At 40.3% G+C, this 72,089-nt stretch overlaps 1 protein-coding gene and 1 pseudogene across 1 annotated transcript; one reads left to right on the top strand and one right to left on the bottom strand.

Moving 5' to 3' along the window:
• Window positions 1-16,296: 16,296 nt before the first annotated feature.
• LOC137947677 (uncharacterized) lies at window positions 16,297-18,043 on the top strand (annotated as a pseudogene).
• An 18,637-nt stretch (window positions 18,044-36,680) lies between these two features.
• Window positions 36,681-39,811, bottom strand: LOC137948779 (protein SCAR1-like). Its single transcript, XM_068794948.1, has 4 exons — window positions 39,621-39,811; window positions 38,514-39,223; window positions 37,053-38,425; window positions 36,681-36,960 (listed from the first exon to the last, which is right to left on the bottom strand). The coding sequence occupies exons 2-4, from the start codon at window positions 38,788-38,790 to the stop codon at window positions 36,895-36,897; spliced, it is 1,716 nt and encodes a 571-aa protein (XP_068651049.1). The 5' UTR covers window positions 38,791-39,223; window positions 39,621-39,811; the 3' UTR covers window positions 36,681-36,894.
• Window positions 39,812-72,089: the final 32,278 nt, after the last annotated feature.

The raw sequence follows: 72,089 nt of genomic DNA, 5'->3' as shown, positions 1-72,089 counted from the left end.
AACAATATCAGAAATTGTTCCAAGAAAAACTTGCTCGTGCAAGTCATTTGGTCCGACCTGAACTTTATGTCAATTTGTTCACGGCTGGCCTGGTAGAACCCCTTCGCCTAGAAGTGGAATTGGAAGCCCCCACCTCCCTAGCCCACGCAATGAATTTGGCAAGAGCATTGGACACCAAACAGCGCCTCTTCCGTGAGTCCTTAAACAAACGTCCTCCTTGGCAACCTCGCCCACAGCCCCATGGCCCTTATCCCACTCACCCCAGGCCTCCTCCCACCCAACCATCACCACCACCACCAGCCTTTACACCCCCACCTGGTTTTATCAAACGTCTGACAAAAGCCGAAATTGATCAGAGGAGGGCTCAAGGCCTATGTTTCAATTGTGATGAGAAATTCGTCAAGGGCCATCTATGCAAAAGACTATTTTGGGTAGAAATAGAAGACCCCTCAGAGGATGACTTTCAGGAGGATATGGACCAAACCGAGGAGGAAACACCAGAAATCTCCCTCCATGCCATGACCGGCCTGCATAGCACAAATACCATGCAGGTCCATGCCACCTTGAAACATCATATTCTGCTAGCACTCGTGGACTCAGGCAGCACACATAATTTTATAAGCAGCCAGGCAGCACAACAGTTGGGTTTATCACTACAGCAGAAATCAGGCATATCAGTCTCAGTGGCTAATGGTGACAAGGTCACCACCGTGGGGTTCAGTTCAGCAGTGCCCTTTACTATTGAAGGTCACTCCTTTGTAGCAGATTTTTTGGTCATACCGTTGGCTGGGTTTGACCTTGTCTTGGGCATTAAATGGCTACAGCGATTGGGTCCGATCTTATGGGATTTCCAATCCCTGACCATGAATTTTAACCAGGACACCCATCCGATCACCCTCCATGGCAATAGCGCCCAGAGGCCATGCAGCCTCCACACACTTTCGGTGGATACTTCAAAAGGGGATAACTTAGCTTCATTGTTGGCCGAATATGCTGATTTATTTCAGGCACCTGCCGACCTTCCTCCTATCAGAGTGTGTGATCACAGAATTCGTTTGAAGATGGGCACAGAACCAGTGGTAGTGCGTCCCTACCGCTATCCCCATGTGCAAAAAGATGAGATAGAACGTCAATGTCAACAAATGCTACAACAAGGTATTATTCAGCCTAGTCGTTCTCCTTTTTCATCCCCGGTATTGCTGGTAAAGAAATCAGATAAATCTTGGCGCTTTTGTGTGGATTACCGTGACCTCAATGCTCGCACCATCAAAGATAAATTTCCAATTCCAGTGGTCGATGAATTATTGGATGAGTTACACGGCTCTCAATTATTTACAAAGTTGGACTTAAAATCAGGCTACCATCAGATTCGGGTTTATTCAGAGGATATCGAAAAAACTGCCTTCCGCACCCACCATGGTCACTACGAGTTCTTGGTGATGCCATTTGGGCTATCCAATGCCCCGTCCACCTTTCAAGCGCTTATGAACCAGGTATTTCGCCCTTTCTTACGGAAGCATGTCTTAGTTTTTTTTGACGATATACTGGTCTATAGCAAAACTTGGGCAGCACACTTGCATCAATTGAGACAGGTTTTCACCATTCTCCGAGCACACCATTTATTTCTCAATCGTGCCAAATGTGACTTTGCCACATCCGAAGTAGCTTATTTGGGGCATGTGATATCAGCATCCGGGGTGAAACCAGACTTCAGCAAGATACAATCGGTGATGGATTGGCCCACACCTCACACCGTTACTGCTTTGAAAGGGTTCCTTGGTCTCGCAGGGTATTATAGAAAATTTATCAAAGACTACGGTCACCTGGCAGCACCATTGCATAATTTACTGAAGAAACATGCCTTTCAGTGGTCTCAGTTGGCAGACTCCTCATTTAACAACTTAAAACAGGCATTAGCGTCAGCACCAGTTCTCCAATTGCCCAACTTTGCCGAACATTTCATTATAGAATGCGATGCATCCGGGGGAGGGATTGGTGCCGTCTTGCAGCAACAGGGTCACCCTATTGCCTATTTCAGCCGCCATCTCGCTCCTCACCATCACAAGTTAGCCACGTATGAAAGGGAACTTATCGGTTTGGCCAAAGCGGTGCAGCATTGGAGGCCGTATCTGTGGGGCAGACCTTTTGTGATCCGGACAGACCACTGTAGCCTCAAATATTTATTGGAGCAGCGCCTTACTACCTCCCCACAACAACATTGGCTCAGCAAATTAATGGGATTCGATTTTCAGGTGGAATACAAACCGGGTTATCTCAACAGGGCAGCAGACGCTTTGTCACGCCGGGAACTAGAGGAGTCACACTTGCACGCATTGAGCCACCCCAAGTCGCCCTTGCTGGACACAATCCGTCAGGATACTAGCCATCATCCAGATCTCCTTGAGTTACAAGCTCAAATCGCAAACCATTCCAAGGACAAGAACTGGACACTACAGGACGGTCTCATTCTGTATAAAGGACGCATATATCTTCATCCTTCGTCGGTACTCATTCCTGCCATTATTGCCTCCTTTCATGATAGTACACATGAGGGCCAGCAGAAAACATACTTCCGCCTCAGTCGGGAATTTTATTGGAGCGGTATGAAGCGGGTCATTGTGGAGTATGTTGCAGCGTGCCAGATCTGTCAGAGGAATAAGTCAGAATCCTTACAACCAGCCGGCTTGCTCCAGCCACTTCCACTTCCTTCACAGGTATGGGCAGATCTATCAATGGATTTTATCGATGGTCTTCCTCCTTCTGCAGGGAAATCTGTTATTTTTGTTGTGGTAGACCGGTTCTCCAAATATGCCCACTTTATGGCCCTCAGCCATCCGTATACAGCCACACAGGTCGCTCAGCTCTTCATGGATAATATTGTCCGTCTCCATGGCCTTCCGGAGACCATCACCAGCGACCGTGATGCTATCTTCACCAGTAAATTCTGGGGGGAACTCTTTAAGCTCCATGGTTCTAAGTTAGCTTTTTCTTCAGCATACCACCCTCAAACAGACGGCCAGACAGAGGTGGTTAACCGCACCTTGGGTATGTATTTGCGGTGCTTTGTGGGGGACACGCCCCGACTGTGGGTTCGTTGGTTAGCATGGGCGGAGTATTGTTATAATACCTCCTACCACACCGCCTTGGGTACTACCCCTTTTCAAGTTGTTTATGGACGCGAACCTCCGCGACTACTTTCTTATGAAACGGGGTCTTCTCGGGTAGAAGCATTGGACCAGGCCTTGGCCGACAGAGATGCAATGCTTGCTCAAGTCCGCCTTCAATTACAACGTGCACAAGCAACTATGAAGCATACTTATGACAAAGGACACCGTCCCCTTACCTTTGCACCTGGAGAATTTGTTTGGCTCAAACTTCAGCCATATCGCCAACTTTCTCTAGCAGCCATCAAACGCCATAAGCTCTCTCCAAAATTTTATGGGCCATTCCAGATCACGCAACGTATTGGCACTGTGGCGTATCGTTTGAAACTACCACCAGACGCCAAGCTCCATGACGTCTTCCACGTCTCCCTTCTCAAGCCGTTCAAGGGAGACTCACCACTGCTGCATACCCCTTTGCCTCCTCTCAAAGATGGCAGGTCCATGCCCACGCCTGCTCAGATCCTTCAAGCCAGGCGAGTTAACAACGCTTGGGAAGTGTTGGTTCGGTGGACTGACAAGGAATTGATAGAAGCCTCTTGGGAGACCCTCGAGTCCTTCCAGACTCTATTTCCCACTTTCGAGCTTGAGGACAAGCTCTTTCTTCAGGAGGGGGGTGATGTTATGGACTCCATAGCATCAAGAGTGGCTAACCGGAGAAGAGAATAGATGGAGTAAACTTGTATTTCAAAATCTTAGGGGTTTAATTGTAATTTGAAGTTCCATAAGGGTCTAATTGTAATTATAGAACCTTTGATGTTTTCCTTGACCTATTTAGGGCGTCAAGTGAAGTAATGAAGACAAGCATTGAGTATTAGTCTAAATGAGATCAGGTTCTCTCTCAAAAGAGGCCTAACGTGAGAGCTCCTTTCAAGGCTCACGTCCTTCACCATTGGGCGTTCCAAGAACCCCAAATCCTTCCCTTCCTCATCATTCAATCTGGAAGCTAGAGGAGATCGCCGGGTGACTCGATCCATGGCTAGAGAGCCTAACACCATCTTCCAACACAGAGCAATATATTTAAGATCCCTCATCAAAACAATGCTCTTGAGAAGTGGTGATCAACACCACTCAAAGAAGGCTCTTGTATGAAGGAAGAACAAAAGTCGAGAGATAAGTGTTCAAAAATAATTTTTTTATGCTACTGTCTTCGAATTTAGATGATGATTCAAGGATGAATATGTGAATGCTTTCTTCTTATTATGTTATGGATATGCATGCTCCTCTATCTAGAAGGAGCTATCAAAATAGTTTTATCGGTTTGGAAATTTTGTTTGCTGAGACCAGTCCATACTCAGATTATTGAAATTTGTTTTCATGGGATAAGAGTTTCTTGATATATAATATTTCTATTGAGCCTCTTATGGGTGGTTTTTTGAAAATAAAATTATAATTTAGCATTGATGCTATATTCACATATACCGAGTTGATTGAAGAAGTGCTACTTGGTTTTCTTAAGAAGAGCCTATCATGGCTAATGAAAATATGAATATCAAAGGTGATATACTGAGAATCACCACCATACCCTTACATGGGGTATCAAATTTTATGAGTTGGTCCACCTTGGTTAGGAGGCTTCTCATAACCAAAGACCTACTTTGTGCTCACTACCCGAGGATCACCTGTTGATGAAGATGATATCTTTTATATGAAATGGCTGAAGCATGTTACTTTGGTCATTGGTTGGCTAATAAATAGCATGGAAGAACATGTCTCTAGTAATGTTATTCATCTTGACATTGCTAAACAGATTTGGGAGACATGTACTAAACTATATTCATGCCTTGATACATTGCACAGACCCTATGATATTCTCCATAGAATGTTGAATTCAAAGCAAGGAGAAAATATTCATGTGTACTGGGCACGGTTTAGAGGCTTTCTTCAAGAGTGGAAGTTAGCTCAGCCCTCCACCACTGATATTTATATCCAAGACAAACAAAAGGAAGCATTAATTACTGCTATTTGTCTTGCAAATATTAAACCTCATCTTGAGATTGCCAAGAGACAATTGTTGAGTGCTTCTGCTGTCACAAAGTTTGATGATGTGTGTGCAACATTACTTCATATTCCAGACACTTCTTCCTCCACTACTGATGTATCATCCTCTATGTATTCTATTCATAGAGGATCATCCTCTGACCGCGGTCGAGGCCGAGGAAGAGGTTATAGAGGGGGCGGAAGAAGAGGTGGAAGGACTAGTCCTGGCATAATAGATGATATTAAATGTACTCATTGTTAATTTCCTGGCCACACTATAGACCACTGTCATTACAGGGCATTCACTTACTGTGGTAAATATGGCCACTATAAAGAAATATGCTATAAAGCTAATGACAAGTCAGAATTGACAAGGGCTAATCAAGCCCTTATGAGCGATGCACAAGAAGACCATCCCACAACATCAGGTGCACAGAAAAATATTATTGATGAAGAGTATGAACTATTTCAGAAAATGAAGTCCATACTGGGTTCTTCTCCTAGTTCCTCTGCAACTACTATTGCGACTACTGCTTCAGGTATGCTACCTGCCTTACCTTCATCTTAGATAATTGATTCAGGATCCTCCGAGCATCTTACAAGTAACAAAACTTTATTTCATTCTCTATCTCCGAGTCTTTCACACAAGTGTGTTACCATAGTTGATGGTTCTCAAACCAAAGTCCAAGGAAAAGGTTCTACTTTTGTCACCCCATCACTTTCGCTCATTGACAGTCTTTTTGTTCCTACTTTTCCTTTGAACTTACTATCTTTTAGTCAGCTTACAAAATATTTTAATTGCTCGGTCACCTTCTCACCTACTTCGTGTATCTTTCAAGATCTTATAATGAAGCAGGTGATTGGTGGAGGCCATGAACAAGGGGACTTTACTACTTGGACGTGCCAAAGATCAACATGGTGTCTAATACTAAGACTGAGACACGATTATGGCACAATCGGTTGGGACATCCTTTTAAACAGTCTCTTCATCATATGTTTCCATCTCTTAAGACCAGGTCAGAATTTAGTTGTGAGATGTGTCAGTTAAGTAAACATCAAAGGAGCATACTCCCCCCATCTAGAAGTCAAAAGTGACACTTCTTTTTCATTGATTCATACTGATGTTTGGGGTCCTTTGAGTGTCTCTAATATTTCTCAAGCCAAATATTTTATTACCTTTATTGATGATTTCACTCGTACAACTTGGTTGTTTAAGGAGCATTCTGAGATACCATCCATTTTTAAGTCATTTTATGCTATGGTACTCACCCAATTTTGTCAGAAGATAAAAATCCTCTGGTCTGATAATGCCAAAGAGTATATTTCAAAAGACCTTGACTTATTTTGTCAACAAAATGGCATTATCCATCAGACACCGTGTGCCTACACTCAACAAAATGGAGTAGCCAAACGGAAAAATCATCATATTCTTGTGGTAGTTCGAGGTCTTTTATATGCCATGAAAATTTCATACTTTTATTGGCCCCATGTTGTCCTTACAGCGTGTTTTCTTGTAAATCATCTACCGTCTACCGTTGTTGGAAATAAATCTCCCTACTCTGAACTCTTACCACATGATGACCTATTTGCATTACCATTGAAAGTCTTCGGTTGTCAATGTTTTGTTCATAATACATTGCCTAGAAACAACAAATTTGATCCTAAATCTATCTAGTGTATTTTTTTGGGATACTCTCCCACACAAAAGGGTTATGTTTGTTATAGTCCTTCTTTGCAACACTTATTTGTGTCCAGGGATGTAACATTTCTTGAAAAATCCTAATAGCGCTCCTCCTAGTATGTCATCAGTACCAAGTGCTCCTCGACTGGTTGTGCCTTGTGATACAGAGATTGTTCAGCCCCCAGGGCCAGTGGCCGATACCACACTTGCCGAGTTATCAGAACCACCAGAGGTAAGTCCTTCATCACTCGTCATTTTTGGTCCTCAATTTGATATTCGTCCTATTGCTATACGAAAGGAACCTCGATCATGCACTCAACCTTCTACTTCTCATCCTATTTCCAAATTTTGTGTCTCTTCATCGCCTCTCACCTTTATGTTGTCAGTTTCTTTCTTCTATTTCCTCCATATCTGTTCCATAGTCATATCAGGAGGCTTTACAACATCCAGAGTGGAAGTCAGCAATCGATGAAGAAATGAAGGCACTCAATGATAATCACACATGGTCACTGGTTCCTCTACCTACAAATAAAAAACCCGTTAGTTGCAAGTGGGTTTATACAGTAAAACATAATCCGGATGAAACTATTGCACGACTGAAGGCTCGACTGGTTGCAAAAGGTTACACTCAATGCTATGGTATTGATTACGATGAAACATTCTCTCCAGTGGCAAAAATGACCTCGGTACATATATTGTTATCTTTGGCAGCCAATTCATCAAGGCCAATATATCAACTGGATGTTAAAAGTGCATTTTTCAATGGTGATATCAAAGAAGAGATTTATATGCAACAATCACCTGAATATGTGGTTGAGGGGGAGTCCATATGTTGCCTTAAAAAATCTCTATATGGACTAAAGCAATCCCCACGGGCATGGTTTGAGAAATTTAGTCAAGCCATCATACGGGCAGGTTTTTACAGATGCTCTGCAGATCACTTAGTATTTATTGAGAATACAATGAGAGGTAAGATGATTCTAGCTGTTTATGTTGATGATATTATTATAACTGGGAGTGACTTTGAGGGCATTAAAAAAAAAAGAAAAATAATATGTGCTGAATTCAAGACGAAGGATCTTGGATTACTGAAATATTTTTTGGGTATTAAGTTCTTACAATCCAGACATGGGATTGTTCTATCCCAAAGAAAATATGAAACAGGGATGATGGGATGAAAACCGGTAGACACTCCTATGGATGCAAATAGAAAATTATGTGGAGGCACTGAAGAAGATGTAGATATTGGTGATTATCAAAGGTTAGTGGGACGACTTATTTACCTGTGTGTAACGAGGCCAGACATTTCATACACAGTAAGTGTGGTAAGCCAGTATATGTACAAATCACAACTTAATCAAATGCAAGCACTTGAGAGGATACTACATTATTTGAAACGAGCTCCTAGAAGGGGGCTTCTCTACAAAAATCAAGGTCACTTCAACATTGAGGGATTCTCGGATGCAGACTAGGCCGGATCCCCAGATGCTAGAAAATCTACTTCGGGATTTTGTACGATGGTTGGAGGAAATCTGGTTACATGAAAAAGAAAAAAACAAAGTGTAGTAGCATGATCAAGTGAAAAAGCAGAATAAATAGCCATGACATACACTGTTAGTGAACTCTTATGGGTATGATCTCTTCTCACTGAATTGAGATTCTATAAAGAAGCTCCAATGGATCAATACTGTGATAATCCAGCAACAATACATATTACATCGAATCCAATCTTCCATGAGAGGACAAAGCATATTGGGGTAGATTGCCATTTTATACGAGAAAAATTCCAAGCTGGTATCTTATCCCTGAAGCACATATCATCACAAAATCTGGTTGCAGACATTCTCACCAAACCGGTCACTCACAAGATTAAGTCTACCATATGCAACAAGTTGGGTGTTTATGATGTCTTCTCACCTCCAGCATAAGGGGGAGTGCTACAATGTGAGACCCACCATTGTGCTCAAACTGGTGGGACCCACCGTGAGGACGTGGCACATCAAGAAGAGTCCTAGAGGACGTGGGACACCAAGAAGAGTCCTCACCCAAAGCAAGCACGAATTAAGGGATCAAGAAGCACAAGCTTAATTGAGTTAGAAGACTTGAAGATCAAGTGGGAACCACAAATATCTCACGAGCTGGCACTCTTATCAAGGTGCGCTAGGAGATCATGAGGAGCCCACAAGGATAAGGTTACGATCTGGTTTATCCCTTATCTTCACGTAAATAATGAAGGACTCCTAGTTCAACTCAAGTTAGTCTTCTAGTAGTTTACTTTGAATAGACTTATATTAAAGAGTTAGAGTTGGAATGTAATTAGGATTGAATGACGAGTTGTAGAAGGACTCTACCTCCTCCTCTACTATAAATAGAGGTGTTGTAATTCAGAATTAATCAAGTCACACATTCAATCCCGAGTTGGTTTCTCTCTTTCTCTCTCTTTGTTGGGCATACCTCTTCTTCCCCTTTTATTGTTTCTTCTCTCTACCCGAGAGCTTTCCTTCCCCTTTTCTCTTTTTCTCTCTTCTTTCCCTTGTTCGGAATCATGAAAAAGGGATCCTAAATTCAATATTATTGAAGGCCTTCCATGTTACGGTTTCGGATCTGACACAAGGATTCGTTGGGAGGATCTTGGATCTGCCACGGGTTACGGGTCTACCATGCATTATTGTAGGGATAGTAGGAAGAAATGGAGAAGACAAAGATCAATGGAGGACGTGAGAATACATGGGTTTTTAAGGAAAACCCTAACGTCGAGATCAAGAAGGTGATCTCAAGCCTGTTTACGCTAAATTTATCCTAATTCTCAATGTTTGTCCTTCTCATTACTCTTACCCCTTAAATAAGGTTCACCCTGTTAGGGTTTAATAGAATATTACAAAAATATCCCTATGAATAAAATATTCCAAAAATATCCCTATGAATAATAAATTCCAAAAATACCCCTGTGACCTAAAACTGAAATAAAATAAAGTAAATTAAAGAAAACAATGAAACTAATAATGTTATTGCGTGCATAACATTACCCCCTGGAAGAATGATCTTGTCCTCAAGCTCGAAGGAGGTCTGCGAGTCCGTGCCGATGGCACCATCCCCTCGCAAGTGTCAAAAGCGGTATCTGAGAGCATCCACCGAGAGAAAGATTTTTTTTTCCCGAGTTGACCCAGTCCGAGTTGACCTAGGTTGAATCAGTTTGGTTTGCCCAGTCCAGCACGAGACTCAGCTTACTGCGCCGACGCTGATTAAATTTTCGTAACTTAGGAAAATTTAATCGGAACCCGTCTTCGTGCTTCTGCAACTCAAGAACATTGTGGTTGTCGGTTGCGACAATGGATCCTTTCCTCATGACAACAACGAAGGAGGGCAACAGTCATCTCCAGCCTCTCTCACGGCACAGACGGAGTCGCCTACTTTTCCGTTGGCAAATCGTAGCCCGTTGGGGCTTCCCCGCTTGGAGAGTTTTCGAGACAGAGGGCTCTCAGAAACGTGTGAATTTCTGTTTCTCAGCCCCCCTGGAACAGAGACCCCATACGGAAATTTTGCCTACAGCGCCGATGGAATCTCCTGCTTCTCCGGTGGCGAAGAGAAGCCCGTTGGGGCTTCGCCACTGGGAGAGTTGCCGAGACAGAGGGCTCTCATAAACGTGTGAATCTCTGTTTCTCAGCCCCCCGGAACAAAGACCCCTTGTGGAAATTTTGCTACGACGTCGACGGAATCTCCTGTTCCCCTCCGATTTTCCGTCTGATTGCGAGAGTGCGGGGAACATTTCCCATTCCTGATTTTCTGACAAAGGGAATGCTGAATACCCTTCCGTTTGTGGAATTTCTGAATCCCCATCATCGAATGCCATCGCCGCCAGAGATACAGAGAACTCTTCGAGTTCTTGCGTCTTCTGTTCGTCCTAGAGAGCGTCTCCCTAGACAATTTTATCTGCCACAACAATGAGATGAGGATTGCTTGAGGAGGGGCATAATAACATTCAGAGATCCCAAAAATAGAGGTCCCGCCGGCTGATTGCGGAAATGTTGAGGCCGAGGTCGAAATTGACTGTGATTTCGGAGGTACGATTTTGCAAATGTTGAGGCCGAAATCAACGCCTTTCGTCTCGTCTAAAACAGAGCCTACTTCTTCTACAAGGACTTCGGCCGGTAATGAAGACTAAATTTTTTATTTTACCAGCCATTGGTCGTTCTATCCGTTCGAGAGAGCTTCTTATCGAGAGACTGCCTCCCATTGCTCCGTTGATAAAAAAATACTTCATCCAGGCTGCACGCCATTTCTGTATTCGTTCCACTCCAATGCCTGCTGCAGCCATTTCTCTGATTTGTTTGTTCATCGCCACTATTTCATCTTCTTGGCTCATCGTGTTCCTGCTCTGATACCAGTGTTACGGTCCCGGATCTGACACAAGGATTTCTTTGGGAGGATCTTGGATCTGCCATGGGTTACGGGTCTGCCACGCATTACTGTAGGGATAGTAGGAAGACATGGGGAAGACGAAGATCAATGGAGGATGAGAGAATACGTGAGTTTTTGAGGAAAACCCTAACCTCGATATCAAGAAGGTGATCTCAAGCCTGTTTATGCTAGATTTAACCTAATTCTCAATGCTTGTCCTTCTCATTACTCTTACCCCTTAAATAGGGTTCACCCTATTAGGGTTTAATAAAATATTACAAAAATATCCCTATGAATAAAATATTACAAAAATATCCCTATGAATAATTATTTCCAAAAATACCCCTGTGACATAAAACTGAAATAAAATAAAGTAAATTAAAGAGAACAACTAAAATAATAATATTATTGCGTGCATAAAATTCCATCCTCCCACGACAAAGATAATCTTTTGGTGGTTGTAGATAGACTCAGTAATTACGCCCATTTTGTTGCTTTATCTCATTTGTTTTCTGCAAAGATTGTAACTGAACAATTTGTAGAGCACGTCCTCAAACTCCATGACATGCCAAAATCAATCATTAGTGACTGCAAACCCATCTTTATTAGAAAATTCTGGCAAGAGTTCTTCACTATGTTAGAAACCAAGTTGAAATTGAGCTCCGCCTACCAACCGCAGACCGACGGACAAACAGAAGTTGTGAACCGCTGTGTACCTTGGGCAGAATTCTGGTATAACACCACCTACCACAGTTCAACAGGGATGACACCTTTCCATGCCTTGTATGGTCAGCTTCCTCCTTCCATTCCACTTTATTTTAATGGGTTATTTCGGGTTAACGAAGTCGATCAAAGACTCTTACACTAGGATGAATTGCTCCAACACTTAAAAAAGAATTTGGACATGGCAACTAATAGAATGAAACAGACAACAGACAAAAAGAGGCGAAATGTGGAGTTTCAAGCAGGTGATATGGTCCTCCTTAATACATCCTTATCACCAACAAACTGCCTTCAAACAAGTTCATAAAAAACTTTCCAGAAAGTTCTACGGCCCTTATCTAATTGAGAAGAAGATCGGCAATGTTGCTTACCAATTACAATTACTAGTAGGCGCAAAGATCCACCCTATTTTTCATGTCTCTCTCTTGAAGAAATATATTGGGGGTTCTCCACAAGTTACCTTAGAGATCCCACCCATTACTGATGAAGGTGTAACTTTCGTAGAACCAGAGAAAATCCTAGATACGTGCTAGATTAAACAAGGCGATAAATTTATTAAAGAGAGCTTGGTGAACTGGAAGCAATTGCCTACTGAAGATGCTACATGGGAGGACACAACATTGCTGCATAATTAGTTTCCTTATTTGGACCTTGAGCACAAGGATCCAATTGGCAGGGGGAGTATTGATAGGCCAAGAAGATCTGAACGAATCCCTAAGAAGAATCCTAAATTTTTTATTTTATTTTCTGCCATTGTTTTGTCTCATTCAAAGTTGTTACAACTCATTTCCTTGAGTTTAGGCTAGCATTCAAAGTTGTTATACGTCATTTCCTTGAGTTTAGGCCATCCAGTTTCCTAAGTTGAAGCTGATCTATTAAGCTTTACACTATTTATAGGAACATTAGCAATAAATAAAGCAAATATAATTTTCTTACAAACAATTGTGGTTTATCTTTCACCCAAAGAAAGTGAGTATTCCTCATAGTTGTTTCTGCTGGTTGATCGGGACCGATTAGAACCCACGGATGCTTGTGTCGGTTTCATGTCAATTTGTTATGGACTCCATAGCATCATGAGTTATCCACAGGCATAGGAATTAAATTATGTCAATTTACTTTTAATGTAATTCCATTTGGTTTGGTTTGGTTTAGATGTAATATGGCATGAACCAATTGACCCATGGGTCTAATTTGTATTTCCGTCCTCAACCCTATTTATGGGGACGTCAAGGTGAAGGAAAGTAAGTATTGAGAAAATTAGAATTAAACAGGTCAGATTCTCCCTTAGAGGTCTAGGTCTGATTCTCCCTCTGAGGTCCAGGTCGAGCTTCCTTCAAAACTCAATCACTCCACGTTCAAGAAACAAGAATCCTCTTCCAGCGTCAAGATTCAATATGGAGGGAATAGAGGAAAGAAGGGTGACTCGATCCATGGCTCGGGAAGAACCTAACATCTTGGTATCAGACAGGTCCACCCTTGGGGATTCCTCTTTCCCTAAGGATTTACGACAACTAGTTGAAGATAATTGCCAGAGGACAGACGTTCAGGCTCAATCCCTGGAAGAAGTGCGTCATACCACATCTGACCAACGTGAGGCCATCAAATCCATGGACGCCGCCATCCAAGCCTTCCTCCGGCGACAAGACGACAGTGGTCTACGAGCACCGCCGCCAACAACCTACTCTCCACCGGCCGACCACCATCACTACCAGCCACCACCTCCTCCACCACCACCAATGCGCCATAACAATCCCCATCTGGGGTCTGCCGCATAGGGACCAAATACGGTTCCCAGGTATTTCAAACTCGATTTTCCTACATATGATGGGTTAAGGACCCCTTGATTTGGTTAACCAAGTGTGATCAATTCTTTTATCATAAAAAAACACCTGCGGATGGAAGGTTTATTTGGACGCATACCACATGCTCAAATAAGCACTATGGTACCACCAATTCTGAAATGACCAATTGGTTAAGGATTGGGCAACCTTTAGACAATCATGCATGATGAGGTTTAGTCCTCCAGCTGGTAGCAATCCATTGGGCGAATTGATCAATTATAAGCAGAATGGATCACTAGATGTGTATCAAAAGACCTTTAAGGAACGTTTGGCCCACGCTAATGAATTTGTCAATCACACCCAGTATGTTCACATCTTTACTGTTGGTTTGACAGAAGCTCTGCGTCTGGAAGTTGAATTACATGGTCCTACAGATTTGGACCACGCTATGAATTTAGCCAGGTCAATTGAGCATAAGCAGCGAGTTCTAAAGGATTCACTGGTCAGAAAACCAGCTTGGCCAGGAAGGCACAATGCCACTGCGCCAGCACCATATTCTGGGCCTCCACGTTCTGGAGCCAGTGCAACACCGCGCCCAGACAGTTCTAACTCTATTCCACCAGGTCCTTACTTCAAAAAACTGAACAAACAAGAAATGGATCAGAGAAAGGCCAAGGGTCTTTGTTTTAATTGTGATGAATAGTATGTCCAGGTCACAAATGCAAAAGATTATTCAGTATATGTCTGTGGAAGGATTGTGAGGACATACTACCAAAGGAAGAGATTGTGGAGACAGACCAAGAGGGTCCAGAGATTTCACTTCATGCCATGACTGGTCTGCGCAATTCTAATACCATGCAAGTTAAAGCCCAGTTACATCATCTACAATTACTTGCTTTAGTTGACTCTGGCAGCACACATAATTTCATCAGTTAGCCAGCGGCCGAACAACTTGGGTTAGTCATCCAGCAACAGACAGGCCTTTCTGTCTCAGTAGCCAATGGGGCTAACATTACCAGTGTGGGCATCTCTCCAGCCACACACTTTGATATTGTGGGACACGCCTCTATTGTATATTTCTTGGTGATCTGTTATGGATTCATTAGGGGTTTATTTGTAATTTGTTGAACATTAGGGGTTATTTGTAATTTGTTGAACTTATGGCCGTTGGCATGTTTTCCCTAACTCCCTATATAGGGAGGTGAGATGAATGAAGAGGGTAAGTATTGAGAAAATTAGATTAAACAGGTCAGATTCTCCCTCAGAGGTCTAGGTCAGATTCTCCCTTTGAAGTCCAAGGTTGAGCTTCCTCCAAAGCTCCTTCGTTCTATTTGAGCTCCACCATTACTCGTTCAAGAAACAAGAATTCTCTTCCAACGGCAAGAGCATCCATGGAGGAAAAAGAGGAAAGAAGAGTGACTCGATCCATGGCAAGGGAAGAACCTAACATCTTGGTATCAGACAGGTCCACCCTTGGGGATTCCTCTTCCCCAACGGATTTGCGTAAACTAATTGAGGAAAATCGTCAAAAGATAGAGGCTCAAAATCAATCCTTTGACGAGGTTCGTCAGACCACTGTTGACATGCGTTCGGCCATGGCAGCCATGGATGCATCAATCCAGCTCCTTCTCCGGTGACAGGAGGACAGTGCACTTCGAGCACCGCCACCGGGAAGCTACAATCCTCCGGCTGACCACCACCATCACCACCCGCCACCACCACCACCACAACTGCGCCACCCACATCCCACAATGGAACCCCATGCATATGCCCCTAATTCGGTGCCCAGTTATACACGACCTGCCGAACCCCTCCCTCCCCATCCACCCCCAGCTCCACCAGCGCAGACCAGCAGCGACAATTCATCTCCTCACGAGGAGCTTCTTCGTCAATCTGCTCTTCGACTTGATGCACAAATGGCTCGGATTCGTGCTAAGGTCTCTAGTGCCGCAGCAAATAAATCAGAGAAATCCGCAGCGTACGACCTCAAAGAGCCCTCTGTCTCTCCCGCGATGGCGAAATCCGAAATTGGGGACTTACCATGTCCAAAATCGGAAGGATACCCTGCAAACCCATCGTCGTCACAAATGGAAGAGGGTTTGCAGGCCACCCCTCCCTCTCTGGCCGCTCTAAGTCTTCCCCTCCGAAGCCGCCGGATATCCGAGAGCTCCCTATCTCGAAAAACCTCCCCGAACTTCTGAAATCCGACGGCGAGGCGACCTCCAAACCGAAGCCCTCCTCTGCCGTCGTAGTGCAACGACACCTGTTCGTCGAGAAGTAGAGATGCTATCGATTTTGGCCACTCCTCCATGTTGTTCACCGTCCACAACGTCTCCAGCTTGATGGGCTAGAAGCTGGCTCGGGGTATAAAAATTCTAGACAACCACCGTTGACGCACTGTGATTTCTGTCCTTCTACAAACCGACAACAACCCAAACCTCACGATTTCGATTTCGAAGTTGAAATCGTGGCCCTGGCGGCAGTAGTAAGGTTTCGCCTAGAGGATTTCAAATTGATACTGCTTCCACAAGCATCTGATAACGACACTGTTGCGGATTTCATCTCGAATGTTTTTCCCAAGGTCCAAAGAGTCTATTACAGGCTCTTCCCTTTGGGTTTTGAACGTTCGGTCTTCGGGGGCCCTTATTTGGTTCACCTGGATTTCCAATTTGGGGATAATCCTCGTGCCTTCCACATATTTGCTGAAATGGCCGGTCGAAATGAGAATGTTGGGCAAGCCATGCCTCTCGCATTCAGCCACAACCGGAACGCTGGTGAAACTTGGGTTGTGCGAGAAATGGTAACCATCAAAACTGTTAAGGCTAGACAGGTCTTCGACAACCGTGGAAATCCTACAGTTGAGGTAGATATCATTTGCAGCAATGGGACTTTTGCTAGGGCTGCCGTATATCTGAACCTTAGCAATGTAGACGGGTCTTCTACAGGTATATCTGAACAGCTAAAACTGAAGGATGGGGGATCTGACTATCTTGGCAAAGGTGTTTTTAGCGTTGTTGAGAATGTCAATGCAATAATTGGGCCTGCCTTAATTGGAAAGGTTCCTACTGAGCAGACTGAGATTGATAACTTCCGGGTCCCAAGTACTTGATGGAACAGTTAATGAATGGGATTGGTGCAAACCAAAGCTTGGTGCTACTGCCATTCTCGCAGTTTCTCTTGCCATCTGCAAAACAGGAGCTAGTGTGAAGAATCTCCCTCTATACCAGCATAGTGCCAACCTGACTGGGCACAAGACCTTAGTGCTACCGGTACCTGCTTTCAATGTGCTCAATGGAGGATCTCCTGTTGGCAACAAACTTGCACTGCAGAAGTTTATGATCCTTCCTGTCAGGGCCTCCTCATTCAAGGAAACCATGCAAATGGGAGTTGAAGTGTATCACCATTTGAAGGCTGTAATTAGGAACAACTATGGCCTTGCTGTCACATCAGTTCATGGTTCTGAAACTAATGTGGGAAATGCAATAATCAATATGTACTCTAAATGTCGAGCAATATATGCATCTGATAGAGCTTTGGCAACCATGTATAGGAGCGATGAAGTCTTGTGGAGTACTATAATTGGATCTTATGAGCAGAATGGGCTTGGATTTGAAACTTTCAGAAGATGTAGGGAAATGGCAGTGGCTGAATTTGGTCCAACTCAATTCTTTTTTGCCTCTTGTATTTCTGCTTGTTTTGGCTTACCAGCTTTAGATGTTGGAAGGCAGTTTCATTCTTTGATGATTAAAGCTGGTTTGGTTGGAGATGTCTATGTTGGAAGCTCGGTTGTTGACATGTATGCTAAAGGACTGGCGCAGCATGGAAGAGCAGACAACGCAATTCAAATATTCAACGAGTTGGCGAAAACGAAGACAGATCCTAATAAAACAACCTTCATCTGTTTGCTCACAGCCTGTAGTCATGTGGGCCTTCTAGAGGAGAGCATGTTCTTCTTCGATATGTTGTGCGACAACTATAAGATGGAGCCAGAATCTGAACCTTACTGCTGCTTGGTTAATGTTCTTGGGCGAGTTGGAAAACTATATGATGCATATAAATTCATTGTTGGCTGCCTTTACAATGTGGGTGTTTCAGTATGGAGAACGTTACTAAGTGCTTGTTGGAAGTATAAGAATGTAAGTATAGGAGAGGAATTAGCAAACAGAGTGATGCAGTTAGAGCCCGATGCTCATGCTTCTTACGTTCTTCTGTCAAGTCTCTACTCAGAAGCTGGTTTATGGAAAGAATCTTTGGAAGTCAGGAAGAAAATGGCAAAGACTGGAGTAACAAAGGATCCTGGAAGTAGCTGGGTTCAATAGGTTTATTTTTACATCCTGTAAGGCCTTAACTGAGACACCTGTGAGACAGGTTATTGTTGTTTCTTCTCCCTTTTCTGTTCCTATGCCAACAACATGGTCCACAGATACAATCATGGATGAGACTTTCTGGTCAGACAAAGTATACTACAGAACAACTGGGAACTGGTGCTACCTTGCAAAAATAGCAGCTGCAAGTTAAGCTTTGGAGTATGGACAGAAACACAACGTCCAACACAGAGCTGCTGTCCGAGATGTTGCTGAAGCTCTTCTACTTATCTATGCTAGATCAGATGCATCGAGGAGATCCATATGTGGCCCCATGCAATACGGGCACAAACTTTAGTTGAAAAAAAAAAAAATTGCTCCTTTGCTAGGTTGCTCTACTTTTGTATGGACAGGCCATTCTACATTCGAGCTTGAGGGCAAGCTCGTTCTCAAGGAGGGGAGTAATGTTATGGATTCATTAGGGGTTTATTTGCAATTTCTATTCAATAGGGGTTTATTTGTAATTTGTTGAACATTAGGGGTTTATTTGTAATTTGTTGAACTTATGGCCTTTGGCATGTTTTCCCTAACTCCCTATATAGGGAGGTGAAATGAATGAAGAGGGTAAGTATTGAGAAAATTAAATTAAACAGGTTAGATTCTCCCTCAGAGGTCTAGGTCGGATTCTCCCTTTGAGGTCCAAGGTTGAGTTTCCTCCAAAGCTCCTTCGTTCTATTTGAGTTCCACCATTACTCGTTCAAGAAACAAGAATTCTCTTCCAACGTCAAGAGCATCCATGGAGGGAATAGAGGAAAGAAGGGTGACTCGATCCATGGCAAGGGAAGAACCTAACCCTCAGAGGTCTAGGTCGGATTCTCCCTTTGAGGTCCAAGGTTGAGCTTCCTCCAAAGCTCCTTCGTTCTATTTGAGTTCCACCATTACTCGTTCAAGAAACAAAAATTCTCTTCCAACGTCAAGAGCATCCATGGAGGTAAGAGAGGAAAGAAGGGTGACTCGATACATGGCAAGGGAAGAACCTAACATGATCCCACTGTCCGGATTTGATCTGGTGCTTGGAATTAAATGGCTCCAATTGTTGGGGCCTATTTTATGGGATTTTCAGGCTCTGACCATGACCTTCACAGAGGACCACCGTCAGATTACATTGCATGGCACCCAGGCCCCAGTGCCCTGCGCCCTTCAGACTGTTCTGGTCCATAGCTCTGACAACTCTAAGTTATCTCAATTACTTATAGATTTTGAGGATATCTTTTAGGAACCTACTGCTCTACCGCCTATTAGGCACTGTGATCATCGCATCCGTTTGAAAATGGGCACTGAACCTGTAGTGGTGCATCCTTATCGTTACCTCCACTTACAGAAGGATGAGATTGAAAGGCAGTGCCAAAATATGCTCACCTAGGGAATTATTCAGCCAAGCAGGTCTCCTTTTCCTCCCCGGTATTACTGGTCCGCAAGCAGGATAAGTCGTGGAGGTTTTGTGTAAATTACAGGCAACTCAATGCGCACACAATTAGACAAATTTCCCATACCTGTGGTGGAAGAGTTGCTAGATGAGTTACACAGTGCTACTATATTTACCAAGCTAGATTTGAAGTCTGACTATCATCAAATCCACGTTCATCCATCAGATGTGGAGAAAACTGTGTTCCGCACGCACCACGGTCATTTCGAGTTCCTCGTGATGCCATTTGGTCTCTCAAATGCTCTCATGAATGAGGTATTTTCCTCTCTCTTGAGGAAATACATTTTGGTATTTTTTTATGATATTTTGGTGTACAGCAACAGTTGGGAAGAGCATCCTCAGCACCTTCACCAGGTATTTACTCTTCTCCACTCACATCAGTAGGTTTTAAATCAGTCCAAATGTTCTATGGGTACCTTAGAAGTGGCATACTTGGGCCATGTTATTTCAGCAGTTGGGGTGAAGGTAAACCAGATTAAGATTTAGACCGTCGCAGATTGGCCTCCTCCCACCTCCATTACAGCCTTAAGGGGATTCTTGGGCCTAGCTGGGTATTGCAGGAAATTTATCCCTAGCTATGGCCAGATTGCAGCATGCCTAGATTGCAGCACCGATCAATAACCTACTCAAGAAAAATGCCTTTACTTGGTCCGAGACAGCGACTCATTCCTTTCAGCAGTTGAAAGAGGCCTTATCATCCGCACCAGTTTTGTAGCTACCGGACTTTGATGAGTCATTTATGGTGGAATGTGATGCTTCGGGGGGCGGTATTGGTGCAGTGTTACACCAACAAGGACACCTGATCGCTTGTTTTAGCCGCAAACTTGGCCAACACCACCACAAGTTTGCAGCTTATGAGAGGGATCTGATTGGTTTAACTCAAGCAATACAGCATTGGCAGCCTTATCTCTGGGGGTGCCCATTTTTTATATGCACCGATCATTGCAACCTCAAGTATCTGCTTGAGCAGCGCCTCACTACCTCACCGTAGCAGCACTGGTTAAATAAACTGATGGGGTTTGACTTTACCGTGGAGTATAAACCTGGGAGTTTGAATGTGGAGGCTGATGCTTTATCTCCTCGGGACATTCCAGAGTCGTAATTACATCCATCAGTCAGCCCAGAGCTCACTTATTGGATTCTATTCGGGAGGAAACACAATAGTATCCGGATATTATTGCTTTATATCATGAGATCCAGCAGGGGAGCTCGGAAAAACATTGGATGATTCAGGATAGTCTGGTCCTCTTCAAAAACTGGATCTTTCTACACCACACAAGTCCTATGCCTGTGGATAACTCGTGATGCTACGGAGTCCACAACATCACCCCCACCCCCCCCGGAGAAAGAGCTTGTCCTCAAGCTCGAATTAGGGGTAGAGGTTTTGGAACACGGCTAATGGCTCCCACGTCGTGTCACAGGGATCAGCATCAGCCCATTGCACTAGGATCTCCCAATCACCCTAAATGCGGCGAGCCTGTAACACCTGTGTTGGAGTAGAAAGGACACGTCCCTCATGTAGTGGGGGCAGAGGTGTGTGCGGCAAGGGAGACTCACCTCGGAAAGCCTTCAGTTGGGAGAGGTGAAACACATTGTGAATCCTGGCCTCTGGCTGAAGCTGCAAGCAGTAGGCAACTGTACCAATGCGGTCCATCACCTGAAAGGGACCATAATACTTGGGAGAGAGCTTGTGGCGTTTGGAGCCTATTTGACTAGCCGCCACATAATCAGCGATACTGCGCTTCATACCCCTCCAATAAAATTCTTGACTTATCCGAAAATATGTTTTTTGTCGGCCCTCATGTGTACTGTCATGCAAGGAGGCTAAAATGTTGTGAATAAGTGGTGACTGACAACCTCCAAATGCCACAAGCTCTCTTTGAAGTATTATGGTCCCTTTAAGGTGATGGACCACATTGGTACAGTTGCCTACCGCTTGCAGCTTCTTCCAGAGGCCAAGATTCACAATGTGTTTCACGTCTCCCAACTGAAGGCTTTCCGAGGTGAGTCTCCCTTGCTGCACACACCTCTGCCCCCACTACATGAGGGACGTGTCCTTTCTACTCCAGCACAGGTGTTACAGGCTCGCCGCATTTAGGGTGATTGGGAGATCCTAGTGCAATGGGCTGATGCTGATCCCAGTGACACGACATGGGAGCCATTAGATGCCTTCCGAAATCTCTACCCCTATTTCAAGCTTGAGGACAAGCTCTTTCTCCAGAAGGGGGGGTGATGTTATGGACTCCATAGCATCACGAGTTATCCACAGGCATAGGAATTAAATTATGTCAATTTACTTTTTATGTAATTCCATTTGGTTTGGTTTGGTTTAGATGTAATATGGCATGAACCAATTGACCCATGGGTCTAATTTGTATTTTCATCCTCAACCCTATTTATGGGGACGTCAAGGTGAAGGAAAGTAAATATTGAGAAAATTAGAATTAAACAGGTCAGATTCTCCCTCAGAGGTCTAGGTCGGATTCTCCCTTTGAGGTCCAGGTCGAGCTTCCTTCAAAGCTCAATCATTCCATTCCGAATTCCATCATTCCACGTTCAAGAAACAAGAATCCTCTTCCAGCGTCAAGATTCAATATGGAGGGAAGAGAGGAAAGAAGGGTGACTCGATCCATGGCTCGGGAAGAACCTAACACAATTTTGCTTTGCATCGGCTCCATGAATGCCCATTTTGTTCCTCCATTCATTAATGAAACTGATGCGCAAAAACTCGTCGTTCCCGTGAAGAACTTGCCTATTAGAGAAACTGAAAGAAATGAAAGCTCGAGTGAGAGGAAGGTGGAGAATGGATTTAAAGTTATGGGATCCTGTGATCTTTTTCATTGAGACTGGGTACCTGACGATTCGTATCCCATATACCAGCCAGGATCATGCCTTTTCATGGACGACGCCTTCAAATGTGCTCAAAATGGGAGGCCGGATTCCGATTTCATGAGGTTGCAATGGCAGCCAAAAGCCTTCAGTATTCCCAGGTTTTCAACTTGTTGCACATTCGAATATGGCCTCCTTAAACTATTTATAGTTTAGCTTTTCTTTGATGATTGATTGGTTCTGTTTTGGGCTCTGTAGATTGGATGGTAAGACGATGCTTGAGATGCTGCGAGAGAAGAACATGGTCTTCGTGGGTGATTCCCTGAATCAAAACATGTGGAATCGCTTGTCTAGCTTTTACGAGAATCACCTAGTCTTTGAGATTTCTAGGAGGAGTATGTTCAAGACCGGATGGTTCTCTGTTTTCAGATTTATAGTAAAGCGCCATAACAACCAGCTTCTTGGTTTTCAACTTTCAAGAATGAGTTGCTCTCTGTTTCAAAACTGGCAAAGCATTGAATAATTTATCTCTGTTTTCTCTGATATGACGTTCTTTTCTATTCAGGATTACAAGTGCTCGATTGGCTTCGTTTGATCCCCGTTCCTGGTCGAAGAATCCGAAGTCTACAATTCAGCCTCGGGCAAGCCCAATCAGACACTCAGATTAAACTCATTGATTCCTCCTCTTGTATGTACAAAGATGCCGATATAATCATCTTCAACATAGGACACTGGTGGATTCATGAGAAAACGTTTCTCATAATCGTGGTCTCAACTTCTAGTATTTGCAACTCCCTACAGTTGCTACTCCCTCGGTAACACGAAGCCATGAAGAACCTTAATGGGAGGTTGGCTTCAGATCATTGTTTTGGTCCCCTGTCTCGTCACTCAAACCCTCTTTAGTTTAGCCATCACCATAAGTGTTCAGAGATTGGAAGTGCCAAACAGAGAGAACAAAGACCTTTTTCCTTACGAAATCTGATCGTATGGAGGGAGGTATGATCTTTGTTTCCGTTTATATTTATCTTATGAATTCATGACGTTAGAAATTCGTATTTAATTTTATAGTTGGTATCAGAGCGGACCTCTGATCCTAGATTTTGATTCCAATTGAGCCAATATCTATTTCTATTTGGCAAGTGTCGTTTTTACAACAAAAGTATTTTTTCTGGTTGGAGAGTCGTCAGGAAAGTCGATGTAAAACATCCTGATGACTCCCGGAGGTCGAGCGGCCATGGCCGATCATGCAAACCAGATGCGACACTCAGCCAGAAGGCTGATCAACGTCGTTGAGCGCTCACTGCGTGCAACAGCCGATGGCGAGAAGCATCGGAGCCGACGCCAGAGACCATTCTGAAGGGTTCATCGGCGTCGACTTGACTTAGGAATGCCAGTGAACCTTTGTCTCTATGGGCAGCTGGAGGTTGAAGACGACCTCCAGCATGCAGAAAAGAAATTAAATTCTTAAGGTATTTTTGTAGATACTGACGTGCAGAAAAGAAATTGAATTCTTAAGGTATTTTTGTAAATACTGAGTGATTTGGCTCTGGCTGAGTCGTCTGCTACTCGCCGTTCCAACTAGGCAACTGCATCTAAGGTCGGGGCGACTCGGTGAAAAATAAAATAAAAATAAAATGTTAACAGTTTTATCATGAGAAACGGTTTCTCATAATCATGGTTTGAACTTTTGGTCATTGCAACTCCCTGCAGTTGGAACTCCCTCGGTAACACGAAGCCCTGAAGAACATTAATGGGAGGTTGGCTTTAGATCGTTGTTTTTGGTCCCCTGTCTCGTCACTTAATCCCCCATTCAGTTTAGCCATCGCCGAGAGTGTTCAAAGATGGAAACGCCAAATAGAGAGAACAGAGACCTTCTTAGATAATCTAATCGTATGGAGGGAGGAATGATCTTTGCTTCTGTTTATATTTATCTTATGAATTCATGACGTTAGAAATTCATATTTAAGCCTTACAGTTGGTATCAGAGCGGACCTCTGATCCTACGTTTTGATTCCAATTGAGCCATTAACTATTTTTGTTTGACGAGTGTCATTTTTACGACAGAAGTATTTTTTTCTGGTTGGAGAGTCGTCAGGAAAGTCGATGTAAAACATCCCAACGACTCTCGGCTGTCGAGCAGCCACTACCGATCGTGTAGACCAGTGGCGATGCTCGGTCAGAAGGCTGATCAGCTCCGTTGAGCGTTCACTGCGCACGACGACTGACGACGAGAAGCATCGGAGCCGGCCCCGGTGATCATTCCGAAGGGTTTGTCGGCATCGACTTGACTTAGGAACGACAGGGAACCTTTGTCTCTGCGGGCAGCTGGATGTTGAAGACGACCTCTAGCACGCAGAAATAAAATTAAATTCATAAGGTATTTTTGTAAATACCGAGCGAGTTGGCTCAGGTTGAGTCGTTTGCGACTCGCTGTTCCAGCCAGGCAACTGCGTCTAAGGCCGGGATGACTCAGTGCAAAATAAAAAAAGAGTTGTTAACCATTTTATCATGAGAAACGGTTTCTCATAATCGTGGTCTCAACTTCTGGTCGTTGCAACTCCCTATAGTTGCAACTTCATCGGTAACACGAAGCCATGAAAAAACTTAATGGGAGGATGGCGTCAGATCATTGTTTTGGTCCCCTGTCTCGTCACTAAAACCCCCTTCAGTTTAGCCATCGCCGAGAGTGTTCAGAGATTGAAAGCGCCAAACACAGAGAACAAAAACTTTTTTCTTAAGGAATCTAATCATATGGAGGGAGGTATGATCTTTGCATCCATTTATATTTATCTTATGAATTCATGACGTTAGAAATTCATATTTAAGTCTTACAGTTGGTATCAGAGCGGACCTCTAATCCTACCTTTCGATTCCAATTGAGCCATTAACTGTTTCTATTTGGCGAGTGTCATTTTTACGACAAAAATATTTTTTCTGGTTGAAGAGTCGTCGGGAAAGTCAATGTAAAACATCCCGACGACTCTCGACTATCGAGTGGCCACGACCGATCATGCAAACCACCGACGCTCTCGGCCAGGAGGCAGATCAGCACCACTAAGAGCTCATTGCGTGCGACGGCTGATGGCGAGAAGCATCGGAGCCGGCACTGGCGACCATTCCGAAAAGGTCGCCGGCATCGATGTTACTTAGGAACGTTGGCGAACCTTTGTCTCTGCGGGCAGCTGGAGGTTGAAGACAACCTCCAGCGTGTAGAAATAAAATTAAATTCATAAGGTATTTTTTTAAATACCGAGCGAGTTAGCTCGGGCTGAGTCGTCTGCAACTCACCGTTCGAACTTGGCAACCACATCTAAGGCCAGGGCGACTCGGTGCAAAATAATAAAAAAAATGTTAACCGTTTTATCATGAGAAACGGTTTCTCATAATTGTGGTCTCAACTTCTGGTAGTTGCAACTCCCTGCAGTTGCAACCCCCTCAGTAACACAAAGCCATGAAGAACATTGATGGGAGGTTGGCTTCAAATTGTTGTTTTGGTCCCCTGTTTCATCACTCAAACCCCCTTTAGTTTAACCATTGTCGAGGGCGTTCGGAGATTGGAAGCGCCAAACAGAGAGAAGAAAGACATTTTTCTTACGGAATTTGATCGTATGGAGGGAGGTATGATCTTTGCTTCCGTTTATATTTAGCTTATGAATTCATGACTGCTTTCCCTTAATTCAGTCTACACAAGTCTCAAAATCAATAAAGTTAAGAGTATTAAGTACCCTTTCATTCACTAATCTTTTAATTCTATATATGGAGATATGACCTAATCTCCAGTGCCATAATGTAGAGGAAACCTCATTTATAACACCTCTTTCATTACCAGTGTGAACATGCATTGAATCGTAAGTGGCATTGTTTTGTAAATTAATGCTATAAAGACCATCAGACAATGTACCAACACAATCATACTTATAATATAAACTGAAAGATGAGTCTAAAAAATTAAAGGAATATTCATAAGGTACATGCCTTGAAATTGAAATCAAGTTTATAGAGAAACTTGGAACATAAAAGGTCTTTTCTAATTTTAAAACAAAACCACTACTTAAATTTAAATAGCAAGTTCCTATAGCTTCCCCATGTAAGCTCATCTTGTCTCCTGAGAAAATGTGATGCTCACTTCCCACTGGTTTCCTAAGGTTTTGCAAACCCTACAAGGAATTCGAGATGTGGATTGTTGATCCAGAATCAATCCACGAAGTTTTAATATTGACATTAACCATATTAAATTCATCACAAACAAATGGGGTTGGTTTACCTTTGTCAGCAAGTCATTTATGAAACTTGGCGCATTCCTTGTTCCCTTCTTCATGTGTCCCTTCTTTTTACAGAAGAAACACTTGGACTCTTTCTTAATACCAGCTTGGGAGGGGTGGGGGGTGGGGGGGGGGGGGGGGGGGGGGGGGGGGGGGGATGTTAATGCTATAAAGACCATCAGACAATGTACCATTACCAACACAATCAGACTTATAATATAAACTAAAAGATGAGTCTGAAAAATTAAAGAAATATTCATAAGGTACAAGCCTTGAAATTGAAATCAAGTTTCTAGAGAAACTTGGAACATAAAAGGTCTTTTCTAATTTTAAAACAAAGCCACTACTTAAATTTAAATAGCAAGTTCCTATAGCTTCCCCATGTGAGCTCATCTTGTCTCCTGAGAAAATGTGATGTTCACTTCCCACTGGTTTTCTTAGGTTTTGCAAACCCTACAAGGAATTCAAGATGTGGATTGTTGATCCAGAATCAATCCACCAAGTTTTAGTATTGACATTAACCATATTAGATTCATAACAAACAAATGAGATTGGTTTACCTTTGTCAGCAAGCCATTTATGAAACTTGGCGCATTCCTTCTTCATGTGTCCCTTCTTTTTACAGAAGAAACACTTGGAATCTTTCTTAATACCAGCTTGGGGGGGGGGGGGGGGGGGGGGGGGGGGGAGTATTTTGCCTTTCCCTTTCTTTTTGGCTTGATACTTGCCCTTTCCATGTGTTGCTAGTATGACACCTTCTCCTTGTTCCATCACCAGTCTCCCTTCCTCTTGAACATACGTGGTCAAAAGTTTATTAACTGACCCATTATCTTTATGTGTGTTGCACGAGAGTTTGAAGGGTCTATATTAGTGCAGAAGGGAATTCAGGATGTAATGCACCACGAAAGATTCTGACATTTCAACCTCGAGATTTTTTAAATGAGCCGCAATATCCCTCATTTGCATGATGTGCTCGATATGAGAACTTCATGATTAGGGTGCTTGTTAATGCCTTATCTAAAGTGACAAATTGTGCATCAATGGCTTTGAGCAAGTCTTTGACATCTTCATACTGCTCAATAGAACCACGAATACTAGTAGCAATTTTAGTTTTAATGAACATTACACTGAGGCGATTAAATCACTCCCATTGTTCATAAAGTGTGATTTTAGCTGCAGTGCTGGTATCAGTAATTACTGGTAGTTCATCTTTCCTAATAGCATAGTCTATGTCCATCCACCCTAAATGAAGAAGTATTCTCTCTTTCCAGACCTTATAGTTTTCTCCCTTAAGACCAGGGATATCACAGCAAATATCAGAGAAATGTGTAGGTTGTACAATTGCATAAAATTACAAATTACAGGCTTATGTTAAAACTGAGGCCTGAATAAAATATCATGCTTTACCAATGTAAATCATGCTTAAAAAATTGAATCTATTGAAATAAAAAAATGCATGTGGGCTAAAATTTTTATTCAAGCAGATTTGATTATTCTTTATGATAAAACTATCAAATTATTTATGAATTCATAATTCCTGTGGGTAAATTATGAATAATTTGATATTTTATCCTAATTAATATACTCAAATATAATAAATTTCTTGTGGGATAAAATTTATTATATTAAGTATAATTAATTAAAATTAATATCTATTTTTTATTTATGATAAAACTATCAAATTATTTATGAATTCATAATTCCTGTGGGTAAATTATGAATAACTTGATATTTTATCCTAACTAATAAACTCAAATATAATAAAAATTCTTATGGTATAAAGTTTATTATATCAAGTAAAATTAGTTACAATTAATATCTAATATTCTTTATGTGATCCTAACCATGATATAAATTTTTTATTAAATTAAAGATGCAGTGCCTACTCTCTAATTAATAAAACTTATATGAATCACTAGACATTAAATCGCATAAATTTGAAATTAACATGAGAATAACATGTATTGCATAATCTTAACTAACACTAACATGTTATTATTATGCAAAATATATTCTCATAATATATGCATAATTAAAAATAATAATATTATGCATAAATTTAATTTAATGAATTTAAATATATTCCAAAACATGCATAAAATTGTTACATAACTTTAATTTCATGCATTTAGATATATGCCAAAAATGCATAAAAACTGTAACAGGAAATAAATATGAAAATATCAATATATAACAGACGATGGTCAGTGGCCTAATGGTCACTGGCGCCGAAGATCTTGCCAACATGCAAGTTCGAATCTTGTTGGCGTAAAATCAAATTTTAGTGTCGAGTATGCTCGGGCCTCCTCGGTCGACTCGCTTGTGCAAATTGGAACGGCCAGTCAACTCAACTCGTCCGAGTTGACCCGTACCGTTTCTTTTTTTATTTTATTTTATTTTGCACCAAGTCGCCTCGGCCCTATACGTTGTTGCCTAGTTGGAACTGCGAGTCGCACATGACGCAACCCGAGCCAACTCGCTCGGTATTTACAAAAATGCCTTATGAATTTAATTTCATTTCTGTGCGCTGGAGGTCGTCTTCAACCTCCAGCCGCCTGTAGAGACAAAGGTTCGTCGTCGTTCCAATGCCATGTCGATGCCTGCGAACCCTTCGGAATGGTTGCCGGCGTCGGCTCCGATGCTTCTCGTCGTCGGTCATCGTGGGCAGTGAGTGTTCAACGACACTGATCAGCCTTCTGATCGAGCGTCGCCGCTGGTCTGTGCGATCGGCCGTGGCTCCTCGATAGCCGAGAGTCCTCGGGATGTTTTACATCGACTTTCCCGACAACTCTCCAACCAGAAAAAATACTTCGGTAGTAAAAATGACACTCGTCAAACAAAAACAGTTAATGACTCAATTGGAATTGAAACGTAGGATCAGAGGTCCGCTCTGATACCAACTGTATCATTTAAATATGAGTTTATAACGTCATGAATTCATAAGATAAATATAAACGGAAGCAAAGATCATACCTCCCTCCATACGATCAGATTTAGTAAGAAAAAGGTCTTTGTTCTCTCTGTTTGGCGTTTCCAATCTTTGAGCACTCTCGGGGATGGCTAAACTGAAGGGGGATTGAGTGACGAGACAGGGGACCAAAAATAATGAAGCCAACCTCCCATTAAGGTTCTTCATGGCTTCATGTTACTGAAGGAGTTACAACTGCAGGGAGTTGCAACTACCAGAAGTTGAGACCACGATTATGAGAAACCGTTTCTCATGATAAAACGGTTAACAGGTTCAAGACCTGATGGTTCTCTGTATTCAGATTTATAGTAAAGCGCCATAACAACCAGCTTCTTGGTTTTCAACTTTCAAGAACGAGTTGCTCTCAGCTTCAAAACTGCTAAAGCATTGAATAGTTCATCTCTGTTTTCTCTGATATTACGTTCTTTTCTGTTCAGGATTACAAGTGCTGGATTGGCTTCGTTCGATACCCGTTCCTGGTCCAAGAATCCGAAGTCTACAATTCAGCGACGGGCGAGCCCAATCAGACACTCAGATTAGACGTTTGATTCCTCCTCTTGCATGTACACAGATGCTGATATAATCACAGGGCACTGGTGGACTCATGAGAAAACTTGTCGAGGGTAATCCCGAAACCCCCAAAATCCCTAGTACTCTGTTCTCTTACTTCTGTGTTGATTTGCTCCATGTTTCCCTGAACTTGTGTAATTTTTGCAGAATGAACTACTATCAGGAAGGAACACCCGTGCGCCCAGAACTCTCTGTCACCAAAGCTTACAAGAAGGCATTGCCTTCGTGGGCGAAATGGGTTGACGCAAACATCAACCCCAAACAGACCCGTGTCCTCTTCCGAGGTTTTTCTGCAATTCACTCCAGGTAGTTCATCGTCTTCTTCCCATAACCCTCGGTTTCTAAACATGAAGAAGACTGAACGCCAGTTGTACAGGGGCGGTCAGTGGAACTTCGGAGGGAGCTGCGACTAGGAGACGTCACCCATTACCGACGACTCTTACTTGAAACCATACCCGAATATGATGAGCCTTCTTGAATCCGTGATGGATAAGATGACAACCCCTGTTGTCTACCTAAACGTCACCAGAATGACCGAGATTCATGGAACGAGATTCTCTATGCTTCGCTTCTGAAAGAAAGTAAACATGACTAGAATCAAAATATTCAAATCTTTTAATCATGGTCCAATTCCTGTATTTTTTTGAAATTTCAACATTTTGATGAAAATATGATGCCAGTTTTTGTTTCAACCTATAAATCCTCTCAATAGGAATAAGAATCTCAGAGAAATGAGACTGGTTCAACTTTCACGAACCATCACCTAGACAGTTCACGATCCGTCACTTAAGTGACCCGTCCGTCATCGGTTTTCCATTGATAGTGGTCGTCGTTACAACTTTACGGTTTCCCGTCAGTTTGGTGGTTTCCTTTGATGGAGAAGAGGCTATAAGAGGGGGTCTGGTCTAGCAGAGGTATGCCTAAATATTACCATCGACACACCTCTACAATTAACGAGACATTCTGTTCGCCGGAGACGAAGATGCCTAACGCTGAAAATTGACGCCATATCAGGAGGTATGTTCATGAGTTTCATTTATGTTTTTATTGATAAATTCATGATATAAAGATTCTACATGTGGTATCAGAGCTCCCCTATCTAATATGGAGTCATTTCCATGGGAAAGAAATTCTAGTGCTCGTAACCACTAAGTCCAACTATTTGATGTGTTATCGTTGGATACACATAAAATCTATATTAAAAATGCAGTAATTTGTTTTTATACAATTTCAATAATTTTAAAAAATATTTATTTAGGTTTTATGCATACTTTAGTTTTTTATGCATATTTTATGTTAACCTAAATATAAAGATTATTAATTGACATTCATTTTAGTCAATTATTTTTATGTCATATTTTTTGTATACATTTGAATAATTGAGTAATTGCCACAACATTCTTAATTATGCAAATGTCTAGTGACATTAAGTTTAATCACATAAAGTTAATGACATAAAAAATTGTGATTCATCATGGAGATATAATAATTTAACCCCACAAGGTAAATATTATATTTAAGTGATTAATTATAATGAGAATGAAATATTTTAAAAAAAATAAAATTCTATATTGCCTACAGGCCTAGAATATTCCTTTACAAACAAATTTCTGGGTCCCATCATAAAGAGACATAAATCGCATCTGTATTATAATCTATGCCCACATGAAAGATTATAATGACATGCTGATTTATTTGTTTGGATTATTTACATGGATAAATATTCAAAATTTGGCTTCATTACATGTTTAGTAAGCTTGTTGTCTACTTTTTGCAGTTCTTCAAACTTTGATTCCTCTATTGTTCCACTAAATGGAGAAAATTATATTGAGTGGAAGGAGAAACTTCTAATGTTATTAGGGTGCATCGATCTTGACTTGGCACTTAGAGTGGATGAACCTTCGAAACCCACATAATCCAGTACCCAAATTGACAAAACATCATTTGAACTTTGGGAGAGACCCAATCGATTAAGTTTAATGTTTATTAAGTCTCATATTGGGAAGTGTATTCGTGGAACTATTCCTAAATGTGCCAAGGCCAAGGAATATCTTCAAGCTATTTAGGAACAGTTTGAGAATTCCGATAAGGCATTAGCAAACATCCTGATAACCCAAATGTGTTCCTTAGTGTGTTTTGAATTTAATATGACTCATACTTCTTATAACACTTGGTGGATTGATTCCGGTATTACAATCCATGTTGCCAACACCATGCAGGGTTTCTTAAACCAACGAAAGCCGACGCCAAGTGAATGCTCCATCTATTCAAGAAACAAGATGGGTTCACATGTGGAGGCGGATGGAACTTTCAGACTCATCCTAAATATTGGCTTTGTCTTAGACCATGAAAGGACATTATGTTCCATATTTTTCTAGAAACCTTATCTCAGTTTCCAAACTTTTACCGTTTGGATTTAGTTTTAATTTCTATGGAAATTTCCTTCTATTGTATAAAGACCATGTTCTTGTTGGAAATGGCATTTTGGAAGAATGATTGTTCAAACTTCTTTTAAAACCTATATTTGATTGAAGTCTTACTAATGTGCGTGATATTAATATTGGCATTAAGAGAAGTGTTATAAATGAGAAATCCTCTATGTTGTGCATAAGAGATTAGGTCATATTTTCATTAATAAAATTAAAAGATTAGTTAATGATGGAGTCCTTGAAACTCTTGATTTTACTAATTTTAGTACATGTGTGGATTACATTAAAGGAAAGCAAACCAACAAGTACAAGAAATGTACCAGGAGGACTTCTGATGTCTTAGAAATCATACACACTGATATTTCAGGTCCTTATGATGCATGTTTCAATGGTCAGAAGTATCTCATTACCTTTATTGATGATCATACACGATATATGTATCTCTATATGCTTTATAATAGAAGTGAGCACTAGATGCTTTTAAGGTCTATAAAGCAGAAGTAGAGAAATAATTAAGCAAACAAATCAAAATTGTGAGGTCAGATAGAGGTGGTGAATATTATTAAAAGGTACACTGAAAGAGGACAATTGCCTGGTCCTTTTCCAAGGTTTCTTGAGGAACAAGGTATTGTGCCACAATACACAATACTTGGCTCACCGTTTCAAAATGGTGTGGCTAAAAGAAGGAAGCAAACATTAATGGACATGGTGAGGAGTATGATTAGTAACTTCGATCTCCCATTATCTTTGTCGAGCGAAGCTCTCAAAACTGCAATCTATGTACTCAATAGGGTTCCAACCAAGGCGGTTCATAAAACGCCATTTTGAGTTATGGAAAGGTTGAAAATCTAGTTTAAGGCATGTACATGTTTGGGATGTCCAGTTGAAGTTTGGGTTTACAATCCACATGAGACAAAGTTAGACTTTAGAGCAGTCAGTGGACATTTCAATGGCTATGCTGAAAAGTCTAAGGGATACAGATTTTATTGTCCATCTTGTTCAATAAGAATTGTTGAATCTAAGAATGCAAGGTTTCTTGAGAATGATGAGATTAGTGGGAGTAGCCAACCTCGAAACTTAGCTTTTGAGGAGCATACAAGTACTCCACCTACTTCTACAACTTCACATAGATTGGTTGTTGTTCATGATAATAATCAGGGTTCGATTATTCAAGTACAACCAATAGTTGAAGAACCATCTCATCATGAGGATACTCCTATAGATCAGGTTACTCAACATTTTCATCCTGAAAATGTTGAAGTAACATTAAGAAAATCTTCAAAAGTTAGGAAACCTACAATCTCTTCAGAATATGAAGTGTACCTTCAAGAATTTGACAACATTTGTACTGAAGATGATCCTATTACGTTTTCACAAGCCATGAGTGGACAAAAATCCATATTATGGAATGATGCCATGAAGGAAGAGTTGGATTCAATGGCTAAAAACCAAGTCTGGGATTTTGTTGAATTGCCTAAATTGGGGGGGGGGGGGGGGGGGGGGGGGGGGAGCCTGTTGGCTTTAAATGAGTTTTTAAAACCAAAAGAAACTCTTTAAGCAATATTGAAAGATATAAGGCAAGACTTGTAACCAAAGGATTTACTCAACAAGAAGGAATTGATTATCACGAAACCTTCTCTCCTGTTTCAAAGAAAGATTCATTTCGGATAATCATGGCATTGATAGCTCAATTTGATGTCGAATTACATCAAATGGATATGAAAACGACTTTCCTTAATGAAGACCTAGAAGAAGAGGTTTATATGAAACAACCTGAAGGTTTCATTTTAGAGGGGAATGATTACTTGGTTTGTAGACTTAAGAAATTTATATATAGACTAAAACATGCCTCTTGTCAGTGGTATTTAAAATTTCATGATGTTATTTCTTTATTTGGTTTTACGGGGAATATAATTGGTCAATGTATATACCATAAGGTCAGTGGCAGCAAAATAATTTTCTTAGTCTTATATGTAGATGATATTCTACTTGCTTCAAGTGATTTAAGATTACTTCATAAGGTCAAATGATTTCTCTCGATGAAATTTGATATGAATGATATGGCCAAAGCTGCTTATATCATAGGCATAAAGATTTATAGAGACAGATCCCAAGGGTCATTAGGATTGTCTCAAGAAGCCTCTATCAACAAAATTCTAGAGAGATATCGTATGAATAATTGCTCATTTGGTGTTGCAACTATTGTTAGAGGTGACAAATTAAGTTTGGAACAAGGTCCTCAAAATAATTTAGGGAGGGAACAAATGAAAAATATTCCATATGTTTCCGCAATTGGGAGGTAATGTATGCTACGGTTTGCACAAAACTTGACATAACATATACAGTGGGAAATTTGGGCAGATATCAGAGTAATCCTGGTTTGGACCATTGGAAAGTTGCAAAGAAAGTCATGTGATACCTTCAGGGGACTAAAGACTACAAGCTTACGTATAGACGATCTGATAATTTGGAAGTGATTGGATATTCAGACTTTGATTTTGCTGGCTGCCTTGATTTAAGAAAGTCGACATCAGGATACGTCTTCTTATTAGTTGGAGGGGCCATTTCTTGGAGAAATGCAAAACAATCTTTGATTGCTACTTCTACCACAGAAGTAGAGTTTGTAGCATGTTTTAAAGTGTCATCACAGGCTATATGGTTGAGAAGTTTTATTTTAGGGTTTGAAATTGTTGACACAATTTTTAAGCCATTAAGGATTTATTGCAACAATTCCGTAGCAGTGTTTTTGGTCAAGAATAATAAGAGCGGAAGTCGTAGTAAGCATATTGACATAAAGATTTTAGCTATTCAAGAATATGTCAAAGAAAACAAGGTAGTTGTGGAACACATCAATACCGGATTAATGATCGCTGATCCTTTCACAAAAGGTCTACCGCCCGTTGTTTACAAGGGACATGTTGAATATATGGGACTCAGTTCTATTAAGTAATTTATGTAATTGAAATTCCCTTTATTTTCGTATTGCAATTTTGTCAATTGAAAAAACTCTATTAAGTTCATTTGTGTCTTCTCTTATTTGGTTATACACATAAAGTTTAGAGAATGACAATATAAAATGATCCCGAATGAGCATTATGAAAGTTCATTAATAAAGAGATGCGACACATAAGGTTCTCATTCAAAGCTGACAGTTGTATTGTAATACGTGGAAGGTAATACTTGCTCTAAAGGACTTACTACCATGATTCATGTAATTTAATCTTCTATGTTTGAGTATGAGGATGTTATATCTATGGAAAACATTATTGAAGATGTATAATAATCAATGATACATATTAAGTAAGAGTATGGGTCAAGTGGGAGAATGTAAGACGGTACATGAACCATCACCTAGACGGTTCACGATCTATCACTTAAGTGACCTGTCTGTCATCAGTTTTCCATTGATGGTGGTCGCTGGTTACAACCTTTTGGTTTCTTGTCGGTTTGGTGGTTTCCTTTGATGGAGAAGAAGCTATAAGAGGGGGTCTGGTCGAGGTATGCTTGAACGTTGCCATCGATAAACCTCTACGATAGACGATACATTTTGTTCATCGAAGACAAAGACGCCGAACGACAAAAATTGACGCCATGTCAGGAGGTATGTTCATGTTTTATTTATGTTTTTATTGAGAAATTCATGATATAAAGATTCTTCACAGTTGTTTTGGACTACTATGCTTTTTTTAGCAACCTAAGATTTGAGATGAGTTTGACAAAATTTCCAACTAATCAGTGATACACTACTCTGAAATGGAGAATTTTGATATCTGAAGCGAGTGAAAACGGTGAAGTGAAACTTTTTTCATTAAACGTAGTGGTGCTGACCTGCTGATTTCAATTCGAGCATGTCCAGGGACAGTTTCGAAGTTTTTCCGAAATTCATTACACCATCTCCAAGAAAATACGGTGCCAACTTTACATTGGAAGTTCAGGGAAATGAGACTTTCCAATTTGTTTGAGCTAAAATGCTTTTATGTATCCAAGCGAGCTTGACAAATTTTCCGCTCTGAAGACTGTAATCTATACAAAACCCTGAAATGGAGCAGTCTGATACGCTGAAACGAAGAGAAAACGATGAAGTGAAAAAATATTCATTTAACAGTGTTGATACCAAATCAGGAAAATGTCATTTCCCTAGGAGAGTAACATAGGAAGATTATTCCGAAATTCACAACTTTTCACCATCTCTAAGATAGAGAACAGACAAAACCAGTCTCGGCTGTGCTCCATGCATCTTCGCTTATGCCATTGAGCAGTATAGGGGCATCTTCGCTTATTTTTTCGCCATTATTAGCCATTAAAATGGACCTCTCATTTCTTCAGTTATTTCTTGCGCTTAAACAGTTCTCGTTCAGTGGTTGCAGAGCTGCAGATTTCCTTCCTACCTGCAGGCGTTCACAATCAAAATTCTGTAAGTATGATAAGACGATAGGACAAGTAGCACGGTGAGGAAATCTTGTAGGAGAAAATTACATACTTCAGCAGCAGTAACCTCTTTCACCATCCGTCTGAGCTGCCTCAGACTCTTGCCATCTAACAATTCTAAGCCTTTCTTATTATTCACCTTCACCTTTTCCAACATTCGCGGGCCCGGCTTCTCCATCTTGCAGGGTTCCCTGGTTATGCTCTGCTCGCTGTTATTTTCCTTGTTATCAGGCTCCAAGGCCTTTTTCTTCCCGCTGCTCTTGATTGGACGAGTCCCCTTTTTCTCAGAAGAAGTCCTCCGCAAGCAGCTTCCTGAATTTGGAGTAATCGCTTTTCTGGGTGGTGAAATCACCTGGATGCGGCTGCAAACAGTGCCAGAAGTCTGGACGACCTTTAGTGGAGTCGATGCTTCAGCAGAGTCGCGGGCAAAGTTCGTGTAGACAGAACCGTTTCTGTCTTCTTCTAATATAATGTTTTGCTTTTCTACTAGGTTTTGTTCTTCTGCTTGTACACCAGGGCATGGGTTTTCAGAGTCCTCTGGTGCTTTGCAGTCTGCCGGATTTTTCAGATAGGGAAGGGAAAACCCTACAGGCAGAGGCTGATGGTCAGTATCTTCATAACCCTCGCTCAGCACATGCACTGGGACTTCACCGCAGAACAGGTTGGTCTCAGGATTACCAAGGTCTGCATCTGGCTCGTATTCAGCTATATCGAGCTCCGCCAGAGACGAAATAGAAGATCTCGGATCTTCTTCGTCCGCATTCTCACCCGATTCATCGCTTTCTGATGACATGTCGGTGAACTCTGGGTCGTCTTCCCTAATGATCAGAGGGGGGGCTTTTTTAGAGTTCAAGTCACCATCAAGTTCGCCATCGTGGAGCTCCAGCTTCGAGTTCTCTGCATAGCACTGGGTTTCGTTCACAAACTCAACGGATGTTAGCTCGTTATCTTGATCTCGATTGCTTTCTTCACAAACTGGAACGCTTTCCTCCGCTATAAATTCATGAGACCCATCAGATTTCAGCTTCTCATTTGCTATTGGTTTTTCGTTGTCCGCGATAGATTTCGCGCTCCATTTGTCGTCATTCTTCGACAAGGAACAATCCCGAACCACATCAGAAATATCATCGGCAACTTTTCTGGCTAGCATATCATCAACTTCAACTTCCGTTTCCGAGTGCTTCTCGTAGCTGGGCTCCGCTATGCATTTTTCCTCACTTTCCTGAGGCAAGGACGATTCAGAAACAGCTTCTTGAACGTTTTCAAATGTTTCATTTATGCTTCCCTCTGCTTGGTCGAGACCATTTTGTGGAATTATATAAGTTTCTGAAACTGCTGCAAGAGCTTCGACAGTGATCTCGGCGGAGAATACGCCAGCCTCATCGGTAACTTCAGCTGAGAAGGCAGAGTCAGTAACGCACACTCCTGTTTTTCCCCATTATACAATTTTACTTTTTTAACTAAAAAAAGATGAGAACAAAAGTTGGAACTCATAGGGAAGGAAAGTACAAACCCTGTTGATCGTCTTCAACGTCTTCCTCCTTTCCGCCAGGTAGTTCGCTTGAGTGGGATTGGGAAGGACCATTAATGGAATCCATGGATTCGGACTTTACCAACTTAGTTTTCTCATCGAAAACGTCAGACTCTTCCGATAGCGCATCTGAAATCTGTACGGCCTCCTTTCTTCCTCTGAACTTCCTAGTGGAAGGTAGCTCTTCAACCAATTTCTTCTCCGACGACAACAACCTCGTGGATCTCCTCGTGCCAGTTCTTGCACCAATTTCGACCATCGCAGGGGTGTCAGTTCTCTTTGGTTGACAGGTTTCGGTTTCGGCTCTTTTTCTAACGGAGTAAGCGGTCGCCCTCTTGCGTCCCACATTCCGGCCAACGGGCGTTTCAGGCACATTCGATTCACCATCTTCCTGAAGAATTTCAGAGGATTCCTGGGGTTCTTGTTCCTGTCTTCTTCCTTGAGAAATTTTCGTCGGGAAGCAAGATTAGAAGCTTTCGTAGCTATTCCGCGACGAGTTCTCGTGATCGCCGAGAACTTTCTTCAACGTCTGTTGATTCACATTCTGTTGGTAGAACCGGAATTCTTCGAGTTGATCTCCGGCAAGATTTTGAAACATCGGGTGTCTGCGGCACTGCTTTTGTCGGAGTTTTAGCTGGTGGCTGGAAATTTTCACTTTCAATCGGCTGTTGAATGTCTTCAATTCCTTCAACCTGAAACGATATAAAAAAAATACAGATTATAGATTAGAAGGAAACAAACGAAAAAAGAAAAACAGAAAAAGGAGAATTCGAATAAGACAACAAAATGCAATCTTTAATGAATCATAAAGTGGAGAAACAAGAATCAAGAGAAGAGGAGCTTAGTGCATTATCACTATGTGATGGTTGATTCGACAGAAAGATCGGACCAATAACTTCTTTATAAAATGGATCAGTAAAGTGCTGGATTACAGTTCAATTCTTTTCATCCCATCAGATTTGCATATATCTCATAGGAGACAAACAGCAATTGAAATCTGAATATGAAGGAGAACAAATGAATCTCAATCTAATCATATTAACCAAACCACTACGTTCGAGATATGAAAAAAATGGAGAGAAAGCATACCGTTTGAAGCGCCTTAAGAGCATCAGCCATGGCGACATTCGTCATATTGGCTGGAATCCGATTCTTCTTGCAGAGGGCCTGGAGATCCCTTCTGGTGAGACTGTGAAAATCCATCACGGACTATTCAGGAGGAAACAAAAGAGGTAATTAATAGTAGAAAAATCAGCTGCGTTTTCCAGAAAAAAACGCGCTCGGGGGCGAGAGGAGAGGGTGGAGGAGAGAAAAAGAAGCGTCTGCTTCTGTAATGCCAAAAAAGAGCTAGAACCTAATATAACAGACGAAAGGAGCAAGACGTTGAGAGCGTTAAGGAAATTTGACCGTTGCCAGCCAATTTGAAATTTAAAATCTAAGATTTCTTTTTTAATTTTTTAAACAGTAATTGCCTAACCCTCAGGTAATGGAGTCAAAGCCCCGCTCAATTCTTGTTGGCGTCAATGCCGGAGGGCAGGAGGGCTGAGCCAGCAGTCCAAATTCGGATGAGATAAGAATCGACGGCCATCTTGAAAATTGCAAATTACTTTGCATTTTAAGTGATCTTGGCCATTCATTTTGGTTCCGTGCGTACTACACCACGTACATGACTAGGGCCCACCTGGCTCATCTTACTCGAAATCAAGTCTTCTCTCTTGTACATGAATATTATTCCTGTGTCGGTATTAGAAAGGGCATGAATTAGACGAAGTAATAAAAATATTAAAATTTAATATATACTTTTTTTACTGCGTCTCACCGGGATGAAGACTATGAATAGGAAGGTTTTGAGCTTGTTGAAAGAAGGCCCCCTTGGGCCTAGCGAGAGAGGGAGAACCTGTCATCATTTAATCTATTGTTTAACCTAATTTTTCCTTCCCCATTCATTACCTTAGGATTCATACAAATAGTTCATGCCAACAAGAGTTTAAGCAAAAATTACAAAAATACCCCTAAAGCATATTTAAACCCAAGTAGTATAAAACAAAAAATAAACTAAATGACTACTTAACTACCTCAGTCAGGGTAATTGACTCAATCATGGCGTCTCAACCTGACTCGGTTCACTATTTAATCCATAACATCTCACCCCTCCTGACTACAAAAGTAGAGCAACCAAGAAGAAGAGTAAAACATATTTTTTATTTTTTTCATTTTTATAAAATGGTCTTGTCAACCAAAACCCGGAGGCCTGTCAGGAACCTCATCACTACAAATCTCTCTTATGTCAGTACCATGCAATGCAGCGGGTCCAAAACCGGTTGGCTCAGCATCACTAGTATGTGACATGTCTGTGGAGACCAGGTGATTATCCTTATACTCGTCACTGTGTTCAGTCACCTGGGCAGACTCCTTGTGTTGTCCCCAACGGCTGTGTGCTTCATGATGGTAGCTGAGAGAAAACCCAGGTGGTTCACTGGGCTCACCACCAGAACACGGATTCTTCGTGTGAGGAGAAACTGTAAGAGATCCATGACAGTCCGTCTCATCAGACTGTTGATTGTTGGGCAACAATAAGTCTTCAGTTGGTTCCTTCCCCTTTGGGTTTGTTAACTGGTTGTAAACAGATTCAACTGCCTTTGCAATTTCATTTTTCAGGCCATCACTTGATCTAATAACAGCCCACAAAACCTGGGGAGGGTGCTGGTCTTGACCATCCCCAGGAAAACCTGCTGTTGATGCAGCTCTTCTGACAGCACCACTGTCAAAGTGCATCAGGACAATTATATCAGCGTAGTCTTCGGCATGTCGTATGGGAGCTTCCAGCGGTTCTCCTTTTTGTAGGTTGTCTTCAACTGCTGCCACACCGAAGAGAATCAAATCTTCCTCAATCAGTTCAGATGCATTCTCCAGTATTTACTCTCTCTCGGAACCAACTGTAGTCTCGGCCTTTGCAAATATTGAGCTCCAGATTTGGTATTCTGATGAATCAAGCTTTCTGTATGCAAATGCCCGAGTTAAGAAAGCTACTTCTTCAGGTCACTCATCTTCATATTTCAACTTGCCTGTGTCATCTTCTTCAACAGGTATTCCCGTATGGCATAGGGCCAAAACCCTGAGAAACAGTGCTATCTCAAAAATTCGGGCACTTTTGACCCAGTTAGGAATCATCAGCCGAACATCCTTGAAGTTGAAACCCTTACTTGGGTTTTCATTCTGCAAATGCGTCAGAAGCTGGCCACCAGAAAGGATAGGATACTCCGAAACATGGTGACCACGGGCGTTATGTTTGGTAGTACTGAGAAATCAAAATTAGCAAAACTTGGACTACTCATAAGAGCTGACCTGTCACTGCTGAACACGAATCTCTTCAAATCTATATTCATTCGTTGTGATGCAGTGAAATCAACTGCACGTACTTCACCCCCATATGAAACTCCTGCAAGGCTACACTTTCTGAACTCCATTTGGGTACAAGTGAGTGTTCCAGTTTTGTTAGACAAGATCATCGCAACCTGACGTAGCTCTGCAATTAAGTTTGAAGTTCTAGCTCCAGCAGAGCTACATGTTTCTTCATCAAACAGTTGTACATCCCAAGTGATGAGCATAGCTTGTAATACTTTGACCACGTCAATAGAGACAGAGAGAGATTGGAATCACATAACTATAAAACATAAGTGCCCTTATGAACTGGAGCCCTCGGCCAAAGGGGGATTCTGTGGAGTATAGAAGGGATCATTTTCACCGGGATGAAGATACCACCAAGTCACAAATTCAAACTTTGTGTATAAAGTAGACCCAATGACAGTGACAAGTGGAACCAAAATGAGTATGGTAAAGAGAACAGATAATTTTAGCCATCTTTCTCTCTATGCAGCTTCTCTTAAAAAGTGAGTTTGGGGAATTTTGGACTACTTTTGCATCTGGACCACTAAAAATAACCACACCATAGATGGATTGGGTATGACAAAGCTTTGAATCGCTAAGAAGCACCTGCAGAATCCCCAAGCTCCCACTCAGAGATGTACAAGCAGGAATGTTCAGAAGAAAAGCCCCCCCTGAAATGGCTGTCACGAAAGCCTGAACTCCCTTCCACTCACCAGCGGAAGCCAATATCTCAATAAGCAACACAGAAAAATCACCTCTCTGTTCTTCGGCCCAACTAAACGCACTCAACGCCATCGTAGAGTGTTTTCTTAAAAATTCGGAGGATTTGAGGACGGGCAAAACAAATGTCGGAGAATTCGGGATAAAGAACTTACCACCAGAGGTATTCCAGTCGGGTTCCCACGGTGGCCTCCATGCTCTGGTTGCCAATGGTCGATCCGCGTGGTAGTTGGCCTGTTCCCGACGGCGAACAACAGCCAATCTGGGCTGATGTTTCGAATAGGGCTGGCGGTCGTTGGAGTGTTCCCCGTTTTCGAACTTCCGGGTTCTGGAATTTGGTGCTGTGCTGTGCGTAGCTTGCCGAACGACACTGGTTTTCGGCTCGGGGTTTCCACCGTTGGAGGGTTTAGGTCGAACGAAGACCTGTGAATCCAGATCGGCCTGTTCCGAAGAGCTTCGAGGTCGAACGTCTTCTTCCGCAACGGCGACCCTTTGTTCGGAGGCTTTATCCCGAAGAGCTTCGATTTTGGACGTCGCCGCTGTGATTTTGTCCGAGACGGGATACTCCCAGAGAACGAGCCTGCCGATGTCCGGTGTCGTCAGTTCGGAAGGACGAACAGAAGAAGGGTTGATTGCGTCCTTCTGCGGTGCGGGAAGAATTTCTGCTGTTCGTGAGAAGGGAATTTGGGAGGTCAAACCCAAATCAGCCGGGACCGACGAAGGTGGTGCTGAATACCCTTCCGATTGCGGAATAGCGGAGGCCCCGATGTCGAATGTCGCCGCCGCTGGAGAGACACTGCGCTCGCTGAAGTTTTTGACCACCGACATCCATTTTTGGGTCTCCTGCCCGTCCGAGGTAGAGCCCGAAATAAGCTGCTGGAGAAATAAAGCCAGTTTCTTCCTTGCAAAAAACATTTTTGGTGCAATCTGCACGCCATTCCCGCATTCTCTCCCCAATCTGGAAGAGAGGTGTCTTCGCCCACGCTCTTTCCATTCCTCTGTTCGCCGACCTCTATTCATGGAAAGACAGTTCTATTTCCATTGCCAGCCATTCGTCTTGGCTCATCGTGTTCCCGATCTGATACCAGATGGTATGTCCGGATCTAACACAGTGAGGAAGACGATGAATAAGAATTGCTGTGAGGTTTTGAGGAGCTTTAGGCTTCGTGAGAGGGAGAACCTGACTTCGTTTAATATAGGGGGGTTAGTGCCCCAAAGTGGATTATTGAAGATTAAGTCATGTCCAACATAAAGATCATGTCATGTCATGTACATGAAGATCAGGTAAGAATTTGTGTTAGTGTTGACGACTTTATGTGCACTGGAAAACAGTTTCCAGTGTTAGTGCTCCAACATGAGAAAAACATAAAAAACAAAAGAATTTCTAAACCTTTACAGTGCACTTAATTACAACATAATCCTTAAACCCCAAATTAGGTAAAACAATCATTATTACTACACGAATAAGTTATTGAATGTATAATTAAATATACTAATATATTTATTAATTGAATTAGATATTTTATTATACATTAATATGGTAATTACATGAGCCAATGAAATATGTATATGATTAATTACAAATAATAAATAAATAACATTATAAATAAAAAAACGAAAGTAATACATTAAGTTATTAATTTATTAATAACATATGATATATTTTAACCTAAAAATGAATAATTTAAGAGAAAAAATTGATATAATCATAACTTTAACACACTATATATTTGTACATAATATATTTGATGTATTATTAATTAATAATATATTATCACAAAATTTAAAACCATTGGTTTAATTAACTATAACAATCGGATAATTATGCCAAAATAATTTATCAAATATTTATTTTAACAATATTTTAATTATAACTATTAAATCACTATTTTAATATAGTAATTGTAAAATAAAAATAATTATTTTATAAATAAAAATAATTATTTTATAAATAAAAACAATTATTTTATAAATAAAAATTACAAATTAATAATTTTTATGAAGATAGTTTAATTTTTCCTAACTTAGGAAAAATTAAACATCTTCGTCTTCCTCAGCAGCGAACCAACGGGGCGATGGCGACGGGGACGGGCTAGGCAAAGGCAACGGCCGGCGACGACGGCAGGCAATGCCGACAGAGGCGGCGCTCCGACGGTACGCCGAGAGGGAGAAGAGAGGGAGGCCGAGAAGCTCTGCAAATGCTCGACCTCCCGTGCTCTGCGGGAATGAGAGAGGGCTGCAGAAACGAGAGAGGGTTGCGGAGATGAGAGAGGGCTGCGGGAATGGAGACGAGAGAGGGTTGCGGAGATGAGAGAGGGCTGCGGGAACGGAGACGAGAGAGGGCTGCGGGAACGGAGACGAGAGAGGGCTACGGGAAAGGAGACGAGAGAGGGAGCAGAGAAAGAGAGAGGGCTGCGGGAATGCAATGGCAGAGAGGGTGTGCGGCAGAGAGAGCCCCGAGAGACAGCCCCGCGCAAGAGAGTCATGTAGATGATTCTCAAAATCGGGCGGAAAGCACTTTCCGCCCGTTACTCTTGAGACATGAACTCTTGATTCATGTCTATTCATGTACATGACATGAATTTGGGCGCTCCCTAACGACATCAGGACATGACCTGCGTAATGCGCATGAAGATCATGTCCTGAGTCATGTGCACTAACCCCCCCATAGTGTTTAACCTACTGATTTTTCTTTCCTCATTCATTGCATTACAATGCGTACAAATAGTTCACAAGATTTTAGATTAAAATTATAAAAATACCCCTAAGGTATATTTAAACACAAATAGCATAAAACATAAAATAAATTAAATAACTACTTAACTCGCTCAATTAGGGTAATTGACTCAGCGATGGCATCTCACCCTAACTCGGCTCACTATTTGGTCCATAACAGTCTCTCACCTCAAAATCCAATGTGTTATATGTATAGTATTATGACCCACCAAGTTGATCTTTTATTTCACTAGGGGAGGTTAGTCCACAATGAATTTAAAATGAATTGAAAATTTTAATTCATCTTACAAATGAATTGATTCAACTTCAACTCATCCTTGATTGTTAGTATAAACGAGTTCAAGTGTACTAGAAAACAAATTCCAATGTTAGTGCCTGAAAATGAAAAATATGATATAAACAAGAGAATGGGTAACTTTTTGTAATATACTTAAATAGAACATAAGCCTAAACAGATAATTAACCAAATTAAGCATGATTACTATACTTATAAGTGATTTAACGTGTAATATTAAAATGTATTAATAAACTAATTAATGAAATATTATATTATATTACTTAATGATTACAATTTATTATACATTAATATAATAATTACATGTGATTAGAATAAATTATTAAAAATTAAATAAAAGTAAAAAATAACATAAGCGAATATAATAAATAAATAAATTATTTTTTTAACAACATAAGATATTTTAACATTCAAAACCACTAATTTAATACAGTAATAAAAAATAAATATAATAAATAAATAAATATATTATTTTATCAATAGTATAATATATATTTTTACCTATTATTAATTAATAATATATTGTCACAAAATTTAAAACCATTGGTTTAATTAATTATAGCAATGGGATAATTAAACCAAAATAATTTATCAAATATTTATTTTAACAATATTTTAATTATGACTATTAAATCACAAATTTAATACAGTAATTATAAAATGAATATATTGAATAAATACAAACAATTATTTTATAAATAAAAAAATTTGGATTATTTTTTTTAAGATGCTGGTTTAATTTTTCCTATCTTAGGAAAAATTAAACCACTTCATCTTCCTCATGACGCGCATCTTCTTCCTTAGCGCCGATAATGGTAGGAGACTACGGCAGGCTAGCAGGCAATGGCGATGGAGGCGACACTCTGACGGTACGCTGAGAGGGATAAGAGAGGGAGGTCGAGTGAGAGAGAGAGGCCAAGAGGGGCTATGCGACGGAGGTCGAGAGGGAGAAGAGAGGGAGGCCGAGTGGGAGAAAAAATTTCCTCCAGAAATTTTTTCCTTCGCGGTAGGGGGGGGGGGGGGGGGGGGGGTGAGGGGAACGTGTCCTACACGCGATTCATGTGAATGATTCACAAAATAGGTATGAAACCTAATTCCCTTGTTTTTGCCTGAGCACATTACTTGACATTATTCCAATGAAGAGGAGATCATTTTGGACTAAGGCCTAATCGAAAGAACTGAATAATGCGGGAGTAATTTATGTCTGATTCATTTTGGACTAACCCCCCCTATGTAAACTTGAATTTTTTATTGAGCAAATTAAGTGGAGGGTTTTGGCCTTGGTGGCTTATCAAGAGGGGGGTAAATTGAGAATTTCAAACTAAATTTTTAAGAAAGGCGCGTAAAGAAAAAAGATACAATATCACAATTTCAATAAAAAGTAGACATTTACACACCATAGGAGACAATAATTTTTTTTATCGATGTTCCCTAATGGTATTCACCGCCCAAGAATCCTTACTTGGGAAATTCTACTATTTCAAAGCCCTGATAGTTAGAATTTACACAAAGAGATTCCAACTCTCTTTAAGCCACGTGTAACTCAACACACTTTTTTACAAATTCAATATCCAAGAGATTAACTAGATTCTAGCTTTAGCTAACCTTTCTCTCTAGATTGCATAGGTTCTAGATGAACCTCTCACAAATAAAAATGAAAGAAAGTAAAACTTACACCCAAATACTTGGAGAGTACCTTTCCCTTTAGAAATCCAAGCTTCTACTTTCTTTTCAACACAATGTAGAGTATTTGGGAGTTTGTCTATGATGATATGCAATGAATAAGTGGAGGAAAGAGGATTGAAAATGCAATTGGGTATCACTCTTTCGCTCAAAAAGCACTTTTGGGAAGTGTTGCAAGATTGAGGATAAATGCTTCAAGGTTTTGTCAATAAATGCTCATTAACTTTGCTATGTGTGGTTTGGTGGGGGTATTTATAACTTCCTAAGCCAAGCTAACCGTTTTTTTATGGTTCACAAAAATCAATACGTTAATTGATCATTCACTATAAAGTGATTGATCAACCATTCTATAATAACTATTCTTTTTCTTTCAAGATGTGGCTTATTGATCAATTTACTGATCGATCAATATGTTATCGTTGGTCCTAAAAAGTTAAGACCTTACCAGGGGATGATCGATTAATTAGAATCCCCTCTGGTTGTGTAATGCAAATATGATCGATCAATGAACTTCACATGATCGATCATGCTTGATGTCCCTTAGTGACAAAATTTTGTCTAATCGATCAATCATGTGAGATGATCGATCATTCCATGTAAATTTTGTTTGCCAGGATAACGTTGATCAATCAATCTATATGGGATGATCAATCATGCTTTATAGCATGATATGACCATGTTTTGGATGATTGATCAATCGACTATGGTTGATTGATCATGCTTTATAATCTTAGCCTACACATTTCTGGATGATTGATCTTTATTAGAGGATGTTCGATCATTCCAATGCCACTTTAACTGAATTGATTTTTAAAGCATGAGAATGATTTAATTTAAGTACTCTAGCATATTCAAAAAGATGTGCATGATGTTCCTAAACATTTTTATATGCAATGTATATCCTAAAACTCCATGTACACTATTGTACTTTAGAGAAAGTTGTTAGATAGGATAACTCTCTTACATTTGTGACCGAGTTTTGACATATATCATTGACACTTAAACTCTGGTCTTCTCATCGTCTTTTTATTTATCGGTGCTTCTTCAAGAGATGTCCTTCTATGATGTTTGAGGTCTTGTGTAAGCTTGATCGTTTTGAAACTTTAAACTTTGAGAGACATTTTATATGAAATATTTTAGTTTACAAATTGTTACTTCTATGAAGTTTTGTTATCATCAAAATCAATAAGGGAGTCAACCTAAAGTCAATAGAGGGGACCCTTCTAGAGTGTGCAAGTCCCCTCAGCACCTACCCCGACTCTTGAACGGACTTGGGTAGTTCCAGTATTTGAGTCTAAGTCCTAATTTCAGTCTTATTACCCAAAAGCAAATTCCATTTAGTCTCTCTCATTAACACATTGTATTTTGGATGGGATCAATCCCATAGTATTTTTTTATATTCAATCACATTTTAACTTAGATTAACTAAGGAGAGATAAAAATGCCCCCAAAATCACCAAAAAAAATTTATATACATTTTTATCACTACCCTACTTGTTTAAAATTTACAATTATTTTTAAAATCTTGACGACTACTTTAAAAATTTTCTATTTATGAAATGTAATATTACTTTATGGGTAAGAAGTAGCAAGTAGTGATTAAACTATTAATGCCAGGACAAAAATAATTCAATTTTTATTTACTTAGTATAAGAAAAACTTACATATATTAAGTCTAACAAGAAATAAAATCAAAATTCAACTCAAAGATGTAGGGCATCGATCACCTTACCTCTTGTGATTCTTTAATGAGCTCTCTACCATCTAAGCTATAGCTTGTGTTGGTGTTCTCTTAGTTTTGCTAAATTGAATAGCTCTAAATTTGTTGCACAAGTCCATTGCACAATTCGACCTTAATATTCTATAGGGTGATTCGGTCAGAATTAAAATATTAAAAATATAAAAACCCAAAAACGAAAACCCTCAATTTGATATATAATATATTATATATAATTAACTAAATATCATAATTATTTTAAAGTATAAACTTAGTGTGTTGTACGTCTAAGTCTAAGTACTTGTTTGGTACATGACTCAGTGTCCAACTATCCTGACTCGGGTTGACTCGCCTGAATTGATCTTGATCTTTCTACAGAGTGACTTTGCCAAAAATAAATTTCAAAAAAATGTGAAAAAAAAATTCTTCATTGTGATATGTAATAAGTTACATATAATTAGATAAATTTTATAATGGTTGCTGAAGCTTAAATTTAATGTGTTGTGGGTCTTAAGTCTAAGTACGTGTTGGGCTGGAGAAAAAAAACACAAATATAAATTCTAGTAATTAAGACTCATGGCTTATAGAATTAGGTTTTGTTGAGTTTAGGACCCATGAATAATACCTCGAGCAAGGGGAGAGAGAAAGAAAAAAGAGAAAAAGAGAAAAGCTCTCAGGTAGAGAGAGAAGAGAAGGAAAATAAGAGAGATTAGAGAGAGTGAACTTCACACAAGAGAGGAGAAAAAAAGAAGTAACTTTCTTGAATAATTCCGAGTTACAATCATCTCTATTTATAATTGAGAAGGTGATAGAGTCCATGTACAACTAACCTTAGGACTCCTAATTACATTCCAACTAGAACTCTCTAAGATAAGCCTATTATGATAAGATTACATTATCTATTTAAGAGACTAATTTAACTCAACTAAAAACACGTTCTTTAAGGACGTGAATCATGCTAGAGAGGTAGCTCTTGGTCTTATCTTGTGGGTCCCTAATGATTTTCCAGCTCATATAGATAGAGATACCAGCTCGTGGTATCTTTGTGAGTCCTACTTGATCTTCAAATCTTCTATTTAATTCCAGCACATATTCTTTATCTCTTAACTAGAGCCACTTTGTATGAGGACTCTTGTTGACACCTCTTGAGCTCATGGTGGGTCTCACCAACTTGGAGGCCATGGTGGGTCCCACATTGTAATACTCCCCCTCAAGCTGGGGGTGAGAAAACATCGTAGATACCTAGTTTGCTGCAAATGTTGGAACAAAATTTTGTGACTGGTTTGGTGAGATAAGATGCCGATAGTGAATTTTTCTCGTATGAAGTGGCAGTCTATTTCTATATGCTTTGTTCACTCATGGAAGACTGGATTTGAAGTGATGTGAATTGCAGCCTGATTATTGCAATATAGATTCATAGGAGTTTCTTTGTAAAAACCTAGTCAAGTTAGGAGAGATTTGATCTATAAGAGTTCTTTGACTATGTGTGCCATGGTTCTGTACTCTGCTTCTGCACTAAACCTTGCAACTATATTTTCTTTCTTGCTCCTCCACTTAACCAAGTTTCCTCCCACCATTGTACAATATCCCGAAGTAGATTTTCTGTCATCCAGTGATCGGGCCCAGTCTACATCTGATAATCCTTCGATGTTGAAGTGTCCATGATTTTTATAGAGGAGCCTTCTTCTTGGTGCTCCTTTTAGATATCGTAATATCCATTCTAGTGCTTGTCAATGACTAAGTTGTGGTTTGTGTATATATTGACTTACCACACTGACTGCATATGAAATATCTGGCCTCATTACGTAGAGATAAATAAGTCTTCCGACCAATCTTTGATATTTTTCTACATCTACTTCTTCTCCAATACCTGCACATAATTTTGTATTCGAGTCCATAGGAGTTTATGTTGGTCTACATCCCAGCATTTTGGTCTCCTCCAGTAGGTCAAGGACATACTTCCATTGAGATAATATAATTCCATGTCTGAATTGTAGTACTTCAATACACAAAAAATATTTGAGCAATCAGAGATCCTTTGTCCTGAATTCAGTACATATCCTTTCTTTTGTCTTTTGGATGCCCTCGGGATCACTGCCAGTTATAATAATGTCATCAACATATACGGCTAGAATTACCTTGCCCTTCGGTGTGTCTTTAATAAAGACTGAGTGATCTCTAGAGCATCTGTGAAATCCAGACCGTATGAGTGCTTGGCTAAAATTTTTAAACCATGCACAAGGCGACTATTTGAGACCATAAATAGATTTTTGTAGTCGACATATGGACTCCCCCTCAACCACATACCCAGGTGGTTTCTGCATATAAATGTCCTCCTTTATATCCCCATTCAGAAAAACATTTTTGACATCAAGTTGATAGACCTGCTAGGAAGAGTTAGCTGCCAGAGATAATAACAGTACCGAGTTTAATTTAGCCACTGGAGAGAAGGTTTCTTCATAATCAATGTCATAACATTGTGTATAGTATTTAGCAACAAGGCGGGCTTTCAACCGAGCCACGGATCCATCCGGATTGTGTTTCACCATAAATACCCATTTGCAATCGACGGGTTTCTTATATGAAGGAAGTGGGACTAAAGCCCATGTCTGATTTTCATAAAGGGCATGCATTTCTTCATCCATAGCCACCTTCCACCCTGGATGTTTGAAAACCTTCTGATAGGACTATGGTATAGGTACGGAGGAAATAACTGATAGAAATTGACAACAAACAGGGGATAGACGATGATGAGACACAAAGTTTGTTATGGGATGAGAAGTAGAGGCATGGTGCATGATTTGGGCTCTTTCCTAACAACAATAGGACAAGTATCATATTCTGAGCAAAACATAATCGGAGAAGATGGATTTACCTCAGTAGGATTCGACAACTCAATAGGTGTGGTGGTGTCAGCCAGTGTTTCTGGGAGTTGAGTAGTTTCTACAACACAGGGCACAACTGGTCAAGGAGAACCTAGTACTGAAGATAAACCTGGAGGAGCATTATTAGAATAATATGTAGAGTTTTCAAAAAATGTGATATCCTTAGACACAAGTAAACGCTGAAGAGAGGGATTATAGCAAACATAACCCTTTTGTGTGTGTTGAATTTATGGAAAAGTGAAATACTTCATTGACATCAATAACTTGTTGTAATCAACGTACATGAACCTCTATTTATAATAGAGCAAGGTAGTAGAGTCCAATTACAATAAAACTACCCTTGTCCCAATTACACCCAAACTCTAACACTTAAGGTAAGTCCTAACATAATTAGGTAACTCAATATTGATAAAAAACAAATATAACTTAAAATAAAACTCTTCTTGGTCGTGACCCTTAGATAAAGATACTTTTGTGAGTCCTTCTTGATCTTCCAACTGATGTGATAAGGATGCCAGCTCTTGGTAATCATTGTGGGTCCTACTTCTTATGGGCTTTCCTTGGTCATGTGGCTCATCTTATAATAATCTTACATATGTGGGCCTTCCTTGGTCGTTTGGGATTGATCTTACACTCCCCCTCAAGCTGGGTGTGAGAGAACAACTTGAACTCCCAGCTTGCTTCAAATGATGTATTAAATATTTTTGTATAAAATGGCACATCTTCCAACATTCCCCCTCACGCTGTTGCGTTCTTCCATGAGGCCCTACGACATTATAAGTGAGAGTAAAAATCACTCCTAGCCGGTAAGCCATTGCTTCATACTCCAGTCTTAATGCTGGATGTAGGGCACACTCTATTGCTATCGATAGTGTGTCTCTCGGCATTGCTATGAAGTGTGCACCGTATCCCTTCACAGGACAATGACTCTCTAGTGGTAGGAGACATAAAAGCCATTACAAGGGTGGGGGGGTGGGGGGTGTGGGGGGGGGGGGGGGAGTAACATAGATGTAAACATAAGTTCCTCCGTCATGGACTTCCAACCACAAATAATTTTCATCTTTTTGACGGGGATGAAGTTCCTCCGTCATGGACTTCCATCCACAAATAATTTTCATCTTTTTGATGGGGATGAAGTTCCTCCATTGTGGAAACAAACAATTTTGATCTTTTTGACGGGGTAAAATAAATGATGACATGAGGCCACCTCTTATTCAATAATAATGTCCCCAAAGAGACATAATAACTACAGCTGAATATAACATGACCATCTTCCAACACATATAACACGAACCAAATAATAAACTTTGCAAAAGAACCCATGAAATAATCATAATCCGATATAAATATTTTTTCTTTGATGCACAAGCTTCATATTTTGTGCTCACCCTTTCTTGAATATTTTGGTCACATAAACTTATCCACCACATAAGGAATAAAATACCTCTTTCTTGTTCTTCTTCTACTTCTCCCCCTCAAGCTGGGAGGTAATGGAAATGATCCCAGCTTGAACCAAATATCATAGATGTAGAAATAAACCCAAATAATAGAGATTTATAAATAAGCCCTCAAACCAGGGAGAAGTGAGATATTTTTCTGATCAACTTAAAAAGTGACGCAAAACAATTGGCATAAATTCGGATTTTTCAATACAATAGAATACCGCATGACCTTTTATTCTTCCAATTCGAATATATATTTCAATATAGATCAGATTGACATGAAATGTTTTCCGTCTGAAATTAGACTTAAATAAATTTCATCCAAGTATAACATCTCTTCATAAAATATAATTATCTGAAGATAAATAATCTGATAGGTTTTGGTCTATGTCATCTGGCCGAACTAAGTTCTGTTTCTCCTATTTTTCCAGAACGACCATTGACTCTTCCAAGATATATATCTCCTTATAAAAAAATTATAACTAGAATTGGTTGAATAGGTCTGAAAATAGACTTACATACCTTTCTCTTGATATATAAATATCCATATAAAGTCTCTTTATTGATAGCTTAAAATACCTCGGAAGTTGATGCTTTCTGCTGCCACTCAAACCTATTTTTCAATCGGACCTTTCTTGCTTCAAATATCGATTTCTTTTTGTAGATAACTCAGATAAAAAATTGGTTGAATAGGTAAAAGAATAGACTTATAGATATTTCTTCTGATATATATTTTTTCATATAAAGTCTAGTTCTTGATAGCAAAAAATACCTTGGAATTTGAAGATTGCTGCTGCTGCTCGAACCTTTTTGCAAACTGACCTTCACTCATTGAAATAGCGATATCTCTCTGTTGATAACTCCGATTGGAACAAATCATTCTTCTTTGGAAATTATACTCAAATATATTTCCATCAATATATAACTTGAAATAATAAAAAATATGTATAGAGGTAAAAATTGCAACGAAATCTACGAGAGTAGGGACTGAAAAAAAAAACAACTACAAACCTAGACCTAGGGTTTAGGGTTTAGAGAAAATGATCACATTACCTCCATGAGTTGGCCAAGTCAACGCACAGAACCTGCTCTGATACCATGTTGAATTTATGAAAAATTAAAATACTTTATTGATATCAATAACTTGTTGTAATCGGAGTACATGAACCTCTATTTATTATAGAAGAAGGTAGTAGAGTTCAATTACAATAATACTACCCTTGTCCCTATTACACCCAAACTCTAACACTGAAGGTAAGTTCTAACATAGTTAGGTAACTCAATATTGATAAAAGACAAATATAACTTAAAATAAAACTCTTCTTGGTCATGACCCTAAGATAAAGATACTTTTGTGAGTCCTTCTTGATCTTTCAACTGATGTAATACGGAGAACCAAATAATCATTGTGGGTCCTACTTCTTATGGGCTTGGGCCCATCTTGTGGGCCTTCCTTGGTCATGTGGCCCATCTTATAATAATCTTACTTTTGTGGGCCTTCCTTGGTTGTTTGGGCTTGATCTTATCTTCCAACAATGTGCGAGATTATCCTAAGAAGATACACTTAACAGGTTTGGGATCAAGTTTACTGTGCTTTGGGAGGAAATATGGACAAAACATTGACAACCGAAGACTCTCAAGGGTAGTGAAAAGGATCATCATAAGTTAATAATTGAGAGTAAGGAGATTTTTTACCAAGAACAGAAGAGGGTAACCAATTTATAAGAAAACATGCGATAAGAATTGCATGCGGCCAATAAAAGTATGGAACTTGCATGGCTTATAGTAAACCACGAGCTACCTCAAGAATATGACGGTTATTTCGTTCGGCTACACCATTTTGTTGAGGATGAAGAGGAGGAAAAAAACATACCTGAAGTCATGGTGGTAGTGGTTGGTGAAGAAGTACTTGGGGAGGACCCCATCATGGTCTTCATTTTATGGAATAGTTCATAGTCTTCATCAGTAAAAGTATGCTTTGCAGTTGTTGTGGTAGACTGCTCTACTTTTGTATTACTCACTAAGTCTTGGGTAGTCTTATTCTCATTAGCTTTATAACATTTTTCATGAGAGTGATCCAATCTACCACATAGAGGGCATTCTTTTAGATGAAAGAATCTGTCTCTAGTATGGCCATATCTCTTACAATGGGTGCATTCCTTCCCATCTGTTCGATCAAAACCAGTCCTTCCACCTCTTCCTCTTCCTCCTCTATAAATTCTACCTCGGCCTCGGCCTTGGTCAGATGGTGTTTCCCTATGTCCAAAGTACATAGCGGATGGTATTTCACTAGTAGAGGGAGAAGCGTCTGGAATACGGCGAAGTGTAGCACGTACATCATCAAAAGATGGAACCGCGGAAGAGCTAAGAACGTGAGTCTTAGAAACTTCAAGATGCGGTTTAATGTTAGCAAGGCATATGATAGTCATCAAGGCCTCCTTTTGTTTATCTTGGACAAAGATGTCTGTAGAGGTTGGTTGGGCAAGTTTCCATTCTTGAAGAAAGCTTCAAAGGCGGGCCAAATATTCATGTATATTGTCTCTTTGTTTGGTGGTAAGCATCCGTTGTAAAATATCATATGGCCTTTGTAAGTTGTCAAAGCTTGAACACAATTTGGCGCTTGTCTCCTAAATTTGTTTAGCATGTTCTTCCATACTGTTGATAAGATAACTAATAATCAATGTATCCTCCTTTAACAATTTGGTATAGAATATATCATCTTCATCAATATGTGGTCCACGGTTGGTGAAATGACCAACTAGGTCCTTTATGATAAGAAACTGACAAACCGATGTGGACCAGTTCATAAAATTTGATGCCCCCCGTAAGGGTACAGTGGTGATTCTGAGTATGCCACTCTTGTGACTCATATTATCTTCAATCATTAAGTAGTTTTTCTTTCCCTTTTTTAAGGGTATGTATTTAGTTGTTATTGTTTTATTTTGTTTTATTTGAACAATATTTTTATATTTTTTGCATGTTTGTAATATTGTGATTCGTACAGTTGTTGTTATCACTGTTCATATTCCACATTGATCTCCACAGTGTTTGTTTTTTACCGTTCCAAAGTTACTATTCAAAAGTACTGTTCATTTTACTATTCATGGTTACTATTCATTCATGTTTACTGTTCACTCGTAAAAAAGAAATAGTATGAAAATAGTGCCAAATAGTACAAAAGCTAGAGACTTGGAATTATTCAGCTACGCTCCGAGGTAGAAAACGAAACGGAGTTGTGCTCTACCTTGCTGAAGCAGCCATGGAGCCGCAACGGTTAATAGGAACGGTTTGGGGCCCTCTGGAGACCGAGAGGACTGCATTGACAGATTTCCCACGTGGTGGTAAGCCGGCAGGAATAGGGTTAAACCCTGAAGAAGTTCTAAGTAGCAGCAGAAGTCATGTTGGGCCTATTAGATAGCTATGAAAATAGACACAAACGAGTACATATTAGTGACATGTGGTAGGAAGCAGGAGTACTATAATGGTGAAATGATAAGATGTATTAAGTGTGACTGTAGGAATAGTATTGTGTGAGTCATCGTTGTTTTCCGTTGTCGAGCCAAACTGAAGGAGTTAGAAGAAAATCCTTTAGTTGTAGATTATAACAACGAAGGAAGAAGGATAATCCGTTGTTTTCCGTTGTCGAGCCAAACTGAAGGAGTTAGAAGAAAATCCTTTAGTTGTAGATTATAACAACGAAGGAAGAAGGATAATCCGTTGTTTTCCGTTGTCGAGCCAAACTGAAGGAGTTAGAAGAAAATCCTTTAGTTGTAGATTATAACAACGAAGGAAGAAGGATAATCCGAGATGGACGATTCTTAGGACTCGGTCCAGAAGGATTAAAATGAGTTATCAAAGACCTGAAACATCAAATTAGAATTGAACAACTTGAACTTCAAGAATATTCTTTCTAAGCAATTCTTAGAAGATTTAGTCATCATTCTGCAAAGACAGATCTACACAATGACCCAAGAAGAAACCGTATCTCAACCTGTAGACTCCGCTTTAACAGGAGAAGCCTCTACAAGTATATACGAAAAACCAGAAAAAACAAAATACTGGTATGTTGTCTTCATAGGAAGAGAAACAGGAATATATGACAACTGGGAAGAAGCCCAAGCACAAGTCATAGGATTTCCAGGGAATTATCACAGAAAATTTAGGACAAAAGAAGATGCTGAACAAGCATGGACAACATCTCGAAATAGATGATTTAGGCAAAAACTTTTAGATCGTTTACAAAGAAAGAGAGATGGCCTTGCCTTCACTCTCTTACTAAGAAACATGCTTCAACCTGAAGATGATACAATCTATTCCATGGAAATGTACTATTTCCATTGGGAAAGATATACGAATCGCATCCATAGACTGCGATGCAAGATTGAAAAATTTAAACAAAAGTTAAACCTCTTAGCTTTGTAAAAATGGATGAGTTTTTCAATTTAATAGATATGGAAACTCCATTACCATTAGGCCTTCTTGACATCACTGGATGGCTTAAAAATCTAGTGTACTTTACAATACCTTGCATAACACCAAGAAAAAAGGATCCAGCACCACCTGGTTTTAGGATCGCTTCCAAAGCATCGTCCTCCACTCATGATGAAGTTTACGCAGATTATAATACTTTCGGTCACCAACCAATTTATTATAATCAAAAGGAAAAACTTCCTCTAGTAAACAAAATGAGCAACACAATAGTGAACTAGAGGCTTGGGAATCTGATGAAGTTACAGAAGAAAATACCAAGAAAATAGACTACTTTGCTAAAGACAAAAAGGCAGATGATCTTGGTAAAAGATTTAGAATGCTTCGTGGTAGCAACCATTTCGAAGCAGAAACATCAAGGGTACGAGACACCCACATGGAAGATAGCTTTCAAAATAACTTTCGAAACCATATTGCGGTTCACCCGCAAGAACGAGAAAGTTTCTCCCACTCCAAAATATCCCTGGGAGGACAAAGGTATTTGACAAAATACACAAATGTCGATCTTTCAAATGCTACTAAGGGACAACAAACCATAGATAGCATAAACCCTTTTGGATTTTATCTCAACTTGGATTGCCCCAAAGATGGAGAAAAAGTTCTTTAAGAATGGGAAAGAAGCATGAGCAATGCTGCAAATATGCATGAATCTTGGGAAAAAGATTCAACATTTAATTTCCTTACCCATGCTTTACAGGGTAATGTAGCTCATTGGTGGGACAAACTTCCCGAAGACCAAAAACAAGCTAATACCTCAATATCTATAGCCAATATCTTGAAAGGATTGGTGGCTATGATATCAAAAGAATTTCTAGGAATACATCCGACCCTAGAAGCTTATAATGAGAGTACTAAACAACGAAAAGGTTTAGAAACTCTTAAGAAGTTAAACAAGTTACAAATCTGTAACATTTGTTTCTATGAGAAGTATTATTGCGAATTTGCAAGTTACTTCTATAAACTGCAAAAACAAGATCAGAAACCTTATCTGTCTATCTTTTATGCAAAATTGCAAGAACCTTTTGCACATGTAGCTGAAAAAGACTACATAACAAAATTTTGGCAAAATAATCCAGAACTTGGTACTCTAACCATGGACAATTTCCTAAACTTTGACACTTTAGGAAGAAGACACAGATTTGTACAAGACATGTTGGCAAATCTTTGTGAAGCCCAAAAACTACAAAAGAAAAGTAATAAGGCAAATAAACAAACATTATGTTGTTCATACCAGAACAAAAATATAGGAGCTAATGGTTGTAAAACCACCTCCCTTAAGCAATGAAAATATCCTAAGAAATTTCAACAGAAAAAATTTAGGATACAAAAAAGTTCTTCAACTAGGTATTCTCCTAAAGAGAGATACTTTAGAAAAAGAACAAATTCTGGCCCTGCCACATTGTTAGGTTCTTCCCTTGCCATGGATCGAGTCACCCTTCTTTCCTCTCTTCCCTCCATGGATGATCTTGACGTTGGAAGAGAATTCCTGTTTCTTGAACGAGTAATGGTGGAACTCAATTAGAATGAAGAAGCTTTGGAGGAAGCTCAACCTTGGACCTCAAAGGGAGAATCCGACCTTGACCTCTAAGGGAGAATTAGACCTGTAAAATATAATTTTCTCAATACTTGCCTCTCTTCTCATTCACGTCACCCTAAATAGGGTTGAGGACGAAATTATAAAGATGACCCATAGGTCAAGTGGTTCACGCCACATTACACTAAACCAACCCACAGTGAACCAACCCAAATAAAGTAAACCAAACCGAATTGAAATTACATGAAAAGTAAATTGACATAATTTAATTCCTATGCCTATGGATAACTTGTGATGCTATCGAGTCCATAACATCACCCCTCTCCTGGAGAAAGAGCTTGTCCTCAAGCTCAAAGTATGGTAGAGGGTGCGAAATGCCTCTAATGGCTCCCATGTTGTGTCACTGGGGTCAGCATCTGCCCATTGCATTAAGATCTCCCAATCACCCTGAATACGGCGAGTTTGTAATACCTGTGCCGGGGTAGAAAGTACACGTCCCTCATGGAGTGGGGGCAGCGGGGTGTGCAGCAAAGGCGAATCACCCTGGAAGGCCTTTAATTGTGAGACATGAAAGACGTTGTGAATTCTGGCCTCTGGCGGAAGCTGCAATCTGTAGGCCACTGTCCCAAAGCGGTCCATCAGTTGAAAGGGACCATAATATTTAGGAGAGAGTTTGTGACGTTTGGAGGTTGTCAACGACAGCTGCCTGTAGTGTTGGAGACGTAACCAAACATAATCTCCAGGAGAAAAGAAGGCTTCCTGGTGCTTCTGGTCATAATATTTTTTCATAGAATGTTGTGCTTCCTGTAGATGAGTGCGCACCTCAGTAAGGAATGTGTCTCGTTCAGCTAAAACTTGGTCCAAAGTGGTGACTTTAGAGGCCTCTGGTTCATAGGCTAAAAGGCATGGAGGTTCTCTACCATATACCACCTTGAATGGGGTTGTGCCGAGTGCGCTGTGGTAGGAGGTGTTGTAACAGAACTCAGCCTAGGTGAGCCATTTAACCCACCTCTTAGGTGAGTCCCCCACGAAATAGCGGAGATACATTTCAATGGTTCTGTTGACGACCTCCGTCTGACCATCAGTCTGCAGATGGTAGGCTGAAGAAAAGGCTAACGTTGTGCCCTGTAACTTGAAGAGTTCTTTCTAGAAGGTAATATAAAGATTGCATCCCTATCACTGGTAATTGAATTAGGCATCCCATGTAAGGAGACAATGTTATCCATAAAAAGTTGAGCTACCTGAGTTGCAGTGTAAGGATGCGCCAGAGGAATGAAATGCCCATACTTAGAGAAACGATCCACCACTACAAGGATAACAGATTTACCTGACAAAGATGGAAGTCCGTCTATGAAGTCCATAGAAATATCAGACCAGACCTGTGACGGAAGTTGAAGTGGTTGGAGCAGCCCTGCTGGACTTAATGTTTCAGCTTTATTCTGTTGACAAGTCTGACAAGCCGCCACATAATCAGCTATACTGCGCTTCATGCCCCTCCAATAAAATTCCCTACTGATTCGGAAATATGTTTTCTGTCGGCCCTCATGTGTATTGTCATGGAAGGAGGCTGAAATGCTGTTAATCAGAGGGGATGTGTGGGGTATAAAAATTCTGTTTTTGTAGAGGACGAGATTGTCCTGAACTCTCCAATGGGTTGCAGCTGTCCCCTGTTTGATGGCCTGGCATAAGGAGATAATATCCGGGTACTGTTGTGTTTCTCCTGTATAGAATCCAACAAGAGAGCTCTGGGCTGACTGATGGCATTTAATTGTGGCTCTGGAACATTCCGGCGAGATAATGCATCAGCCCCAACATTCAAACTTCCCGGTTTATACTCGATAGAAAAGTCAAACCCCATAAGCTTACTTAACCAATGTTGTTGTGGTGAAGTAGTGAGATGCTGCTCAAGAAGATACTTGAGACTGCAATGATCAGTGCGAATAAAAAAAGAACGTCCCCATAGATAAGGGCACCAATGCTGTATAGCTTTCGCCAATCCGATCAATTCCCTTTCATAAGCTGCCAACTTGTGGTAGTGTTGGCCCAGTTGCCGGCTAAAATAAGCAATCGGGTGGGCTTGTTGGTGCAACACTGCCCCAATACGGCCTCCCGAAGCATCACATTCCACTACAAACGACTCCTCAAAGTCGGGGAGCTGCAACACTGGGGCTGATGACAAGGCGTCTTTCAATTGCTGAAAGGAATGAGTTGTTGTCTCTGACCAAGTAAAAGCATTTTTCTTGAGGAGATTGTTGAGCGGAGCTGCAAGTTGGCCATAGCTACGAATAAATTTTCTATAATATCCAGCTAGGCCCAAAAATCCTCTTAAGGCTGTAATAGAGGTAGGAATAGGCCACTCGGTGACCGCATGTATCTTACTCTGGTCTACTTGCACCCCTGCTGCTGAAATAACGTGGCACAAGTATGCCACTTCTGATGTGCCAATCGAACATTTTGACCAATTTAAAACCAAAAGATGTGATCGTATAAGAGAAAATACCTGGTGAAGGTGTTGAAGATGTTCTTCCCAGTTGTTGTTGTAGACCAAAATATCGTCGAAAAATACCAATACATTCTTTCTCATGAGAGAGGAAAATACCTCGTTCATGAGGGCCTGGAAGGTGGAAGGCGCATTTGGCAGACCAAATGGCATTACGAGGAATTCAAAATGGTCGTGATGCGTGCGGAACGCTATTTTTTCCACATCTGATGGATGAACTCGGATTTGATGATAGCCCGATTTCAAATCGAGTTTAGTAAAAATAGTAGCTCCATGGAGCTCATCTAACAACTCATCCACCACTGGAATAGGGAATTTATCTTTAATCGTATGGGCATTGAGTTGTCGGTAATCCACACAGAACCTCCATGACTTATCATGCTTGCGGACTAGTAATACCAGTGAAGAAAAAGGAGATCTACTGGGCTGAATAATACCCTGTGCTAACATTTGCTCGCACTGCCTTTCAATCTCATCCTTTTGTAAGTGAGGGTAACGATACGGACGCAACACTACCGGCTCGGTACCCGTTTTCAAACGGATACGGTGATCATAGTGCCTAAGTGGCGGTAAGGCAGAAGGATCTTGAAAGATATCTTCAAATTCTGTAAGTAAGTGAGATAACTTACATGTGTGTGTGGATTGGACCTCGGCAACCTGTAGTGCGCAGGTGAGTGGTGCTTGTGTGCCACGCAATATAATCTGATGTTTGTCCTCTATAAACGACATGGTCAGAGCTTGGAAATCCCAGAGTATTGGTCCCAACAATTGGAGCCATTTAATTCCTAGCACCAAATCGAATCCTGATAGTGGAATCACCAGAAAATCTGCAACAAATGCATATCCTTCAATACAAAATGTGTTGCTGGTGATAAGCCTACACTAGTAATTTTAGCCCCATTGGCTACTGATACAGAAAGACCGGTCTGTTGCTGTACTACTAACCCAAGCTGTTCTGCCACCTGTTGACTGATGAAATTATGTGTACTGCCCGAGTCCACTAAAGCCAGTAACTGTAAATGATGTAATTGGGCCTTAACCTGCATTGTGCTTGAACTGCGTAGACCTGTCATAGCGTGAAGGGAAATCTCTGGACCTTCTTGGTCAGTTTCCTCAATTTCCTCCTCTGGTGGTATTTCTTCTCCTTCCTCCCACAAACATATACTGAATAATCTTTTGCACTGGAGGCCAATGACATACTGTTCATCACAGTTAAAACAGAGGCCCTTGGCCTTTCTCTGCTCCATTTCCTGTCTAGTAAGTTTTTTGAAGTACGGAGCAGGTGGAGCCTAATTAGAGATGTCTGGGCGTGGGGCTGCACTGTTTCTAAATCTTGGAGGTCCATAGGAAGGGTTTGGCGCTGAGGCATTGTGCCTCCCAGGCCAAGCTGGTTTACTGACCAGTGACTCCTTTAGAACATGCTGTTTGTGCTCAATGGCCCTGGCTAAATTCATAACGTGGTCTAAATCTGTAGGAGCATGTAATTCAACTTCTAATCGCAGAGCTTCTGTCAAACCAGCAGTAAAAATATGAACATACTGTGAGTGGCTAACAAACTGGTTTGCCTGGTCTAACCTTTCCTGGAAGGTCTTTTGGTACACCTCTAGCATTCCAGTTTGTTTGTAATTTATTAATTCTCCCAATGGATTGCTACTAGCTGGAGGACCAAATCGCAACATGAAAGATTGTTTAAAAGTTGCCCAATCCTGAACCACTTGGTCATTTCGGAATTGGTGGTACCATAGAAGTGCTTCATCGAGCATGTGGTAGGCGGCCAAATACACTTTCTCATCCGCAGGTGTTTTTTTATGATAAAAGAACTGATCACACTTGGCTAACAGAATCAAAGGGTCCTTAGACCCATCATACATAGGAAAGTCAAGTTTTAAATACCTGGGCGCAGTGTTTGGTCCTTGAACGGCAAGCCCCATATGGGAATGGTGTTGACGCATTGGTGGTTGTGGGGGAGGAGGTGGAGAGTATGCAGCTGGTTGTGGGCTCGTGTATCATGTTCCTCTTGTCGCCGGAGGAGAGCTTGGATGGCAGCATCCATTGATTTTATTGCCTCACGCAAATCAGAGGTTGTTTGACGCACCTCTTCCAGGGCATGAGCTTTGTTGTCAGTCCTCTGCCTTGTATCTTCCACGAACTGTCTCAAATCGTCAGGGGAAGAGGAATCCCCAAGGGTCGACCTGTCTGATACCACGATGTTAGGTTCTTCCCTTGCCATGGATCGAGTCACCCTTCTTTCCTCTCTTCCCTCCATGGATGATCTTGACGTTGGAAGAGAATTCCTGTTTCTTGAACGAGTAATGGTGGAACTCAATTAGAATGAAGAAGCTTTGGAGGAAGCTCAACCTTGGACCTCAAAGGGAGAATCCGACCTTGACCTCTGAGGGAGAATCAGACCTGTAAAATATAATTTTCTCAATACTTGCCTCTCTTCTCATTCACGTCACCCTAAATAGGGTTGAGGACGAAATTATAAAGATGACCCATAGGTCAAGTGGTTCACGCCACATTACACTGAACCAATCCACAGTGAACCAACCCAAATAAAGTAAACCAAACCGAATTGAAATTACATGAAAAGTAAATTGACATAATTTAATTCCTATGCCTATGGATAACTCGTGATGCTATGGAGTCCATAACACACATCTAGTAAATGGTCAAATGCATATTGCCCAAAGGGGAAACCCCAAGCAAATGCAAATGCTGGATATGCCAAAAAGAAGGACATTTTGCAAAAGATTGTCCAAATGATAAACAACAACGGCGGTATAGTACTTATACGTTACTAGCCAAAGAAAATGGATTGGAAATCATCCATTATGATGACATCCAGTCAAAAGATGAAGTATATGAACTTCATCTAGAAACTGAGTCCTCCTCCTCGGAAAACTCAGAGAACATGTCGGACTCTTCAGGCACCTTCTCTGAATGAGTATCTGCTTAAATGTAGAGCAAGTAGCTTCTGGAAATTCCTATATCATGGTCATGCTTAAACTACCCGGATATATCAAATTCCATATACACGCTCTTGTAGATATAGGAAGTTCATAATGTCTAGCCAGACAAAATCTACTTCCCATGGATCTATGGAAACCACTTGAAGTACCCCTTCAAGTAACAATCGGTTGAGGAGAAAATATATCTCTTCCTGCAGAAGCCCGAAACATTCTTCTCGACATTGGAGGTAAAAAATTTATGATCCCAAAACTCATTAGTTTAGGACCAAACATAAACTCAGGACCAGATTTAGTCCTCAGAAATGAATGGCTCATGTTTCATGCCCCTGTAGAGCAAACACCAGCCTACTATAAACTTCGATGCCGCACTCGATGAGAAATTGATAATTCTGTTGTATTTGTCTACACACTAAAACCCACTGAAGCCTTTGCCGTTTATGGCAATGGAGATGTTCTCCATCAGGTCTTCAAAAAACACAACAAGCATGGTGATGAGATTCCTCCCTTAGAAACTCTGCTCCTCGCTGAATCCTGCGAATCAAAAGTTCAGTAGCTTCTAGAATCCACTTGTTCCAAGAAACCCTTTGAATGGTGGAATAAACAAAAACCATATGCGGACCTCGAACTTCTTGATCTTAAAAAAGGAAATCTGAGAAAAACCTATGGTTTACACTCCTTCTAATGTTGAAGAATTCTCAACACAGATAAATGACTTGCTAACTCAAGGTTTAATCCGTGCAAGTTATTCTCCACATACATCTCCTGTCTTCCTTGTTCGGAATCACGCAGAGATTAAACGTGGAAAAGCTAGAATGGTCATTAACTATAAAAAGGTTAATGAAGCCACAAAAATGGATGACTACTATCTTCCTAACAAAGAAAGATTAATAGTTGCCATCAGAGGAAAACACTGGTTTTCTAAATTTTAATTGCAAATCTGGGTTTTGGCAAATTCATCAAACTGAAAAGAGCTATTCCCCTTATTGCATTAAATTGTCCTTCAGAACATTATGAGTGGCTTGTAATGCCCTTTGGGTTAAAACAAACCCCCAAAATATTCAAAGAAGAATGGATGATATCCTCAAACCATTCTTTAAATTTTGCATTGTTTATGTTGATGACATCCTAGTCTTTTCAGAAACCAAGGATCAACATAAAGAGCAATTACTTAAGGTATTAAATGCATTAAAAAATGTTGGGATAGCACTCAGCAAAAAGAAATCAGAGTTGTTTAAAACCAAGATAGATTTCTTAGGTCTAAACATCTCAAAAGGAGAAATCATCCTCCAAAATCATATTCTGGAAAAACTAGTAGTTTTTTCGAATGAAATTGAAGATATAAAACAACTTCAACGTTTCTTAGGAAGTCTATCATATGCTGAACAATTCATAAAGAATTTAGCAGAACTTAGGAAACCTTTTCAAAAGAAACTAAAGAAAGACGTCAAATGGGAATGGACACCCACTGATAGCCTAGAAGTACTCAGGATCAAACAAATGATGAAACACCTCCCGGTGTTAACTCTACCAGATCCAGATGCAAAACTAATTTTAGAAACTGACGCCTCAGATCATACTTGCGCAGCAGTCCTAAAATGCAAAATCGATGATTCTGAGAGATTATGCAAATATACATTAGGAACATTTTCATCTACTGAAACAAACTATCATTCTTATGAAAAAGAAATTTTAGAAGTAAAAAATGGGATACAAAAGGTTTATATTTATCTTTCTCCCAAAGAATTTCTGGTAAGAACTGACTGTAAAAATTTTGTCTGTTTTTGACAAGAAATTTAGAAGATCCACTTTGTTGCGGTAGATTACTCAGTTGGCAGTAATGGTTCTTCCAATTCTCTTTTACTGTTGAACACATTAAAGGAGATAAAACTTATTTACCTGATACTCTTACTCGAGAATTTTCTTGTGTTACAGACAGGTAAAATGGATCCACTCAGCAGCACACTGACGGACCTAGTAGCAACAATTGCCACACTCACGGTATTGCTCTCAACCCTACAATCACTATTCGACAATCTTTTAGTTCTCTCAGAACGAGGAGACATACATGAGAATTGGAACTCTTACAACTCAAGGTTAAGGAATTAACCGAAGAGTTAAAAGAACTCACTAAACGGCATGGTATGCCAAGCTCCTCCGAGACTTCTACTGGATCTCCATCGCCAGAAAAGGAACCCACAACATCAGCAAATCTGTATACGAATGACTTTAGTGTTTTGATAAACACAGGTCGACCCGAGATTTCTACTGATCATGCCAGGCATGAGAAGGAAATCACAACCCAGTCTTCTTTGAAGATAGGGGAATCTGGGATTTCTACCTGCCAGTCTAGAGCTGGAAAGGAAACCTTAACAATTTTGATGAAATCGGAATCAGGGACTTCTAGCTGTCAGTCTCGAGCTGAAAAGGAAGTCTTAACGGATCCATCCCTGAAGGAAACAGACTTGTCTAGTCATGAGAAATCATTCAAGAGAAAATTGGTTACCCCGTCTGAGTTTACAAGGTTTAAAAGCCTAAATAAACATGATAAAACATGTTTTAATGAGTTTGAAAATTTAAAGAAATTTAAATCTTTAAAACTTTTGGACATTATGTCTGAGGAACCCTCGCTACGCCCTCAAAAGGTGGACAACATTCATTCAAAGATCGAATCCGATCATACTGTTCAATTCCAGCGATGAAATGAACAAATTGGACAAGGGGTGAACACTCCCTTCTTCACCACTGAGTCTAGCAACAGTTGGAATCAAGTGAAGATGAGTCATGAAATAGACTCAAAATATGCATCCACACTTTATTTATATGGATTCATAAAGCATATGGTACTTTACTCCACCGACTTATCAGTTTTGGAGAAAATGCCAAAAGTGATTATGGAGGCTTGCAAAAGTTTCAACTCCATAACAAAGAGTAAAGGATTCGACTTCATTTCATTTCCTGTATTGCTGAAATTGTTACTAACACAAATATGTTTCTGAGTATTTCTGTCGTGACACTTGAAGGCATCAACGAAGGTGATGCGAAGATGAATATGATCCCAGACATATTCCAAAAGCCAAGCCATGCCCAGAAGCAGTCTGGCCAACCAGGCGTATTCACGGGCTCAAGAACCTGATACAACTCATACAACAGCTGATTTAGAAAAAGAAAAGCTTTGTCTACAAGTCCTCCGTCCCACTGATGATTGTCTCAAAAAGCTATAAAGAGACTCTGGCACCAGTCCAGACCAGTCTCGAAGCAACCGCTGAAGAAACTCCTCAGAGGAAATATCCCCTTCAGCAAAGGAACCAAGGAAAGCTTCTGCCAGATGGACCAGAAGACTTTTCCAAAGGAGCACACTTGTAGTTTGTGCACAGAAAGGCAACTGTCTGAATGAGCAGTCAATAGACAAGTCAGCAGCCAGTAAGGCCAAAGACGAAACAAAGTCAGCAAAGGTGGCTATAAAAGTCCGCAATGGCGGCTACACAAAGTCAACAATGGTGGCTCAAAAGATTCTTGCACGTCAGTATCATGACTTCACAAGAGGAAAAGTCATTTCTATGCCTGCTTTCGGTGCCGAAAGGTAATAATGCAAGGGCAAAAATGAAAAGCCAAAACGAAAAAAAGTTTCCCTTTGTCTTTAAACACACACCTTTCAATTAAGGGTAAAAGCGGATGAAATGAAAGATCTTCAGCTATAAATTCGAAGCTCCTCAAGAGGGTAAGGCATTCGAAAAACGGAGAACCATTAGCTAATTCAAAAACCGACAGACATTCGAGAAGAAGAAGGCGATTCCGGCGAGCATCCTCCGGCAAGTTCCTTAAAGCACGGTATGTGTTTAACAACCGTAATGGCTGAATAGAAAATACGAAACTGATCGGTGACACGGTCGATAACTTTGGGAGTTATGTAGATAAGTAGTTTTTCTTTCCCTTTTTTAAGGCTATCTATTTAGATGTTATTGTTTTATGTTATTTTATTTGAACAATATTTTTATATTTTCCGCATGTTTATAATATTGTGATTCGTACAGTTGTTGTTATCATTGTTCATGTTCCACATCTATATCTATGATCTCCACAGTGTTTGTTTTTTACTGTTCCAAAGTTACTATTCAAAAGTATTGTTCATTTTACTATTCATTGTTACTGTTCATGTGACTATTCATGTTTACTGTTCACTCGTAAAAATGAAATAGTATCAAAATAGTGCCAAATAGGACAGAAGTTAGAGACTTGGAATTATTCAACTACGCTCCGAGGTAGAAAATGAAACGGAGCTGTGCTCTACCTTGCTGAAGCAGCCATGGAGCCGTAATGGTTAATAGGAATGACTTGGGGCTCTCTGTAGATCGTGAGGACCGTATTGATGGATTGCCTACGTGGTGGTAAGCCGGTAGGATTAGGATCAAACCCCGAAGAAGTTCTAAGTCAGCAGAAGTCATATTGGGCCTATTAGATAGCTATGAAAATAGACACAAACGAGTACATAGCAGTGACATGTGATAGAAAGTAGGAGTAATATGATGGTAAAATGATAGGATGTATCAAGTGTGACTGTAAGAATAGTATTGTGTGAGTCTTCATTGTTTGCCGCTGCATGTAGTCAATGTGTAGTTGTGAGCCCTAGGATTCTTGTTCCACTGCCCTCATCCCTAGATTCACCCTGTTTAGACTGTTGAGTCTGCTAGAGACTTGTTGTGTTTTTTAATTGGTATAAGAGCAATAGTGATTTCGGTACCATAATCCGCTGTATGTGCTTGTTGTGTTTAAAATGGTATCAGAGAATTAGTGGTTTCGGTACCATAATCCACTGTGTGTGCTTGTTGTGTTTTAAAATGGTATCATTTTAAACACAACAAGTCTCTACTAGACTTTAACACAGAATACTGATACCAAAAGCACTATTGCTCTAATACCAATTTAAACACAACAAGCATACACAGCGGATTATGGTACCGAAAACACTATTGCTCTGATACCAATTAAAAAACACAACGAGTCTCTAGCAAACTCAACAACGGAATATAGGGTGAACCTAGGGAGGAAGGCATCAAAACTAGATCCTAGGGATCACAACTACACACTGACTACAGACAACGAAAAACAACGATGACTCACACAATACTATTCCTACAGTCACACTTCATACTTCCTATCATTTCACCATCATATTACTCCTGCTTCCTACCACATGTCACTGCTATGTACTCGTTTGTGTCTATTTTTATAGCTATCTAATAGGCCCAACATGACTTCTGCTACTACATAGAACTTCTTTGGGGTATGACCCTATTCGTGCCGGCTTACTACCACGTGGGCAATCTGTCAATGTGGTCCTCACGGTCTCTAGTGGGCCCCAAACCGTTCCTATTAACCGTTGCGGCTCCATGGTTGCTTCAGTAGGGTAGAGCACAACTCTGTTTCATTTTCTACCTTTGAGCGTAGCCGAATACTTCCAAGTCTCGAGCTTCTGTCCTATTTGGCACTATTTCGATACTATTTCTTTTTGACGAGTGAATAGTAAACATGAATAGTAACCATGAATAGTAAAATAAATAGTACTTTTGAATAGTAACTTTGGAACAGTAAAAAACAAACACTGTGGAGATCATAGATATAGATGTGGAATATGAACAGTGATAACAACAACTGTATGAATCACAATATTACAAACATGCGGAAAATATAAAAACATTGTTCAAATAAAACAAAATAAAACAATAACAACTAAATACATACCCTTAAAAGAGGGAATCGACTGGTGGCACGGTCGGTAACGTCGGGAGTTATGTAGAAAAATAGTTTTTCTTTCTCTTTTTAAGGGTATGTATTTAGTTGTTTTATTTTTGTTTAAACAATATTTTTATATTTTTCGCATGTTTATAATATTATGATTCGTACAGTTGTTGTTATCACTATTCATGTTCCGCATATATATATATGATCTCCACAGTGTTTGTTTTTACTGTTCCAAAGTTACTATTCAAAAATACTGTTTATTTTTACTATTCATGTTTCGATTCATGTTTATTGTTCACTCACTAAAAAGAAATAGTATAAAAAAAGTGCCAAATAGGACATACGCTAGAGACTTGGAATGCTCTGATACCAATTTAAAACACAACAAGTCTCTACTAGACTTTAACACAGAATACTGATACCAAAAGCAATATTGCTCTGATACCAATTTAAAAATAGACATAGACACACACAGACACACAACGAATTATGGTACAGAAAACACTATTGCTTGATAGCATTTTAAACACAACGAGTCTCTAGCAGACTCAACAGTCTAAACAGGGTGAACCTAGGGATGAGGGTAGCGGAACTAGAATAATAGGGATCACAACTACACATTGACTACAGGCAACGGAAAACAATGATGACTCACACAATACTATTCTTAAAGTTACACTTCATACATCATATCATTTTACCATCATATTACTCTTGCTTTCTATCACATGTCACTGCTATGTACTCATTTGTGTATATTTTCATAGCTATCTAATAGGCTCAACATGACTTCTGCTCCTACTTAGAACTTCATTGGGGTTTGACCCAATTCCTGCCGGCTTATCACCATGTGGCCAATCCGTCAATACGGTCCTCACGGTCTCTAGAGGGCCCCAAGCTGTTCCTATTAACCGTTGCGCCTCCATGGCTGCTTCTACAGGGTAGAGCACAACTCCGTTTCGTTTTCAACCTCGGTGCGTAGCCGAATAATTCCAAGTCTCTAGTTTCTATCCTATTTAGCACTATTTCGATACTATTTCTTTTTGACGAGTGAACAGTAAACATGAATAGTAAAAATGAACAGTACTTGTTCATTGACGTCACTTTCTATTCCAACGCATAGGAAAGCAACGTTTTCTATAGTGTATTTTCCCTAGCATCTTTTCATAAAGAAGTTGTCATGCATATCACCAACAAAATCCATTATATTATTTAATATTAGATTATTCTTATCATGCCATCCATGTGGATAGCCTATTATTGGACTAACATTTGTATGTCCAGTTTTTAACACGGTGTCATAAGAAGGACCGTTGAGTTCCTTCTGACCTACCAGTTGCGGTCTTAGGTACATTAGTACATTTGTAGTATACCAATGGTACATGGGATGTGACCGGTTTGGGTCGTAACTGTTTGGGAGTATGTATACCTAAACAGAAAGAATCAAAGTTAAGCTTTGA

Source organism: Aristolochia californica, unplaced genomic scaffold (genome assembly GCF_029961685.1).
Source record: "Aristolochia californica isolate CCGP_79_NKW_82.1479 unplaced genomic scaffold, dmAriCali1.0.hap1 SCAF_13, whole genome shotgun sequence".
In the NCBI taxonomy this organism is placed as follows: Eukaryota; Viridiplantae; Streptophyta; class Magnoliopsida; order Piperales; family Aristolochiaceae; genus Aristolochia; species Aristolochia californica.
Note: the sequence above shows the minus strand (reverse complement) of the source record. Positions and strands in the feature narration are given on the sequence as shown.

Bases quoted from the DNA above. Each gene is read 5' to 3' on its own strand.
- LOC137948779 (XM_068794948.1), bottom strand. From the start codon at position 38,790: ATGGTCGAAATTGGTGCAAGAACTGGCACGAGGAGATCCACGAGGTTG. The intron at 38,426-38,513 runs GTTTGTACTTTC...GGGGAAAAACAG, and splicing joins CGTTGAAGACGATCAACAGG to GAGTGTGCGTTACTGACTCT. The intron at 36,961-37,052 runs GTATGTAATTTT...GAACGCCTGCAG, and splicing joins AAGAGGTTACTGCTGCTGAA to GTAGGAAGGAAATCTGCAGC.